Source organism: Nesoenas mayeri (genome assembly GCF_963082525.1).
Source record: "Nesoenas mayeri genome assembly, chromosome: 4".
In the NCBI taxonomy this organism is placed as follows: domain Eukaryota; kingdom Metazoa; phylum Chordata; class Aves; order Columbiformes; family Columbidae; genus Nesoenas; species Nesoenas mayeri.
The window spans coordinates 48,957,906-49,029,994 of NC_137540.1; the positions used below are offsets into that span (position 1 = coordinate 48,957,906).

General features: G+C 41.7%; 1 protein-coding gene across 1 annotated transcript; it reads right to left on the bottom strand.

Moving 5' to 3' along the window:
* Nucleotides 1–3,305: 3,305 nt before the first annotated feature.
* KIT (KIT proto-oncogene, receptor tyrosine kinase) lies at nucleotides 3,306–57,435 on the bottom strand (the record flags this gene model as incomplete). Its single annotated transcript, XM_080343597.1, has 21 exons — nucleotides 3,306–3,431; nucleotides 4,552–4,657; nucleotides 5,320–5,419; nucleotides 5,517–5,628; nucleotides 8,298–8,420; nucleotides 11,502–11,629; nucleotides 11,976–12,064; nucleotides 13,848–13,998; nucleotides 15,643–15,753; nucleotides 15,841–15,945; nucleotides 16,202–16,328; nucleotides 16,421–16,527; nucleotides 17,660–17,853; nucleotides 19,398–19,512; nucleotides 24,762–24,877; nucleotides 25,581–25,770; nucleotides 28,599–28,758; nucleotides 31,452–31,588; nucleotides 34,968–35,246; nucleotides 38,972–39,211; nucleotides 57,369–57,435. The coding sequence occupies 21 exons, from the start codon at nucleotides 57,433–57,435 to the stop codon at nucleotides 3,306–3,308; spliced, it is 2,883 nt and encodes a 960-aa protein (XP_080199723.1).
* Between the last annotated feature and the right edge of the window lie 14,654 nt (nucleotides 57,436–72,089).

The window sequence follows — 72,089 nt, forward strand, 5'->3', positions numbered from 1 at the left end:
GATTTTTTTTCAGAAAGCAGAGATGCCGTATCCTAGGTTGCTTCAGAAGGGGAAACATTTCAGGAAAAAAAAAATGACATGCTAACCAAATAAATACATAAAGTAGTTCCTTTGGCTATGCTAAATGAGAATTCACAAATGATTTGTACATACTCAGCTACTGGTATGCCATTATGAAGTCTACTTTGCTTGAAGGGGGTAGGCAGGAGAAAAAATGGTTCAACATCAGTCATAATCTTGGTATCTTTTGAAGCATTATTAGAAAACTATGACAATGCTAATTGGCTAATTGTGGCAAAGCTTGTACCTCGGGCCTCCTGACAAAATTCATTTTAATATCCTTAATTAGTTTTAACAAACAATGATCAAGACCTGTGTGGAAGAAAAAAAAAACCAACAAACAAACAAAAAAAGGAAGCTGTTGTAAAACGGAAACTCTGAAGGAGGGGAGCTCTTCAAGGAGGTCTGCTGACAGAACAGAAATGTTTAAGGACCAAAACAGTTGACGTCTGTCTCTCATAAGAGTTAGTAGGGGTTTTGGTAGGGCAGTTCTGAAAACTCTGCTTATATGGTCTGTACCTACTATTAAACCACACGCCAACTGCACAAAGCTTTTTGCAGCAGAAGCAATCAGCATCAGCAGGCAGGTCACAGATTTCAGTCCTGGGGTAATTAAAGCAGAGGGTCACCCACTAAGCTGCGGGGTACCTGCTCGGCACGGGAAACAGCCCCAGCAGTGATGGGTACCTCACACTGCCTCCCTCGCAGTGCTGTGAGTGAAGCGGGAATATTCAGCATCACTACAGCCTCTGAGTGGCTCCAACTGCCTCTGAAATCATGCCCTTGATAACACTGAGAGATTTTTGTTCAGTTTTAAATAATACTATTCATGACATATAGGCAGCACCAACAGTCTACAGGATCAATCTTATACTTGCAATTTTTTCCAGAATAAAGCTGCATCCAAGTCTCCAAGTATTTCTCCCATATATTCACAGGTAAAGAACTTGCATAACAAACAAACGTTAAGGTTTTCTGGCACACATTTTCAAAAATGCTTCAGAACGCCAAACTTGACCTCTATGTGGCCAGACACTGAGACTTTGCTTCAACCTAAGAATTTATTAAGACTTACATGAAAATATTCCATCTTAACATAGTACACATCGGTAGCATTTGAATACATATTTACAGATTTATTTGAACTTTTCTGGACTGCAATTCTACAACTGAGCAACATATCCATAAGTGTTTCATAAACTTTCAAACACATATTTATACATATAGTTTTTGCATATATATATATATAAAAAAATATTCTTGAGACTCAAGGACTGAGAATAGTCAAAAGGACATTATTGCTACATTTCCATATTTACAAAAACAATGCATAAACCCATTCAAAACACTAAGCCATTGCAAAATAAGTTTCAAAATTCCCCAAATTATAAAAATATAAATTTCAAGAAGGAAAAAACCCAAACCTCTTTCTGCTAAGTGTCTGTAAAGTACCGAGACATCTATAATCATAACAACTAGTTCGTCTACAGTTGCTCTGAAAGCCAACACAAAAGAGCTTTTATAGCATTAAACTGAAAATGCTCTACAAGTATGCATAAGAGTGCCTCCAAACAACTGGCTAACTTTGGAAAGGTGCAACAGCTTAAGTAAGTTCAGTGCAAATGGCTAATTTTTGACTTAACTCTGAAAGACAGATTCCTGTAACGGTAAACCAAATGCACAGTCATAGAAGGAGCATGGTATTCAACATAACTCAAAATATACTACCAGTGTGTGTATTTACAATTACCTTGCATTTGGGCAGTTAGTTACACACTTAAATTGCCTGTAAACTCAACCAAAATCCTTGTAAAGTATATGTTACAGAGTGCTTAAGTGCATCGTAAATAAATAGGTAGTTAACTAGTACTCTGCCTCTGACAAATGCTTCTTTCAATGCCTTTAGCAACTTCTACGGGACAGAAACAAAGGGAGAAAAGAACTAGCAGTGTTTCCAATGGGAAGAAACTGGGTTGGAAGATACGTGAGCAAGACCCTGGGCTCAACAGATACTGACCCCAAAGCCTCATGTCTGTCAGACATGACTCAAGGAATTCTTTCTTTTATCCCATTCATAGATTCAGCACTTCCTAGTTAGGCTCTTCTTTATGACCTCTGGACTGTTATGGAATGGCAAAATGAGTCGGGGCAGGAGAAAACAGCCCTTTCCAGTTAGCACTATCCAAGCCTGCCTGTGGGAAAGATTCACCTGCATAGGACAAGATAAAGAGAGGGCCCCCAGGAGAGAATTTTTTGCCTCTGCTCTTGCTTAGATAAGATGACTCGTTAAACGGCCTTTTACTGGAAGCAGCCCTCCTCCTCTATTTTGACCAACTTGGCAAGGCCCACCTATCTTTGGTGAACACTTTCAGACATAACTATGAGCAAAACAAACATTGAAGACCTCAGGTTCCCCAGGCAGGGGTCACGGGAGCAGCTCAGCTTCCCTGGTGGGGTGAAACCCAGCGATATGCAGCTCTGTCCCTGATGGGGAACGGGCCAGCGGGCAATAACGCGTATACCCACAGAAACCTCGTGACTGGTCTGCAAGGCTGATAGCGCAGGTGGGAAATAACGATGAAGATTCATGCTCTTCTCCCCTCTGCTGTGTCAAACCCCAGAGCTCCCCAGAGTGTTTGCTGCTGTGCAGACCAACTCTGGAAGGGTCTCAGTCCCCTCACCTCTCTTGCCCAGGTACACCCAGCACCCTTCCTGGTCTCCAATCTACAATGCCTGCCTGGGAAAGCTTCTAAGGCTTGGCAGGAGATAGAAAGGGGTTTACAAAATCTATTGTCTTCATATTAATTTATTTCTTAAATTCAGCAAAACAAGATTAACTAGAAAATGACTGTATGGTTTCCAAGCACAGATCCAGAGAAGAATCACTGCAGATTTGGTTTGATCTGTAGTCATCTCACTCTACACCCTGGCTCAGGATATTTTTGTTGGTTGTTTTGTGTTGTTTTTTTTTTTTCCTTCCGATCTGGCTCTCTACTGCAAATACACACAATACAGCAAAATATATACAGCTTCAGTTAACATTGCAATGATGCCTGTAACCGTGCTCAGCAGATTAAGTTTATGTGTAACAGTGTGTGATAAAGGACAGCATTACAACAACATTTCAGCTACATAGTGGTAGTAGTGAGTAAAAGTAAGAGAAATTATTGAAGTCGTCCCTCTCTCACCCCCTGCACAATACAAACAGCTAGCAACATCTGGGGTCCTCTTCTTCCAAATGCCACTCAAACATCTTCATGTACCAGGAGAGGCTGAGTAGATGAAGCACTGCTACCCACCGAGTTAATCCTCACTGAGTGATCTGGAGCGTTTCCTTGACTGGAAGGTGGAGTTGAAAAGTTCGCATAAACCTGCAGAAGCCAAAGACCAGCACATCAAAGCTGTGCAGACCGCTCCCAGCACACCTAGTCGGAGAGCTCTCCTTTCCCAGCCTTTTCCCACTGGGTCCTACACACCAGCATGGCACAGACCAGCTCAGGTGTTTCTTTGCAAATCTAAAGACATTCAAAGGGTCTTGGGCTTAACTCCTCTTTTTAAAAAAAGAGTCAAGGATCTCAAACTCAGTTATTAAGAACACCTCAGCTTCCAACTGCACACCAAATTTCAACTGAGCTTGAAAAAACACAGCTCAGATTATTAACAAACTCCCCCAGAAGCCTCACTAATATTTCCTTTGCATTCTTGCTTTTGTTTTAGTAATGCCTGCACCTGCCAAAATACACTACAGGATGCAATCAAATGCCAGCAGCTTTTAGTTTGCTTTTTTCTCAAACCACCAGGAAGCCATCTACTCAGTGCCCAAACAAGGCATCCAGAAGGTAAAAGGAAGCTTTATTTTTAAACCAGGTTTTAAACGTTTTTAAACCCCAATAACACACTATGTTATTGCAGGAGAAAATCCAAGTCTCTGATGTGCCTGCACTTTTTCTTTGGACTGTTTTGTCCAGTTACTCTTTGAGAAAAAGCTTTGGTCAAAAGAGCAGTGAATATCATTTGCCATGACATACCTCTGAAGTTATATAAATATTGCTAGAGGAAGCAAGTGAGAAGAGGCAGAAGGGCACCAAAAGCTTAACCCCTTCATCCAGAAAGCTCTTCTAATAAAAGCTAAATATACTTCACTTCTCAGCTTTTTCCTATTAGAATAGAATTTTTCATAGTTTAAGATAAGATGAATTTATACTGTACCACTGCTAGGTCTATTTTGAGTGAGAAACATCAACCATCCAGAGTCTTCTCCAGCTGGTATCTGTTTCAGTCATGGGCTTGGACAGTTACTGTCTAATGGCACAACAAAGCAGAAGCAGGTAGCCCAGGCATCCTTCCTACCACCCAAACTTACAATGCAAAGCTACATAATTAATAATGGAAAATTAATGAAGCTACCAGGCTCTTTGCTCCACATAGCTCTAGTCTAACGTCTTGCTTGAAACTGCTTTGACTCCAAAAATATGATGATCCATAACTTACCCGAGGGGCATTATCAGAAAGCTGCTGCTCTATCAGCTGTACGATTTGTTTAAATGTGGGTCTCTGCAAAGGATCAGCATCCCAGCAACTCTTCATTATGTCATACCTGCAAAGATACTAAAATTAAGTACTGCTGAAGAGAAAATCCTGAGAATTCTCATCTCACTTCCATTATTATTTCACAGAAAAGTGTGACCCAGTCTCACAGTTTACCTTCTTTAAATGACTTTTAAGAATAGAAAGAGTGCTGGTAACACCTGTGCTTGTGACAACAAAGGACTCAATACTAATGGGAGTCTCCGGGGGCAGTTTTCCTTGACAGCTTGCTAAGTGTTGATCCATTTACAAAACAGGGAACCAGGGATGGCTCCTAAAGAAGATCAGTAGCCGGTCCTCCTGCTGTCAGGATGTACAGCACAAATGCAGGTGCTGTAGAGTCTGGTGATAAATCTCACTGACTGCTTGACCTGAATTAAAAATGTTTAATTACGTTCTGTGACCTGTCAATAATTTATTGACACAGAGCAGATGTCATGACAAAGTAATCAGATGGCACATGGCATGAGTGCATTTCATTGCTCGTAACAACACAGGCATGTATTCTGCTAGTTAGATTAACATGAATTACTTGAAAAGTTAAAAGAACTTGAAAAAGTAAAAAAAAAGACAATAGGGCAGTGCAACGAGTCTTAACACAATAATGGAAGCTTCTCTTCCTTTGCATTATTGCTGATGTTTGGTGATTAGCGGTGCTAGGTGCTCGCTTACATTTCAGGTGGTGCACACTCAGGGCTGAACATTCTGTATCCCTCCTTGATCATTTTATAGAACTTGGAGTCCACAGGCATCCCTGGATATGGGCTGCTTCCTGTTGAGAGAGCACAGGAGCAATGTGATTTCTGCATGTGTGGTAAAACCAAGATGAAACGGAAGTCACCTGAAGTACAGGTCTTGAAGGAGCTTACCTAAAGAAAAGAGCTCCCAAAGCAATATCCCGTAAGACCAGACATCACTCTCAAAGGTGTAGACACAATTGAAAATACTTTCAGGTGCCATCCACTTCACAGGAAGACGAGCCTTTCCAGGGAAAAGGGAATAAATTAAGACAATGGACATATGGCACACAAAATTTACAAGATAAAATTTACAAGATAAAATCAACCTTTTCTACTTCTTACATGCTTCAAATACTTGCTATATCAAGAAATAGAAGTATCCAACCAAAAAATGGAAATCTCAGCATTTTAGAGTCTTCAAGTGCTGTGTGGTTATTGATCTATCTTTTAGTGGGTCTGCCAAACTTGTGCAGTTCCTTGCACTCTTATTTTCTGTATACTGTGTGATTCCTTCTGTCTTACTTATAAGGGACTGCAAGAATCCAGAGCAAATAATATATAAAATCATGGCATGGTCTGTTATGCAAACATGCAAGTCTTATTCCATGGATTGCCTACCATAGGAACACAGATGTGATTCCTATAGTCAAGATGCTTTAAGGCTTTAATCACCAGTTAAGACATCTGCTTTAGCTCCTCAGTGTACCAGGGGAAAAAAAAAAAAAAAAAAGAAGAAAATTTACACAAAAGAAATATATATTGACATTTTTCATAAGTTTGTGTGGCATGCTAACTAACAGAAAGCCTTTGGATTTGCTTCCGCCTTCCTCTCCCTGCTTTGCCCTTTCCTTGTCTGACTATAGGAGCTAGTCAGAATCCTGTCCTTCGCATTTGTCCTGCTGTGGGAGAAACCAGACCCCTTCCTTTTAAGTGGTCTTGCAATGATGGGTCCAAAGATATATTTCAACTAAGAAAAGCCTTGATGTCTTGTAAGGAAAGAAGAAGAAACAGAAAAGGAGGTAAATGGAAAGGGGGAGGAAAGGCAGCACTTGCCATGGGCTGGCTCACCAGAGAGACAACCCAAGTTGTTTATTTCCTGAACATCGCAGACAGCAAACTCTCTTCTTGGCTGAGCCCCCAGCTGCTGTCAGCAGTGCTGCCTCCCAGCAGCATCCACAGCCAGCGATGCCCCAGCACTCCTCATCTCCTTTAAGATCAGGCCAGATGCAACCAGACGCCTCCTGCAGCCACTGCTTCCTCTCTCCCCAGGCAGCTGCAGCCTATCCTACTCTGACCCTTCCAGGCTACATAAAATCCTGTTCTCGGGCAACTCAGGAAACTTAAAGGGTAGCCTAGACATGTAAAACGTAATTACTTATTGCCCACTTCCCTTCACAGAATCACAGAATGCAATTCCCTTCTAAGCTGCTGGCCTCCACTTCCCACTCCCAGGAGCCTTGACTGATCAAGCAGCTCCTGAGCTGACTTGACCCTGAAAGCAGCTTTCTTACACTAAACGCCATTCAATATTTTGCCAGGACAGCCATTCCTCAATAATTTCTGCTCCTGTTGTTCCCTAACCTCAACTTCTAGGCACTCAGTGGCTGGTACCAACATTGTTTTAGAAGACAACAAATAAACCCATCTCTCCTGTAGCCTAAAATAGGGATGCTGTAGGTATCTGGGACATCAGGGACCACTGTGTGACAGCAAAGCAGCAGAGATATCTCAGACACCTGAGGTGCCATGGACCGACAGGTTAACTGAGCACGGCAAACCACTGGGGTGAGAGATGCTCAGGTGTTGGATTGCCTGGATGGGCAACCTTCAGTTTGTGTGTTGTCATGTCCCTCACTAATGACCAGCCGCTGGAGCACCCAGTGGGGCTGGGGAGGAGAGCTGCCTTGGCCAACCTGGATCTTCTCTCCTTTGAAAAATGGTACCAGTGAAAACCTGCATACTCAGAAGGCAGTGGATGGCTGCACGTATCTGATGCAGACTTACAACATTAATCCAGGCACTGAAAATCAGTTTGAGAAGCAAAAGCACTTCATAACACATCTCTCAAACTTAATCACAGACAGACCCAATTTTCTTTTGTAGTAGAGCTCCTTTCACTGCACTAGCACTTTCAAGGGCACTTCAAGTACTGCCAAGGTAATCTGCATCACTTCAAAGTGTTATTGTACCTCTGGAGATGCCTAGTACACACCAGTGTACTCTTCTACATGGGAGGTTTTAAACTTTCTCATCGAAATATACTGTCTTGTTCCAGCCTTGTTTTAATTACAGATGCAAGCCAAAGTTGTATGTTACACACATGAAGTTAAAATCTGTATATGGCATCAGATAAAACCAAGGCTTTTTTGTCTCCCACTATGCTGTAATCAATAAATTCACACATCAGAATTCAGTTTGTTTTGTCTGAGTGATGCTTTATAGCGAAGAACGGGATGCAAAGCCCTGATTATTTAGATATTTTAAAAATAAACTATTTCAGTAATGGACAAATATAGCAATGCCCAGAGAAAAAGTTTCAAAATAATTATATTTAGGATTGGGCTACCAGAATATTCCAATGGCAAAACTTGCAATTACTCACAGAGCTGTAGCTTTTAGTATATTCAGATATAACAGAAAGACTGGACATTACACTGGTACAGCAAAACAATCTCCTCCAGTACAACATACACTTAGACACCAGCACTTTTTTTCCAGTATAACATGTACCAAGGGTTTTGTCAGCACACGCATCTATGTCTCTCCTAACATTCCTGACCAGTATGGCTATGTATTATATCAGAACTGGGAAATCTAGATTTCCACTTAAGAAAGACTTTACTTTGCAAGTCAAGACAATAGGAACTCCTGTAACTCTAAAGAGGTGGATAAAGTAACATATATACTTACGTTTCCTTTGACCACATAATTTGAGTCATTCCTTATATCTCTTGCCAGGCCAAAGTCACAGATTTTTGTTATTCGACCATGAGTTAGAAGAATATTTCTTGCAGCCAGATCCCTATGAATGCACTAAATAACAAACAAACAAAGCTATGTTATAATATCCTTAAGAGGCTGTTGCTTGGTTACATGTTTATTTAGCTATATAACTTAGTGCATTATGCATTTTATGGCAAGCTGAAAGTCATAATGAAGCCATGTGTTAATGAGCTTACTCAGATGATTAAACATTCCAGTGTAGTATCTCTACTCTTATGACATTGATCCACATGGTTAAGGTTGTCTTTGCATTTATTTTATAAAAAACCACTTGCAGTCACGTTGAATTTTCTAGTGTTTCATGTTTGAAGCTGAAGTTCAATGTACTTTTTCTCTGACTTTTTATCAAAAAAATCACTGGCTTGTTTCCTAGCACAGGAAAAATAAGGGAGAAATGTGGTTTGTTTCTAAAATAATTCCAGTCTTCTATTAAATAACAATTATGGTTAAGGAAAAAGTACTGAAAAGCTGAAAATAGGGAAAATTATGGTTAAACTTCAAAGCACACAAGTCCGGAAACCAAATCCCATTTCAGAAATACTCCTCTGGAAGACCTGAATTATTAAGTACCTAGGAGAGCTTTATAAGCAGACCTAAGGATTTGACAATACTGTGAATTTTCACATGCCAGTATCTTTCAATGAACAGTCACATGTTCAGTGACCCAGCCAGCTTATATCCCAGTTTTCAAAATGGAGAAGTGTGCACATCTGTAACTGCAGCTACAGATGGGTGTCTGAGTTTTCCAGCAGTCGCTTTTCTTTGCATGCAACTGTTGAGCCCATGTGCCTTTGTTATAGAACAGAGGCAGTTTTCTAACAAAATAATATTTTTTTCCATCTGGAAAGGAGAGTGTTAAGCTCCTGCTTTACTGATAGTATGCAGTATGCAGGCCACAGCTGCCTAAAAGAACATGGCTGCAGGTTGCATAAGCAACTTAATCTCTGTCCCTTCTGCATGCTTACACCAGGAACTATTTTTAATGACAATTACTGTCTCAGGGGACTCTCATTCACATCCCAGTCCAACATATTCTTCATTTTGCCTATGTAAAGCTGAGAGTGTAACTGCACTGAAGCAGTAAGGGAATGGCCAAGCATCCAGCATGTCTTTGCCTTGCTCCTTCAGAAGCAATACAGTTTGCAGTGAATTAAAGACTTTGTCCATTGGAGGAAGCCCTGTCTTGTGATTAAGGCACCACATGCTTAATAAGGGAATTATCCCCGCAGGGGAGGCTCCTATCCCAGCTCCTGCATAGAGGCACTTTTATGCCTCTGAGCCTTGACACAGAAGTTGCAGAAGAGCAGCTGGGTCTTCTGCACTGCTGGTATGTGTGGAGAAGCATCTTATCTATCGGCCCACACTACTGTGCATTTACTAGCTAGAGTTAAGAGTGTGTATGTACACTATGACCAAAGAGGACCAGGCACAGTTATGTGTTAGTGTAGTGCAACATAATTCTGTGATAAAGCCGTTGACTTTGCACTCGCTAAAGCAATACTGAACATTACTTCCCAACATCATGGTGAGAGGGCGTTATATTCACTATTGCCTTTGCTACTCAATGCCGTGGTGTCTGTTTGTATCAATGGAAAGACTATAAAGAAAACAGTCACCAGGAATGATGCTTAGAGAATCCTAGTGCTGTTCTACAGGAAAATAAGAAGAAATAAAGAATATGTGTGCAAAGCACTGAATGTCCTGAGTAGCGAAGGATGCAAGAGTCCAGTGAAAATCATTAAAATCTGTAATATAATGTGTTTGCCTTTCAGGCTTATTTTGAAGTTGACAGATGAAAAATAAACTAAAGGGTTTGGAAGGAGGAACAGCAGGGTAAAAAAAAGAAGTGCAAGAGCAAATATTACCGCGGACTTCCTTTGGAGCAGAATTAGAGAGACATTTCCCACTACTAACACAGGATCTCAGGATTACCTTATTTTCCATAAATTGTATAAATTTAGTTTTGGGTTTTATCCAAGGTGCACCTGTACTATCCGGTGTCTATGTTAGTTACAACGTTTACATGTTAAATCACATTTTTCCAATAAAAATGTAAGAACATCCATTGAAAGATTATAATTATGCTGTGCTTAAGACTCCTATTCCATATACATCCCTTTCAGTTTTGCAATACCTCTCCTATGAAACCCAGAGAACTGTCTGTTATGCTCAGGGTAGCCAACAAATATAATTTGTGGGTCTCTAGGCTGATTTTATCTTTTCAGAAAAAACAGGATATATCCTGTACATTAAGCCATAATGATAATAATGCACACAACGTGACAGCTCCTCTGTCTAAGGCAATATTCTGTATGAGAGAAGTAGCAAGTGCAGCGTTGTTTAAAACTCATGCAAATACATAGCTTTTCAACTGTCTTCATAGTGTTCTTCAGTTCGTAAACTCTCCAGCAGTGCCACAGAGAATAAATCTTATACTCTCCAGATTTAGTTGTGTTTGTAGGGATCCACATGTTCAGTTTCTACTCCTTTCATGAATTCCACTTAATCGCTATATGCCAGAGAAGCCCGAAGAAATAACTCCTCAGGGTTCCTACGGGTTTCAGTGCCTTTAAAGCCATTAGGAGCTCTCATGAAACTACTTGGATGCTCCAAGAAACAAAAGAAGGGCTGAAGATCAAACCTGTAAGAGGCACTACCCAAGAGAGGCAGCTGTACCTGCCATCTCCCAACACATGACATCATTCATCAGTGGAGCCTTGGGGCGCCACAAACATACTTTGCTGCAGTTCCTCTCCTCTTTCTCTTCTCTTGACATTTCTGTGACTAGTTTCTGTTCATGAGCAAGGCCACAGATTCTACCATGCTGAACTGTGGGTAGGCAACAGCACTGCTTCACCTTGACTACTGTACACCCTATATTCTGTTTTATGGGATATACAACACCACTTTTGGCCAATGAGCACAGTATGGAACTCCAACACTAGCCAATGCTTCAGATACAAGAAGGAGCATAAGAGTTTGCAGTGCTAGTTGAAAAGAACACAAAAATATTCATCATTTAAACATGTGGATCACATTAAAACACTGGAAGTGATGCTAAAGGAAATCAGAAATCTGATTCTTTCCAGCTCTGAAAAATTCTTAACTTACATTTTTGGAGGCAAGGAAGCTCATGCCCTTTGCCACCTGGTAAGAAAAGCTTAGTAGATCTTCAACATCTAGAGCAAGTTCATCATCTTCCAACATAGAGAGGGTAACATCCTGATCGGTGTAGGATCCTATGCAATATAAACAACAGTTTTAAAGTGGAGAAAGTGTATTCATTTAGAAACAGAGTTGTCTTAATGTTAACCAGGAATAATGATCTGAATAAGTACCAGACTGGAGTCACATAAACAGCTCATTGCCAAAAAGCAAAAATTAATCCTGATACTCCACTTAAGTGCGGAGAAATACAAGACACCTTAATTTAGCATACTGTTCTTTGTCAAGCCTTCTCGTATCAACTACTGAGTTTTAATTGTTCCCATCCATGAGAAAAAAGTATGATAAAACTGAAAAAATTCAGGAAGCCCCTCTCTCTGCACTCCCACCAGCAAACATTGCCATTGTCATTGCACTCACCAGACTTTGCTGGTCGTTTTTTATCAGCTTTTGGTGGGACTGCACATGACACTCCTGGTTTCATGTCCATGTACTCATTGGCAACGTCACTGTAGAGACAGCAGATGAAATGAAATATAGTTTAGTGAAAAAGGTCTCAAAAGCCGTTCAAAGAAAAAGCCCAAGTTATGCCAGCCTTCTGAATGTAAAGCTTTACAAATTATCAGTAGGTTGGAAACTTATAGGTGTGTAAAAAAGATGAGGAAAGGCCTGTACAGAAAGAGAAGTTTGTCAGTACAGCTAGTGATACATCACAAAGTTTGGAGTTTGCTCAGGTGAGCAAACAAAACCTCTATATGTATATTGTTTATACAGACTTCACTCTCTATAAATTAACATCCAGATGTTTCACAGGATCTGCTAGTGCTTCCTCCTTCTGCTTAGGCCAACTTCTACCAGAATATTTCAGCAACTCAAGTGGCAAATGAAATGCAGAAGACAAATGGTAAAAAAATGTTAAATTCAGAGATTCCCAAGTTCTAAAGGGGATTTGTATGTATTTCAAAGAATCAGCCGAGGCTTGGGACAGCCATCTGCTACGTTTTTAAAGTTTTTTTATTGCTATATATAATTCAAATGTACAGATTTTCATACTATATGGTTTATAAATATACAGTCAGGCACCTTTAGGAATGGTGGATGCACTTTCATGTTTTTCACTTCATTGCCATTAGAACTCATATACACAGCCCTTCCTTAGCCTGAAATATCTGTTTAGTTTATGAACAATAAATGCAGCCACAGAGCTAACACGGAAAGTAGCAATGAGATCACCAATAGCTTCAGTCACCACCACAAAGACATCTGACACATTTAGCAGCTGCAACCTTACAGTAAATACTAATATGAGAATTTGGTAAATACTCCACTGCTAAAGCCTCCATTTACAAAATGTGCTCCAGCAGCAAGATTCCTGCACTGAAAAGAGGGCACAGCTCCAATGGCAAATCACAGATTAGTGCTCATCACCTCGGTGGTCCCAATCTCCCTGGGCATCACCAGATATCCATATATTGCCAAACAGCTTCACCAGTACTACGTCTTGCTGGGACAAAGGACTTTACCACCTCCTAAGGGTCTCCTTTGCTCTTTGGTGTTTGCCAACACAAAGTAATGGGCCCCCTGGGGCAATAAACAGACTAAAAATAAAAACGGGCAGTTATTGTTATAGCCCCTAGGTTTTGGTTAAGTTATGTTTCCCTCACTTTGCAAAAGGAAGAAGTGAGCAGGACATCTGCTTGGAAATGTACTTGGAAAGAGCTCTGGGCTTGTATCTAAAACAGAGTGGTTAAAAATATACAGATGAAGTAACTGAAAAAGAAGTACAAGAGCAATTTCAGAGTCGTGACATGGGTCGTGTCATCACAAAATCTAGCAAACTATCGGTGGCAGGTTGCCTCTGATACAGTAAGGTGCTGGTGTGCAGCAAGAAGTCATTTCTGAAGGCAGGAACTTAGGAGAGCTCAGAGTATTAACACTCCAACACTGGGGGAATTGTCATTCAAGCAGCTAAATGAGCACTGCCAATGTTTAACAGGAACGATAAACACAAATACGTACATAGACTAGAGCCAAGGAGTTGCATGAAATAACTACAGGAAATTTGACAAAGAAGTAAAACAGTGAGTGTATACAATCAATTGCTCTCTGTTAGAATAAACCACTCACTGTACAAATCGTCTCTTTAATTAAATTGTTTCCTTTCACAGCAAAGAACCTTCAAAGCCTGCTGCATGAAAGGATTCTTCACATTTCTTATCCCTAATAAAATTTGATATCTCCTCCTTCCCAATCTTCTAAAACCACAAATACATTTCAGCAGGTCATACTTACGCCGCATGCTCTGCCTGATGTACAAGGTTCTCATAAACTGCTGTTTCTGCGTGTTCTTCGTGTTTTGGACAAATAAATGAATCTCGTTTCCGTCTCAGAAAATTTAAAAGATCACCATAGCAGCAATATTCTGTAATGACCAGAGTGGGACCTGTAGATGTACATAAGGTTTAGAAAGCCAGTGAGTATTGTTTTCACAGGAGAAAACCTTACCATAAAGACAACATTCAGCCAAGCACACAGGCTGGGCTATTAAAAATAACACTGCCTAGCACTGTCTAGACTTGAAAAGTTATAGAAAAGTAACCCAGCATCTTTTCTTTCACAGATCAGCAACTATTGTCCAGCTAAAGCTGTGTCGCTCCCAATTAATTTCCAGCCCCCCCACCTCAATAGCATTGTACAAAAATTAAACAAATAAGTCTTTTTCTCTTTCTTCATGCGATAATGTTTCTGGCCAGACACATCTGTTTGATTTTGCTCACTTCCTGAAGGAAGTTATTTGTTCCAAATGTTAGAGTAATTCATGCTTCAAACATTAATCCTTTTGATTCACTTCTGTTTACAGTAGAGCTTCACACTCCTTCAGTAATGTTTTGGAAATGATGTAGTGTTATATTCTGCAGTATAATAGGAAAAATCATTCAAACAGAACAGCCTGCTGCGATAGAAAACCACATTGCACAAGGTCTTAGAATATTAAAATGAAATCGGAAAGGAGAATCAAGTCATCTCCAGCATGGATGTTTACAGATCAAATATATGTTTTCTGAGTGAATGACTCCAGCTACAGCCCTTGAATATGTAATTGCACTGCACATTATTTCATCTGTAAGGTTATTCTGTACCACTGTTCCCTAACCTCACTCACTAGTTTATTTCATTTTTTTTTCAGTTAAAAATTGTAGTTTTCGTAATAGCAAAAGCAGTGTTTGTGGAGGACTTTTCTTACAGACACCACATTTTTTCACCTGCGACAGATATGCACTCAGGCCAGCAAGTCTACTTTGTTGACAGCTTAAACAAAAATGTTTCATCCTATTTTTAAATCATTAAATGTGAAAGTGAGAAATGTATTGCCTCCATCTAAAACTATGAATTTTTACAAGCTCCTTTTTCTTGAGAAATGAAGCAAAAATTCAAAAAGCAAATATTTGTTAAAATGCACATAAATTACAAATAGAGGACTGTATCGCTCTGTATTGACAATTCAGCTGTTTTGTAGCTTTTACTACATAGGAAAACAAACTTATTAAGTTAATATTAAATGTGAAACATTTGGGTTGCGCAGTAGTTTATTTGGCAAATTATTTTTCTCAACTTTCTGCTGCTTAGCATTTGTAACTTCAGTGGTGCCCCAACAGATACATTTACAGCTTAAACAGAAGGCTGGAAGACTATACAAAACAGGCTTGCTGACTTCACCTTGGATACCAACAAGAAACCAGTTCACGTATTTTTTCTCATTTGTGAACAAGTGTGGATGAGGAAAAACCTTATTCCGTACATTTCGTCGTGTCTCAACAAGAAAGTGCACAATGGCTCATATGAAAGAGAATAACACCAACTTTCCTTTTTAGCTGCAGCTACAGCGATCTCATAACTACTATTATGATGAGCCTAAAATCTAGATTCAGTAATTCACCGGTGATAGTCATGATGATCTGCAACCTGCCTAAGCAAGAAACATCTGTAGGATTTCTACACTTAGCAGCACTGGATTCTTCTTCACAAGGTTCCTCCTTCTGGCACTAAAAAGGAACACAAATAATCAATAATCTCTTGATAACCCCACCTCCAATAGTGCAGGCTCCAAGTAGATTCACGATATTAATGTGGTTTCCAAGGTAACTCAGCACTTTAAGTTCTGACATCAAGGCTTCTCTTTCTGTTAAATGGGCACTTGCTGCAAGGCAAAGCACAATGTTCAGTACGTAACACATCGACCAGAAGGAAGTGAGAAAAAATTGTATGGTATATTACAGCAACTTACGTTTCAACATCTTTACTGCTACTGTCATAGCAGCATCAGATTTAAATAGGCCATAAGCAGTGGCTTCAACAACTTTTCCAAAAGCTCCAGCACCAAGGGTTTTACCTAATAAAGCAAAACAAAGTATTCTGTAATGACTTGGAGTACTTCTTCCTGAAGGGTTCAACAATTTATTTTATGATATCAAGGAAGCTATTGTAGATACACCAGCTTGCTTTTTGTCCCAAGGTACGTATGAGCAATTACCCCTATTTGCATTATCGCACGTCTTTTTGACAAAATCTTGCTGCATTTGAGCAAAGTCTCATATGAGACCTGAAGGTTTCACCTTGCAGATTAAGTTAAATAAATCTAAACTAACCGAAACTCAACCGGTTTCTAGGAAATTCCCACTTGTGATCATAAGGAAGTTGCGTTGGGTCTATGTAAACATAGTTGTTTCCATTTATTTCTTCAACAACTTTCCACTGAACTTCGTATTTGGGTTTCTGGAAGGGAAAGAGAACGGCTGTCACTACCAAAACCTACACAGGCAGCTCACACACTTTCATAACTCAGGCAGAGAGGCTTCTGATTTTACCTGCAAATATATGTACACCAAGATCATGACTATGATGCACATAAGTCCTGCAGCGACTCCAAATGCGATTAGTAAAGGGGTGAAAAGGGTATGGGTACGGATTTGTTCTGGAAAGAAAAAGAAAACATTCTACTTAAATATTGAACAAGAAAGACTGTATTAAAAAGATTCAGGTGAAAATATTTGCTTTGTTCTTCCTTGTCAATCATGGTTTGGGGTTTTGATTTTCCCAGATGTGCTTCAGGTACATCAGAATGGGTGATTCTGAATGAGCTGTGGGGGACAGAGTTAGTACGGAAACCATCCAGTTTGTTGCATCGGGAGTCTCAGCTTCATCAATTCAGGAGGTGTGACACCAAGAAGAATTAATGCATGGGGTTTGCATTTATTTTGAGATAATTTGAATGGAATTAATTAATTTGAGATAATTCTCAGTCAAGTTACGTTAAAGAAAGCAGCTTTTTTTCTGAAATCCTAATTTCTTCTCTTTTCCACCCTCCAACTCCAGTATGATCTCTATAGCACAGCCTTTACAAGTAGAGATTGTGCCAAGTAGTGAAGAAATATTCCAGTAAAACCCATCTGCCCTAAATCTTGCTTATTTGTTTATATGTTATAGCTCGGTGTAACATAGAAAAAAAGAAGCAGCAGAACATTTGATTTTGCAAAGAAGAGCACAGATTTATAAACACATTGCGAGTCATCTATGTTCTAGAGCTTTTTTTCCACCTCACAAATACTGCTACAAAACTCATAAGCCCTTTTGAAGTATATTGTTGTTATTTCTTTTATAACAGCAGGGCCCTCAGGCTCCAGTCAAGTTCAGGACTACATTTGCATGAGATACTGTAAAAACATTTAAAAATGCAATTTTTCCTTGAAAAAAAGATGGCCTAAATAGTAAAAAACAGAAAAATACAGGAAAAGAAACAGGGAGAGGGAGGAGGAAAGCCAGTGTAATGCTGTAGATGGTTTGCCCCTGTGCTGCAGAGACCGAAGAAAATCAGCTAACTACTGTCCTTCAGATCTGGAGCTGTAAAAAAGATTATACTGGAACACCCATTGAAAAATTAGAGCGATGCTTTGGCAGGCAGAACACGCAGTGTAATACGTTATCATACGCTCAGTCACATAGACTTTCTTATGGCAAAGGTAACACGCTTAAAATATGAATCCCCTTGCAAAGGGAAGAGCTGAACGGCACCCACGTTTTATGGTCTCGTTCGCTCCAGCTGTTACCTTTAATAGCAAAGTTGAAGAAAGCAGAGCTCCTGTCCCCGTTGCTGGAGGCCTCGCAGCACACAGTGCCGGTGCTCCTGAACATGCTGGCGTTAATGGTGCTTTCCACCAGGATTCGTTCAAATGACGGCACTGATGAGTTTGCATAACTGACTTTGACATCCATGGGGGATATTGTCGGTGAATCAAAACACCTGGGAGAAACAATACTGACAGTTATGTGCCATGAAAAGCTACCTGCAATAGATGACAGGTCCTGCTGTAGAGGCAGACAGCCACTGCCAGACCACCAGATAACTAAATCACACTGCTTTGCAAAGGAATTCAGGTGAAGATCTTATCCTTGATACTTAGCCCACTCACGATGTCTCATTGTCTTGTATGTAGTGAGTGAAGTGGATAAAAACATCAAGCCTGACCCAACTGGACACCATGAGGTTTTGGTATTCACTTTTGGCTAGAGATATCTACCGGTCTGTAAGTCCACTGTGGGCTTTGTACTGTTCAACGTGCATCTTCAGCTTTAGCTTCAAGCAGTTGTGGTCTATAACCTACTCTTGAAAACTTTGCCCAATCACCATTTTACTACAACATAAAAAAATTCTGTGATGTACGTACAACACCATGAAGCTTATATGTAGCCAGAAAATAGCCAGTTCTGTTCTCTTGAGATGTTGAACACACGGTTAAAATTCAGAAAAGTACTATTTAAAAAAAATTAGGGAAATAACAATTATTTTAGGCATAAAACAAATTATACAGGTGAGACTCATGACTTGCTAGTATGAGATGTACAACCATGGTGGAAATCAACCAAAACCTTAAAACACACTTCACAGATGCCCACTTCACAGAATCACAGAATGTTAGGGATTGGAAATGACCTTGAAAGATCATCTAGTCCAATTTCCCCACCAGAGCAGGAACACCTAGATGAGGTTACACAGGAAGGCGTCCAGGCGGGTTTTGAATGTCTCCAGAGAAGGAGACTCCACAACCTCCCTGGGCAACCTGTTCCAGTGCTCTGTTACCCTCACTGTGAAGAAGTTTCTTCTCAGATATAAGTGGAACCTCCTGTGTTCCAGTTTGTATCCACTGCCTCTTGTCCTATCATTGGTTGTCACCGAGAAAGGCGTGGTGTCACATCCTCGTGACACTCACTCTTTACATATTTATAAACATTAATGAGGTCACCCCTCATTTCACAGTGAAATTCTACAATCTTTTTAGAAACATGGTAACCAGACGCAAGGTTTTATCCATAATAACTCTGGACTTGTTTACTTGTCACATGCTTCAAGTGAACAGAAATCTAATTACTTTATGTCTTGAAAAATTTTAGCATTACACAATAAAACAAAAGATAACAGCCATATTCACATGTGATTCTGTGATTGTCATTCTATGAAATTGCGTACAGAATGTGTGTCCTTTGGGGCCAAACCGATAGAAACTGTAGCTAGCCTGCAGCAGAGAGAAAGTTTGACTGTTACTTTTCTGCAGCAGAAAATTATGAGTATTCCCTTATCAAGGATGGAATGCAAAGAGGAATAATGAAATGTGCCCCTGCCTTCCCCCTAAACCACTGCAAATAATGCAATGTTGAAAATTATGTAAACAGTGATGCAATGTTTGAACATAACTGTTACCGAGTCATTTTATGTTCTTTATTTTTCATTATAAATTGGTTGTGTCACATCTAGAATAACCTTTGGAGACTTTGGTTTACTAAACTCACCTCTGCTCAGTTCCTGGGCAAAAATACCAGTATATGGTAGGGGCTGGGAATCCAGCTGCGACACACTGGAGAATACCATTGCTAAGTATATCCAGAGTGAGAATCTCTGGTTTTGCTGCAACAAACAAAAATGAGAGTCATACATCAGAGGAACACAGAATTTGCATTGCCATTTGCTCTTCACTTTGGGCAGCTTGTGTGTATCATTGTCAGTGGAATTACTGAGGTGAACAGATCTCGGCATGTTCAAGTGTGTCCAGTTCTGACTTGGTGTTCTGCAAGCACTGACCACCTGTGAAAACGTCAGTTCTTATACTGAATGCTTGGGGCTGGATTTCAGAAGAATCCCTTACCTCCACTGAGTATTTGGTTTGATGATCCTAAACCAGCAAAGCCCAGAGTTTAAACAACCCAGAGAAGTGTGTGCTTGGAACAACAGCGCAGTTCCCATTCCTGCACAGCATGACTTTACCCGCCTGTACACAGGACAGTTTCTTCACAGTTATAAGCGTACTAAATCTGTCAAACCACATCTCCCTTACATCTGCCCTGTGTATTACCACTCTAGTCAAAAAAGGAACTACAGTGCAAGGCAACCGGTGCAGACAGAGTCCCCACAGAGGACATACATCCCTCTAAGATACCGCTACTGAAACGCCCTACTGCCTAACTCTCTGAAACACTGCACACAGAGGAAGCTAACATTTTGCTGAACTTATTAGCTTTCTAAACAATAATTTGTGATTGCCTTGGTAGTTTATAAAGCAGTCTGGCCAGACGATGCCTCCCACTGCATCCTGCACCGGAGCTGGCCCTGTGCAGAGTTCAGGAGCTGCTGATTCAAGTATGGTAGGAAACCAAAGCAATCTGATGGACTTTACAGTCGTTAGTCAAATGTCATTGGCTTCAGCCGAAGGCACCGCCAACACAGTTCTGGCAAACACTAGAAAGTTTTTTTTCTCAGAGAAATTTGAATTAGAGGCCTTACTTCCCACAACTACCTTAGCTTCCTTGCAAAATTACCCCCAAAAATGTCAACAGAAAAATAACAACTATATTGCAATGAAGCTGCTCACCTGACAGATACAATTTAAGACTCCATTACTGGTTAATACAACCTTACAGAAACGTAAGATGAACTTCTAATACTCCAGAAAGTTGTGAAAATGCATAGACTACAGTGGGAAAATTCCTATTCATTTCACATAAAATCCATGTCAAAGACTGCATGGTGTTAGATTGAATGAATATTCTACTTGCTGATTAAATTAGAGGCAATAAAGCACACGTATATTCTCAATCACATAGCATCTCCTCATGACTCATGTTACAGGAACCAAATGTTCTTTCATTCCTAAAGCCACATGTTGTGTTTTATGCAAACCACCAAGGACTAAACATTGTTGCAAATGTTGAGACGGATTTTCAGCATTACTCATTTGGTGAGGAACTTTTTGAGAGTGCAGAGCACCTCATTCATCCATTTCAGTGCTCATGGAATACACGTAATCCACATTTCCAAAACTCTTGTCAAAATGGTTGGATTGTGAAATTTCAAATAGCTAATCTACTACCCATGTGCAAGCAATTTGTTTAGGCATATGCTATGTTCTAGGCAACATTACAACACAATGTATAATGCAAGAAATTAGGTGAAAAGTCAAGTATAAGAGGAAAATTAACATTAACGCCTCTCAAAAAATATTGTGCCAGATTTGGGCTGCATCGAACACTTTGAGTAAAGGAAATGAAAATGCCCACATCAGATAGGCTTTTTCCGTTACTAAAACCTAGTGCAACACAAGCATGTCCATGTGGATGACTCCTGCAGCAGCAGAGGGAGATGAGAGGCCAGGCAGGGTTAAGGCCTCCAGCAGCCCGGGCAGGGTGGTGCAGCCCTGGTGCCACAGGATGCAGCAGCCTCAGAATGGCTGTGACATCCCTGGTGAGGCACTTTGATGTGGCTACGGGTGTGATCAGCCTCTCTCCACCAGCACAGGGCACTCCCAAGCCTCCCTGGCTCAGAGAAATTAAAAGATGTGTTTCACTTGTGGCAGCAAAGAGCACCCCACAGCTCTGGACCCAAGGGGAAAGAGGTGGCTGCCACCACTGTCACCCCAGCTGAGTGTCCCAGCACCTCCACCCCTTTCTGGGAGCTGGAGCTTCTTCCTCATTGATCAGTGTAGGTGCTCCAGGGGATGCTGAAGCAAAGATGGACTGGCTTTGGCAAACAGATGCCAAGCAACCACCAAGTATCCCCTTTAAAAGAGATTTTAATGTGCTAGATTTTATGACTTTCACTGCCTAATCGCCCCTGGTGTCAGACAGGCTCTTCATGACTAGATTTTGCTTACTGTTTTGGCTTGAACCCTTTAAATATTTAATGTTTCATTACATTGCTTGGCATATATGCATATTGCCTTCCACAGTCAGTCATTAGGTGTCTTAAACTTCTAATTTCACTAAATTTATTAACTTCTTTTCAGCTTTCATTAAAGTTGATTTTGAACATAGCGAAGATGGTTTATTTTATTTAATAGGAGGTTACTCCTATTTTATCTCAATGCTCTGTATAATAAGGTTGTGCACTTAATTGCTTTCTATTACAGATTTCCTTTTCTTCATCATTAACAAAGTAAATGTCTAAAAAGCAACACTTAATAGGTATTGTCTGTCATCACAGTCAAAGAGAGAGGGCTTTCCTCCTAGAGCCACATTTTCTGGATCAGAATGTATCTTTTTATAATAGCACAGTGAATTCCTGTTTGTTCACTGTCTATTCCAATGACAGGAAAACCACCGAGCTTCACCTATAACACAGTGATCAGTTTTCTCTTTGTAGCATGAGACCCAATTGCATAGGTAATATTTTGTTGACTATAATTAAGGCCAGATATTATTCTGCACTAAACTCAGACACCACTTGGAAGATTCCTCTACTAATTGCTAGATGTACCGTACCTTGCCACTCTGGAGATTTCTACAATTTCTTAATTGTAACTCAGTTGAGTACGCTGCTTGTCAAGCTGTAATTTTCTTTTTGGCTCTTAATTTCATAGCTCCTTCCTTCCTTACTTTATGTCACATTTGCTATGACTGACTACATTATTTTTTTAAGCAATTCAGTATTGTTTCAGATTAGCATTTGCAATTACTAAATGTGTTTAAATCCAAGGCAAGTATTTCTGCACAGGGTTTTTCACTTTCAGCAAATGCTTCAGCATCGATTTTTGTTTACGTGAAGACATTCTCCTGATTATGAATCCTGTTTTACCTGTTTGATTACTTTCTGCTGATTACTCGCTCGAGCCACACGTGTAAACATCACGAGCTGCATCTCAGCAATTTGTGTGAAATCCCTGCTGACAATAATGCCAGGTCAGCACGCATCAATAGGTCAGGATTTGACCCACCCACACAAGACTCTCCTTTGGCAGTTACTCTGCTATGTCAAATAATATGGTATGTTGTCATTCAGTTTGTGTTTCATACCTAAATGACGAGCATTTTACATGCCACTGAAAATAGGTTATTTTTCTTAAAAATGAACCCCTAGAAGGATCAATTGATTACAACTCTTTTCAAAAAGAAAAAAAAAATATATTTGCAGGAGCTTAGTTGAAGTTTCACAACAAACTCTTTTTGAATCAAGTGTGTCAAATCCATCTGCTTCAGCAATGTCTGCAGTCCACTCATGGCTGCTGTGCATGGTAACCTGGGCTCTACTGAGACAGCTTAAAAGTCCTCACTGCATCCCTAGACTGATCTTACTAATTATAAGGCCCATAGATGAAGCAATAGGGAAGAAGACTTGAATGCTACTGGTTGCACAGACAAGCCATTCCGAAGAACTAAGCCACCCATGCCCCCTCCCACCTTGGCCATACTGCTTCACCATGCTCTTCTTATTCTGGTTTCCTAACCACGACCCACAGGGGTTTTCAGCTTTTATCAAGTAGCAGATTCTCAAAAGCAACAATACAAAGCTCTGCACTGAGAACTGACACCTGATGATGACAAAACTGAAGAGCCTGGCAGAGCTGGGAGGCCCATGAACAGCCCCTTGCTCCAAGCACACATATGATGCTCCAAGTCAGAAAACACCATCCAGCATCATCTGAATGGAGGGCATCATGGGTAACCTGCAATTTCTCTCATTCCTTCCCAGAAATTAAACTTATGACTCAAAAATTTGCTGCACTTATCTGTAAAATAGCAGAATGAGCATAATCCACAGTCATACAGAAAAGGCATACAAATTAAAGTGACAACATCCACAGATGAAGGAAGAAATGCTGGGTTCTGAAAGAAGCCCAAGTGATATTTCTAGATGCAAAATATGGCACTGCTAATAGTGATGCTACAAATATTGACTTACAGTGATAAATAAGAAGAATTCAGAAATTAATATCTAGGATTTTGTGCATCTGTGGAAGCGTCAACAGCCCTCTGCATTAGCCTATGCCCAGAGAAGGACACATTGCTGCTGAAGCACAGCAGCAATACAGAACTGTATTTGCAGCACATGCACTCATTTTCTATATAGTTCCTCCTGCTGGGCTTGAAGGCATCACATTGTCTACCTCATCTTAGTTTCTCCAGTCTGCCTGCAGTCCCCTGCTTAAGCCTGGCCTTTAGTGTCTGCCAATATTTGTCTGCTGACAGCACTGAATTCTCTAAAAGGATGGCTCTGCTAAGAAGGACAGAGTTTCCTGAAGGTTTCATTATATTCATTTCGAAGTTTAGCTTTTGTCTTGAAGAATACTGTTTGCAACTGACAGCAACACTTTTTTAACAAGCGTATCCCAAAGATGACAGCACATGCATTTGTAAAGCTATGCACGTTTCTTTAAAACAATGGAGAGCTATATATTATTATACAGAAGTATTTAGACGCCAAAAGGCACAAGTGAATAAATCTCTTTATGAGCTTTCAAACTCTGCATTCAACTCAAACGAATTAAGTACATTTAATAGCTTAACTTGGTTGCCAAAAATGCAAATTATAATTCCTGTATACCCTGCTCCACCTTAAATTATAAAAGGTTTATGACACATGCTTATTTTTGAGATCATGTTTCCAGGTGCACACGTATTTTTTTACCTGTATAAACTATCTAGCTGTTCTTCAGTAACCTCCAGAATACACTCGGTAGAACGTAAGGTCACGCTGGGTAGTATGTGGATTTGTGTAAGTACTATGCACTTTTATATCTTGATATTTCAATAGTTTTCCAGCATGTACTTCACTTCAGAAACCCTCTCATATGCTGAACCACACTGTGACATCTTGTGCATACATTATGTTGTATAAAATACAATGACTGTGATAATGAAATATTTCAGACTGTTCACTTTACTTACTTTTCACATAGACATTAAATGTTACAGAGGAGCTGGCATCAGAATTGGACACGAAAAATGTGTAAATGCCTCCTTCTGTTCCTTTTAATCGGGTAAGGTGAAGTTCACTTGTATAACTGTAATGAAAAAAAATTAAGCATTACTGATGCTTATAACTTGCAGTGAACAGGGAATAGTTAGCATGGCAGCTTCTTCTGCAAATGCTGTCCATGCAGACACTCCTATCTTGCATTATGACTGCCATTGCGCTGCAGCATCCAAAAGTTCTGCTGTTCCCAAATGTCTACCCGCGTGACAGCTCAGCACCAGGCTCGGACCTCGCACAGGCAGCACCACCTGCTCCTGCTCTCACTGAAGAGGGAACCCAGATACACAACCCACACCCCACATGCTGGACACTATGCTGGATTTTTGGAGGACAAGGGCTCAGGAGAGAAGAGCGCACAGCAGAAATAAAAGCATAAGCTTTAGTCCAGAGCATTGGGCTCTGTGCTGTGGTGCTAGAGGGAGTCTCTGAACACAAACAACTTTATTTCTTATTTAATGCTTTATTCTTTAATTCTTATTTTTGCCTAATGGGCAGGAACGAGATCTTGTAGGTGAGTCATGAGTTTGTGGTCCTCAGCTGCTGTGGTTAGCGCAATGCTATTCCAAATCTAGGTTAGCAGACTTTGCACCAGTTACTGTGGTAAACCACGCAGACGACAAGATCTTTTATAATCACAATTTTCTCAACACCTCCACTTTCATCTTTCCAGAGCAGACTCTAGTTTGCTGTTCCAAAGTGAAATCAATAGCACTTACAGTCATTCATTTTACCTGTTATTGCCCACAGTCTTGAACTTGACGTAATGGTCTGATGAATTCTGTAATGTTTCATTCATGTACATCCAGACTTCTTCTTTTGGTTTTGGATATGCCTCATATTCAACTGTTAAGTTTCCATTTTGTCCTGCATTTATATCTATTGTGGTATTCATTGTTGCAAACAAACGGACAAATCCTTTAGCTGATGGCCACAAGAGGAGAAGAAAAACAATTTCAGGGCCATTTAGAAGACTGTCAGTACTCTAACCACACTTAGACTACTTTCAAGATCAGTGACCAAACATACAACTGTGAAACAGGAAACCTTTTCTACAAAGCAGAACTTGAAACCTCATCTGCCCAAACCAAGATGACTAGCTATATATAGCAATGAAGCGCAGGACTTAAAGCAGTCTTGAGTGCCTTAGCAGAAATAATTCCATTTTCTGGTGATAAATACCTTCTATTTGCTTTCAGAAAAGTGCAAGCCCATGTTTGATTCTACTCAAGAATTTACATTTTTCCAAAAATCAGAGTCACTAACTGTATGATACAAAGGAAACGCTAAGAAAAGAGCAAGATGAATTGATCATTTGTGACAATGTACCAGAGTATTTAAGGTTTCTTTGTCAAGTGTAATTAAGAATGACATTACAAACGAAGCTATTGAAAACTGTAATTAGAGAAAAACGTGCTAAGACCACAGGCCTGGATAGCAATTGTCTTAAACTAAGGCATTTCTGTTCATCTACTGCTGCTTAATCTTTTATTTGGCAGATACCATTTATCATTGTGCAATTCAGTTCCAACGTATCATGTGGAGCAGCATCCTCACTGCAGTGGTTTTAATTTCATTAATAAACTCATCAGCTTCAGGATTATTCACTTTGTAAAGACAAATTTTTCAGTCCTATTACACAAATTCATATGGGAATTATCAGTTTGACAGGCAGATTGCAATTACAATTTACTGGAGGAGCTTGAATTTAGACCAAAAGTCAATCTCAGATGCCTGCTTCTTCCCATTTTCTAGTAATCAAACTGCCATGGCCAGCTGGGCACCTGAGCTTAGGAAAACAAGCCTGTGGGGCTTGATGAAAGCATATGGAGCTGCCAGAGCACTTAACAGATGCTTCAGAGAAGAAAGATTAACTAAATACACAGCTGGCAGGTATGCTCTAAAATGCTCTCCATCATTAGAAAAGCGAAAAAGGTTTTAAATCTGGAAACTGAAGATTTTTAGTTCCTTCACAGGGCTTTTTTTCTATTTTCTTTATAAACACAGGATCCCCTGTGCAACTGAGATTCAAAACCGGACTCGAGAGCTTGCAAATAAAATTTTATTATTGTGCTATCAAGCCCCAGAACAGTTCTAGAAACTGTTTATGATCAGATAAATCAATTGTTAAAAAAGTAATTAGGAAATTTACCAAAAATACCCATTGTTTCTTGTAAACCTTTTGGCTAATATTAAAGTCACTGCAATTTAAAAACTGATACAATCCCAGGATTTCTCCAGTATATGCCATACACCACTTCCCAGAACCCTGGGAACTGGCACAGTTCAGATGAATATAGTCAGTTTGACAAGGAATAGTGAAAGGCATCCAAAAGACGAGATTTTTTTATTTTAAATCATGTTTGAGAGGGTGGGGAAATAAAGGTATCTTGAAAATGAAAGACTTCATCTTTTCTCTGGTATTTTTTATTAAATACAAACTTTGTATTTTACTAAATACAAACTTGTTATTTTATTTTCTACTTTTTATAATGCCGTGCTTTATTTTAGTCCCCAGACATTCCAAAGTCAATCACTTTTAAAGCCACATTTGCATACATAGCAGTCCTAAGAATTTCTGTAGTTAAGAACTTCCCTCCTTTAACAATAAAAGCTTTTATATTGTTCCCCTTGGGTAAAAGATTTTCTTTCATACTTCACACAGTTTCATTCTTTTACATATGAATTTAGTCTCTCCTGTAAAAAGACAAGGAAAACATCCCCCATCACTTATGAGCCCTGCCCCTTAGAATGGCAGAACAAGGTTAAAGGCACTCAAACCTCTGCTGCTCTCATAAAGATCTAACCCACATAGGTCAAATACTTCTGTTTTCTTTAAGTTACTGGGGAAAGCCAAACAAGCAAGGTTGCAGCAGTTATCCGTGCAACAGAAAAACAGATTTGGAAAGGAAAAAGGATCCGAGGCTACACTTCCGTCAGTTACTACACCTTGAATGGTAAAGAACTGTTGTAGCCAATCACACAGACTTCTTCAGAATGAACTTGCTAATTATACTGACATGTCCTTAAATTGATCAAATAAACAGATTTCAGAAGCTTTAAAATTCAAAAGGCACTCTGTGTCACCCAAGTTAATACATAGCAGACTCTAAATGACTCGGTTATTAAACAAGAGGAGGGATGGAGTTTGCTCACTGTTAATAGACACGAACCAAAATCCATGGAAGTGATGGATAGTGGATCTGCCACAGGGGTGAACTTGGAACAACTTCATGCTGCCTATGCACACTGCAATGTTCCTCACTGCATTGTTTTAAATAGAGGTACATATATAGTTTTTACTATGTAAAAAATCTTGTTATGGCAATGTCAGTGAAATTTCCCATGCTTGGAAGGCAGGTATGAAAGATATGCTTGTGGTGCCAAATTACTTAAGCGTAGGAATAGTACCAGACAAAGGTAAATTACTTGCTTCATTAAGACTGGATTAAATTTAAAATTAAACCAGGAAGGATACGACAAACCAGAGAGATGGAAACACTGTTGGGTGGTTGTTCGAATATCACATTTCAATAGCATGCAAAGGGTTATAGAAATTAAAGTAGTCATACACATCACAACACTTCCTGAGCCACCTCATATGGTACCAGTCAGCAATAACCTTTTAATAAAGCAACTTCACCCACTGAGGTTTGGGGCAAAGGAGAGAGATGGAAGGGAGGGCTTCCCAGTCTTCTCATTTTCCACCTTCTGCTCTTAGAAATGTTGAGATTTCTACAAGAACTATTTACCTAGTGCTTTCAAGGTTACTGTGGCATTGGTTTTTCCGAAAGGGTTTTCTGCTTGGCATGTGAATTCTCCAGAATCATTAACTCCCACTGAACGGATGTTCAATGTTAATTTCCTTTCGTATCCATAATCACCCAAATTTCTGCTTTTGCTTGTAACAATCTGTCGGTAAAAAACAATTAACATCTAAAACACTGTGTATGCGGCATCTTTCCTAGATAAATTAAAAATAGAAGTAATTATAACTTTGCTATATTAATATTCATAACTTTAAACCGGAATAATAAGCCAGCACGACAAACCTGTCACTAGAATCTCTCCATGAAAAACAAGTGTGTGATCAGCTGTCTTTGGGAGATAATGTCCTCTCCTAAGTCCTATCCCCTCCCCTCATTCTTTAGGTTGTTTTCTTCCACAAGAATATTGCAGGGGGGGCAGGGGAAGGGAGAAGAAGAGGGAGAGAGAGGAAGTGCCAAATGGGAGAGACCAGCCCAAGCCACAAAGCTGAAACTCTAATTTCTTCAAATATTTCAGTCCTATGGAGAAAAATGTGTTGGGCCCAAGGCCAGACCCAGCTTACTCTGGTTAAATTTCTAATGCTAACAAAGGTGAGGAACCAACAGAAGGTTTTATTTGCACTAATAACACTTGTAGCTGTAAGGCTTGATGCAAAATGAACACTGGGTCTTGTCTTTCCTAATGCTCAGAAGCTGCAGCAATTGTATAAAGTCATTGCAACTCTGAAGTTCACCACCCAAGTGGTGCCTAAAAGTCAGTGAACTCTCTAAGGGTTGCAATGCTTTCCAGCACATGACAAGAGAGAATTTAAGGTGCTGGAGTTTCATTTTAAATGGGGTCTCTTCTGTGTCCAGATTCCATGGCATCTCCTCATTGCAGACACACTGCAGAGAGACCCGCTCACGGGATGCTCTGCATGGCATCCTTGCTCTGGAACCCACTCTGCTTCTCAGTCCATAGCAATCTAGATTTATTAATCTTACAGGCAACTGGAAACTCCATTTTCCTTTCAAAGCATTGGGTATTTCATGACTCTATGCCTATGTATGTGTGCTGGAACTAAAGAAAGAAAAAATGCTTTGAGGTGTTGACATTAGTTTCTGTGAGAATGCTTGGTGTGGAAAGACTGATAAATTTACACTGATTAATCCAAACGCAGACCTGGACTTGTAATTGTCTAGTAGAATTATTTCAATTCTTGGAGGTGACAAGAGTTTCTAGATAAATTTAATTTTCTCAAGTCACTTTGGTTCCTCCTGAACTATAATAATCACAAATAGCAGTTTGGTTTGTATGGATGTACTTGCTTATAACAAGACTCCTTGTTTTCAAAAGTGGTGATAACTTCAGTCATACAAGGAAAGTGGCTTGTTTTGGTTTGCTTTTTTCGCTTTGACCTGTTCAGGACAAAATGTAATTCTTCATCTATATAAACATGAATTTCATGTATTTTGTTTCAGCACAAACTTTAATTTGACAGTCAATATTTAAAAGATAGCATCCCATGCTATTTACCAGAAAGGACAGAAAGGTCAAAATTATTTGGGCTAAAATATTTTCCTTGTGGCTTTTACTCATAAAATGAAAAGTGATAAAGCACAAAACCTTAAAGGAAGACCCTGATTTCTTCACACTGTAACAAAGAAAAGGGGAGGAACAACAGAATAAATTAAATTCTCAGATGAAGGACTTGTAGTTGGCCTTGGCACATGACCAAAAGCCCCATCTGCATGTCCCATGCCACCTTCATGTCATTTAGACCTCCTCAACCCTTGGAGCTGCGAAGTGGGATTTCTGGAGGAGTGAGCACTTAGTGAGAGCAGCTCTGCCAGGGCTGGTGGATTAGCTAAGCATGGCATACCCAGCTCCAGGGAACGGTCCTCCTGTTCACAATATGCTCGGGGAGATGTGGTTTATCCAAACATCACAGCATCACAGAAGCCTTTTTTTTCTATACACATACAAATGACGTATTCTGGTCACTACCATTAGCAGTAAAAGACCAGCCAATTAGCATGGGAATGTAGACTGCAGGAGTTACTAACAGGTCGTCACAAGGGCTTTTAATTCATTTACATTTCGGGGTATACCCAGAAGACCAAGAAACATCTTTAAAAAAACCCAGAGCCTGCTGCTCATTTCAAAGGCAGAGCTGGCTGCACGGTAGCTGACCAGAGGATGGGATCTCTCTGTCCGCATCTGCAGAACAGCTGTGCTGCTGGTAACCAACTCTCATGGAACACTCAGCATGCCAATAACTTAATTTGGTGATGCCAGGCAGTAACTTCATCGATCACTAGAGACAGAAGCCAGTTCACTGGTTCATTTTTCAGAAGTTTCCCAGTTAGTAAGGCACATCATGTAATTTAAATGAATTAATCATTCCTGCGAATGCTTACTACTATTCCTGTCACATACAATCCCACGCTAATTAGCAGGTATTTTACTGTTAATGATAACGACTAGAATATGTAATTTGCAGTCCATGTGTTGATATTTGCAGTTCCCATTGATTGCAATGTGATGTGTAGGCACTCGGTGCTTCCGTATTTAGGCAGCCCAACAGAGGTCACCTAAACTTCACATTGAAGAGCCTAACTTTAATTTCTGTTTGGGAAGAGAAGCCTATGCAGATGCTTTTCCTCACAGCCCTCTGCATGAGCACTGGACAGTTGTTGCTGCCCTCTCACCAGTCTGTGGGATATGGCACCTTGGAAACGCAACAAATCCAGACCGATAATATTATAGCATCAGGTGCCCCAAGACAAGCATGCAAATGCCTACAGAGAGTTAGTGCACTGTGCTGAGGCATTCGTGATACCATTAAAGGAACTCACCCCACTTTTGTGAGAAATCCAGCTGGCTTGTACGCTGCTATCCACATCTGTGATTACACATGTAACTTCAAATTCTTCCCCTTCTTTGAGAAGCTCATAGCTTTTGGATAAGGTGATGACAGGAAGAGTTTTGTGAACTAGAAAACAATTTAGAAGTGGGTTACTTTTCATTAGTTTCAGAGCTTCCAAGGGGGAATAAAAAATCAACAGTCATTAACTTTCCAATAAGATTTCAGACCTTTGAGAGGTATTCAAATTTCTTTAACATACTACATAGTTGTTCCTTTACAACAAGCACGTTTCTGCTTCAATCTCCCTTCAAATTACACTCAAAGGTAGATAATACTTGTTAGAGCTTAGCAGCTTGCGCAAAGAAACCTCAACGCTGTTGAACCATCAATGAGATGATTCATTCCATCACAGTGATTAAAAAGTTGCACTCCGGAACCGAAAACACAGTGAGGATCAGCAAGTGAAGAACTGCAGCCTAGTATTAACTGCAACTTCTAATTACAAAGTACTACAGCTGACAGGTCCCTGAAAAGCCCCTGACAGACAGCCCAGAAGGACAGGTACAGCTCAAGGACTTCAGTCTCTGAAAGCACCAGAACCTCTGCTCACAGTGATGGTTCACAGAGCTGGCTGGAGCCAAGACAAGTTCATGACCCAAGAAGTAGGTGGTTACAAGCAGCCATGGGCTAGCTGTACCCTTGTTCTGCTTCACGGTGTCTTTTCTCAATAGTCAAGTGTATTTGAGGATTATGTGTCTCTTATCTCTGCAAAGATCTTCAGCTCTTCCTCTGTTCCCTCCACAGTTTCTTTTTACATTTTCTTCATAATTTCTTCAAATTTTCCTCATTTACAAGACTCCAGTGAACTTCCCACTAGGACTTTTATGCAGGAAGACTCACTTACAAATTATAAATGCAACATACATCAGATAAGGCCTTCCAGACTCTCTTCTTGCCTCTGACACAGGCTTTGTAGTTTTCTTAGGTAAATTATGTGAAACTTAAGAAAACGCCACGCTTTTCAGCCATTCATACTTTAACAATAATGTTTTCCTCATGTTCTACAGAAGAGAACAAAGAAACATGTTTGCTCTCTTCAGAGATAAAGGCTCACATAAAAATTCCCCCCCGGCATTCAGCAGCACCCAAGAGACAGGAGGAAACTGGTGCAGAAGGCGTGCTGTGTTCTCACCCGCCAGCAACATCTACAGACAATCAAAAAAAGAGCTGTAAGGCCATAAAGCCCCTCATTGTTTTGAGAAGGGTGGACATGAATACTCCCTGTGCTATCGTAGCAGGGCTGGTGGATGTCTGAAGACGCCCGCACAGCTCCCTATTTCACGGATGCCTGTCTTTCTGCACCAGAAGTTCAAGCCTGAGGGTCTGAGCACCACAGCTGTCATTACAAAAACAATGCCCACCAAAGGGTCTCCAACACACGTTAAGTCTTCAGCCAAGAAGAAGGTAGGAGTTTTACTTGGTGAATGTGACAAGGACTGAACAGTACAGCACAGTAATTACAACACTGAGGATGACAATGCTGCTTTGCTGCTGATGACCTTCAGCAGAGGCTTCTACTTACTGCAGGCTTCCCCCCAGCTGAAGAATATGGGCAGAGTGCCCAGGTCCCACTGGCCACCTACAGCTGCCCACCATCTGTGGGCCACTGGCGATGGATGCCAGGGCAGCACCCTCCCATCTGAAGCCACCAGTGTAGTGAGCAAGTACAGACTTCCATCCCATAAAACAACGAAAGAACCCAATACTACAGCTTGCATTCTCCTATGTCAGAGAAATGTCAGTTATGGCAAACAACTGCTTTCTTTGGCCACCACTGAAAAAACAGTTGAAAAACAAACTTGTTACAGAACAGAGACAGCAAGAACCAACTTGATTTTGGTCATCAAAGGAGAATGCCAGAGATGCCTGTACTTTTGTTCCCTTCTCATTAAGTATTCAATAAAATTCACTATATCAGAGTTCCCAAGTCACTAAGAAAAAGACTTCTTCAATTTGCCACAGCAAACTGCACACTTGAGATGGTCCCCGCTGCCTGCCCCTCTGCTCTGAGCCCAGGCAGGGCACACAGCCCCCGCCATGGAGCAAACACCAATGTGTCCCCTCACAACTCCATGGGACAACCCTCCTCCACCAGCACAAGGGACAGTGCTGGCGGTGGCCTGGCCTCAGCTCCTGACACCTGGCACAATATGGGCAGTGGGGGGAAGCCGGGCCTGAGCTGTGCACCCCTTCGCCAGCACCAGCCCCGGCAGCACGACCAGCACAGCATCACAGACAGCTGGATGCCTCTGAAAGCACAAACCAAGTCAACACAGCCCCTACCCAATCCTCTGCTTTCAACAACAAAATAACTCAACGGGACACCTCAGCCATGGGAACAGAAATGCACTTGCAGCCAACAGAAGCTCCTGGTGCACAACCCATGCCTGTGCAGGGACCAGGGACGTCCCCTCCTCACACCTCACTGCAGCCTCTGCATTGCGCCCAGGCCTCGGTGGAGATGCTCTCCGCTGTAGCCAGGGGCTACTTCATGCAAAGCCCCAGAGCTACACAGAGAATAAGCTGATTTACCGAGACAGCCTGGCTTGCTGAACCGCTCCCTCCACTTGTCTCCTGGGTATTTATACAGTGGATTAACGACACACAGGGTAACCATAGGCTCCAAAATGCCCAGACAAAACCAGCCTGTAATGTACTGCACAGCTGGGCATTGGGCTTCTCCTCCTTCCCAAACCTATTTAAACACCCAGCCCTCTGGCAAAACAACACATGAAGGTCAAAGGTAGGGCATCATCAATGGGTTTGCAGAGCCAAGTGATACATCTGGCAGCTCAGCCACCATGCAATCCTTGTCATGATCTGGGCACATGGTTGCTGTTGTGACCATCCTCACTCATGAAGATGGAGACAAATCAGGGCCCTCTGCTCCCCCACATTCCTCCTTTCCACTGAATCCCTCTCTAATGCCACCACTCAGTTCCTCTGCTGTTACTTGTGGGTATCAGACTTGTGAGTCAGCCAGTCATATCTCCACCTTGCCTGCACAAACCTGTCCAAACCTCAGGGCACTGGTTTGTCCTCAAAGTTTAACAGCACAAACCACATTTCTTAGAATCTGGAAATCACCAGGAACAGTAAATAAAAGTGTTCATGGCCAAATCTGCTCAGTACAGTTACAAGCCAAATGTTACGAGATCAACTTGTGCCCTCACACAACTTGTCCAGAATAAGGTTTCCAAGCCCACCACCTGCCTCTGGACCACGTGCAGCAGTCACAAGCATCACAGAGCAATTCCCTGGTATGCAAGCACATCTGGCTTTGAGTGGGAGAAGACTTCAAAAAGCTTCCAGAGCCACCCAGCCCCCAGCTGCCCCATGACAAGGTCAAGACACAAGGTGAGGCTTCAGAGCACTTCCCATCAGCTCCTGGGAGATAACAGGGGAATATCAGGTGCTCTACAAGAAGGTGAAAATTCTGTGTTACCTGGCCTCACATTCAGGAAAATGTTCTCCGATATTTTCTCAACTCCATTGTGCTTGGCCAAGCACTGGTAGCAGCCCTTAAATGATCTCTGTACGTTCTTTATAATGATGCCTTTCTGGGGATTGGGAATAAACATCATATTTTTGGGGAGAGGTTTGCCATCACATTTTTTCAGTGTGAAATTTGAAACATCTGGATCTGTTAGCGGACACACTAGCAGGATGTCGCTGTCTTCTTTTCCATAGATCAGAGAATCAACAAGGAAGAGCACGTTTGGATCTGTGAAGAAACACAAAGACCTGTCAGAGAAGTTGACGTTGCACAGGGAACTTCTGATGATCTAAGTGCCCAGCTGCAGAGTGAGGATCAAAACATTCAGCCAGTAAAACCAAGTATTACCCAATTCATGTTTAACAAGAGACATTAAATTTTGTCTTAGATGAGCAGCACAACAGGAGATGTGCAGTAGCATTCACTACCAGACGCGCTAAAGGATCATGTGCACTAAAAATAATCTTACTGCTTCTTTATTTTGAGATGTTTTGGGGTTTTTTTGCCTTGTTTAGCTCCAAAACCTCCAACCTCCACCTCCAACAACAGTAAACAGATTTTTGCAGACCATTAAAAGTAATTTGCTTTTAGCTAGTGGCAAGGCTCTAAGGTTTCATGCCCACTGGAGGATTTTGAAGAAATTTATGACCAAATGGAAGTTGAAAAGCACCTAAATTATGGTTTTCACTTCTGTAAAATACATAATCTAAATGAACACACATTGCTACCAGAGGAAGAACCAAACAACTTCTCTCTCTCTCCCTTCCCTGAAAACAGGGGTTATTTTTAGCCTCCTTAGAAAAAAATGGGCATACAAGCAGCATATCTGATTGAAAAAATCAAAGAATTGCAGAATGGCTGGGGTTGGAAGAGACCTCTGTAGATCATGTAGTCCAACCCACCTGCTAAAGCAGGTTCACCTAGAGCAGATCGCACAGGAATGTGTCATCATGTAATCATCATGTAACCTTTGACAAGGTAACTTTTCTAAAGTGTTTCATCTCAGCCAGCCGCTGCACACAAACATACAGCACAGATGGATCAAATTTGCCAATATACTGCTTTGAAATCAGGTTCATCTTTTTGGAAGACCCTGTACTTTAAACACTTTTACAACCAAAGTTGAAGTCTACAATAGCAGATGACCTTGAAATGCTATGGACCTCACAACTAATAGCAAACACAAAAATAAAAGGATGGTGTAGTGACAAACACTCTGTAAAAGCTTATTGCAGCTCCCATTTGCCCTCCCTGTAGAGTAGCATGAATTAGAAATGTAGAAACAGAGGGAAAAGCTTGCTTTCTGTTTTGCACACTAGCTTCATGCAACTTGAATGACTAGAGATCAACAAACCATGACTTAACACAGAAGACTGAGATAATTCGGTACAGGTGATGGACAATGTGCCTTTGGTTTAAGACAAAAAGTACCAGGCTGAAAATGAAGCATGGGACATTTACGTAAGCAATTAGGAAATGCTAAGTTGAAGATCGTTGATCACTGAACAGAGAATTTACTGGCTGGTTTCTAGCTTAGAGTGAGGGTGTAGTTTTAATTTCATTTGATACTGCTGCCCAAGAAGCCCCCCCAAACTAAAAGCTTTGAAGCATCAGCCTAGAACTAGAGGATGGAGACTACTAACAAATGAAAAAGTAAAGCATGTGTGAACAGAACCGAAGTGTGATATTTTGCACATAGAGATAGAGAAATGCTATGCATAGCTGTCACGCCTGAGCTGGAAGAGCACGGGCTAGAAAAGACCATCTAAATGTCCCTGCTGACTGAAACTTAATTGATTGGTTTCCTCTCAGTCCACTTTTTCTCCAATATGGACAGAGCCAAGATATCCTTACTTTACAGAAGGTATGGCTCCCCAGGAAAAAAAAAAAAAAGTTTTGAAAACAGAAGAAAGGAACAAAGACCTGTTTCACTAGTGGCTGAAACTGCAGGGAGAGCTTTGGCTGGGCTAAGTAGAATTGCTGAGGTGCTGCCCTCCCATCTTCCATGCCCCTCTGGAAGGGAGACATCATGGTGAGAAGATATGAAAGGATTTGCTGTAGGGAAACCAGGCACAAACAAGGCTGCTCATGGTCATGTTCATGGCTTTCCATCCAAGCAACATCTTGGGTAGCACTTGCTTTCCAGGCATACCTCAGGTTTCTAAGACAAGATGTGGTGGTGCTTATCATTGCTGGCTTCTGAAAAGACTTGAGATGAAAAACCAAGAGATTTTTCTCCCTTATGTAGGTGTCTAAACTAGCTTGATATTCACTAAACTTTCTTGGATAGGGACATGAACTGCTTCTATAGACACAACACAGGCACTTGCTGCCAAAGCAGAAAGGTGAAAGAGGTAAGCAAGCACCTACAGTCCGTCAACACTGTGTCATCCTTGGTCACAGAGAAGAGAAAATTTGCTTTTAGTAAATCCAGCTGGATATAAGAGATCAATAGCTGCCACCATTTTATGTGCCATTTGTGACTGTGCAGGACTGAAGTTCTCGGCCTTGATCTCTCTTCATTCCCAGCTCTACAAGGAGAAGGTGTATGGGGTGCAGCGTACGGGCTGCAGCTGAGCTGACGGTAGCATCTTCAAGTTGATGGAAGATGCCATTAAGCAACAGCCTATTGCAAAATTATGGCAAACTACAAATATACTTATTTTACTGTCAGGAACTTGACAAAGTGAAGCTTGCACATTTTTCACACAATTAAGGCAAAGAAATTAACAACACGTTGCATGAGGACCACAAAACTTCTCTGCTGCTTTGGTAATCATGCTCAGTGGGAGTGTTGCCTGCTATCCTGAGGTGAAAGAGTCTTTCACGTAATGGAAGGCACAAACATCTCTATGATCACAGCCATCTGAGATAATTATCATGACCTTCAGGAAAACAGTCATGGCAGATAAAGTCAACAATGTTAGTCACATATAGGTAAAATAAATGCCAGATTTTCTTTAGCCATAGTCTCAGAGAAACAAAGTTCAAGAAAACTCATCCATGGTAGCTACCTGGCTGTTTGGACAGCTCAGGAGAAGTTAAAGGAGCACACCTTAAATTGTGTGGCCACTATGTCAGGTATCTTCCTTCTGGAAAACACTCTTCACTGTGCTGTGCTGGCATCTCCCTGTCTTGGAGAATAACGAATGCTGTCTCCAAGAAAGTGAATGCTGTAGAACTTTTTTCCATCAAGAAGGAAGAAAGACCTCTAGAGCTATGTGAAGGAGAAGCAAAATAACTGTCTTTCTTGGAAAGGAAAAGGGAATGCCAGGCATGGTAGACTGTCAGCTTGAGGGCAGCTGATGAAGTCACAGATCAGGAGCCAACAGAAGAAGAAAAGAAAACACTGGGCAAAGAAGAAGGGTAATAAATTATTGGGAAAATGCGTCAGAGCAGAGGCACTTTTTCCCCACTTCAGACATTTCTGATCAGTCACAAGGTAGATCAGGAGCCTGAGGCAGGGGAATCATTGCTGCCTGCCAGCTTAAGCCTGAGAACATGGCCTCGTAAAGCCAAATCCTTCAGCTAACTGCCTCAGTAAATCAAGAGCTTGGGGCCAAACCCTGTATGACTCCATGCTGATGGCTGGCATCGAATTAAAAAGACATTTCTACATACTACTTGTTTCTTCACAGTACAACTCACTCATACAACTGATTCAAGTGACTTGACTGATTTCTGGAAAGAGAGCTCAGGTACATTTCACCACAGAATAACAGCAATGTAAAGAGAAACCTGTTCAGAGCTTTGCTCAGGTGGCAAAGACCATTGCAAACAAAGTTGGGAGTGAGTTTTGTTTCTATTGAACAGGAAAGAAGATTTCTTCTATCAGACTGTGTTCTGCGTCTTTACCTCAAATTCATTCCCTCCTCCAGCAACTACTGTCCTATTACTTTGGGAGTGGGAAGGGAAGGAGGGAAGCAAAAAATTATTACTTCACTGATATTTACCTTTAACAAAAACATAAAAAGAGGTGACAATACTCCCTTTGCTTTTGCATACGTATCTGCCTATGTCTCTGACTGTTGCATTTTTGGTGTACCACTCTTTCTCATTGGAACTCCTTGCTTTTGCTGATGGGTCTGAGTTCTGGAAATTCCAAGTCACGGGTCCATCCTCATTGCACTTCAGCCTTAATTCCTCCCCTTTATTCACAACCAGTGAAGATTCTTCAAGGGGCAGTGAACCACCTGGAAAAAAAGAAAAAGCACAAAATACAATATCTGTCAGTACAATGCACTCTTCTGCAGCAAAATTGTTATTTATAGTTGTAGATGTGCAGTCAATATTATGGGAGTTATTTCTTAAAAATACTAAGCTTCAATGTCACTGTGCAATTCTACAGACACCTTTTGGCTTGTAAGACCTTTGGCACACAGAGCAAATAACCACTGCAGATGGAAACTGGCCTTTAAAAAACCTTCTGAAACTAGTTTCAGATGCACCAGTTTCTGAAATGGTTTGGCTTTTGAATGGGAACAGACCCAAGCTATTTAAAAATTAAATTCAAGAACATATGAGCCTGATTCTACATGGCAGCACTTTTAATCATTCTTTGTCATTTACTCAGTATGTTGCCAAGAACTAAAGTTTCCTTGCTCAACAGTTATCTTTTTTTAACTGCTCTCTCACGTATTCAGAAGCTCCACTCACACTCTTAGATTATAAGTGTCCAGTTTAATGAAAGGATCAGTACATGTTTTCCATACTTATTTCTATAGTTGAAGTCCTAATTCATCATCTCTTACATCCAAAAAAATCTTATAGAAAATATTCTTCAAGCTTCTATCCCAATGCTACCAAATTATTTTTACTGAGGTACCAATCCCCTAGTCACCAAAGCTGCTCTAAATGACCTCTCAGCTTCTCTTTCAGTGAACATGACATAACACAACTTTTTAAAAGTTCTCAGAAAAAAAAAAAGCAGGGTAAAATTAGCAGCCTCAATTAACAATTCCCAACTACTACCCACTTTACACCGCGTACTTGGAGAAAGAAGCACATTCAGGCTTCTCTGGCCCCTGTTAAGACAAGTCAAGCAGGCGGTTGCTGAGTTAGCACACCCCTGATGTGAAAGTCTTAGTGAACCTACAAAATGGAGTTAATAAAGAAAATGTACATAAATTCTCACTACTATGGACTTACTTGAACATATTGAGGTGGTCTTGCAGTAGTAAACTCTTCCTCTTTCAGAGTAGTTCTTTAGTCCTACAAGTAACACCTAGTTTACAATAACTGTGCTGTTAGCTAATGTCCCTTTCATGTGAAGCACAGTTGTACAAGACTGTACAACATCCATATGTAGTAACGGAGTCATGCCACTGAAAATACTACTTGCATTCAAAAACACACTCTGTGGCTCCTTTCAGAGCTGAATTTCCCTACCCAGACACATAACAACAGACCCTCAAGCAAAACAATCAGATAATTACTTGGGGTGAGATTATATACTCCAGACTTAATTCACATGTCTCACAGCTCTAGTTGTTCTTAAGGTATATACTGGATTAAGACCAGGTTGGGTAACTGCTCCTCTTCCTGACAAATCCATCACAGAGCAGGAAGCAAAGGATGGTCAGACCACCTGCTGAATCTAATTACTTTGTGGCCTGAGTTTTGGAGAGAGCACTTTACAGTGCCACCAGAAAATTTTCACATGAGGTCCACTAACCCTGCATATATGCTTCCATGACTGAACGTATAAACAACCATCCTAGAAATAATAAATGCCAGAAATGGGGAAAAAAAAAAAATTCAAATCTGCTACCTCCGAGTGCAGGTGTGAGCCTGAGCTGTGACACAGCAGCTCAACCAAGGAGAATGAAAGTCCAAGGTCTGAGGAGCACAGGTCCCAGCCAGCAGCGGCTCAGCAGACAGGAGAGCTGGGAAGACCCTTTGCCTGGGACAGAAAGGGGCCTGAGAGCAGCGTAAGGAGAGGCAAGGAGACCTCTGATTTGCAAATGAGATCTCAGATTGGAGAAAGCAAATTCAGCACCCGAGAAGGCAGAAAGCAAAGACCTCTGAGAATGTCTCATGAAAGACCATACAGGTCATTCACGGGGATGTCTTTGGAAGCTGCCTCTGCTGCTTCCCACAAGCCATAGGGTGCTTTGAGAGACAACGTGGGCTGCACAAAATACCAGATATGCAATGCTGTATAACCCTCTATGGTGACAGGTCCTCTGACGAGCCAGGAAAGGCTGGGAAAGGAGAAGACCAGTACAACCTTCATTGGCATCACTCCCTGCCTGCAGCCAGGTCTCCTCACAACTCCATGGGACAACCCTCCTCCACCAGCACAAGGGACAGTGCTGGCGGTGGCCTGGCCTCGGCTCCTGACACCTGGCACAATATGGGCAGTGGGGGGAAGCCGGGCCTGAGCTGTGCACCCCTTCGCCAGCACCAGCCCCGGCAGCACGACCAGCACAGCATCACGGACAGCTGGATGCCTCTGAAAGCACAAACCAAGTCAACACAGCCCCTCCCCAACCCTTTGCTTTCAACAACAAAATAACGGGACACCTCAGCCATGGGAACAGAAATGCACTTGCAGCCAACAGAAGCTCCTGGTGCACAACCCACGCCTGTGCAGGGACCAGGGACGTCCCCTCCTCACACCTCACTGCAGCCTCTGCATTGCGCCCAGGCCTCGGTGGAGATGCTCTCAGCTGCAGCCAGGGGCTACTTCATGCAAAGCCCCAGAGCTACACAGAGAATAAGCTGATTTACCGAGACAGCCTGGCTTGCTGAACCGCTCCCTCCACTTGTCTCCTGGGTATTTATACAGTGGATTAACGACACACAGGGTAACCATAGGCTCCAAAATGCCCAGACAAAACCAGCCTGTATTGTATGGCACAGCCAGGCATTGGGCTTCTCCTTCCCTCCCCCAAATTTGCTTAACCACCCAGCCCTCGGGCAAAAGGATGCATGACGGTCAAAGGTAGGGCATCATCAACAGGTTTGCAGGGGAAAGGAACAGATCAGAGGTAGTGGTGCATAGATTAAAGTCATAACTGATCTACTAAATGAGTGTGGATCTGTCAAACCATACGCATGGCTGTGATGTCTGCAAACTCCAACGGGTGCTGCGGCACAAACCCTTCCTCTTCTGAAGACTGACTCTTCAGTCCTACAAAGAACCATCACCCCATTGCCCTCTAATGCATAGCACAGTATTGCACAGTTGGACTGGATGTATAATAGCCATGCCTGAGCTGAGGGGGAACATTTCTCAAAAACCAACACCATTTACATGCAAAAACACACTCTGCATCTCTTTGGCTGAATTTCCCTACCCACACAGATAACAACAGACGTTCAAGCAAAACAATCGGATAATTAGTTGGCATGAGGTCACATACTCCAGACTTAATTCACTCATCTTGCAGCTTTAGTTGTTCTTAAGGTATATACTGGATTAAGACTAGGTCAGGTAAATGCTCATTTTTGTCACAAATCCACCACAGAGTAGGAAGCAAAGGACTGTTAGACCACCTGCATGGTCTAATTACTTGGTTTGTGGTCTGGGTTTTGGGGGGAGCCCTTGTTCTCTCCTCATCTGCCCCAGATGAAGATTTATTTATCAGTGCTAAATGCAACAGACAGTCCATCAGCGCCTGTTTTTCCAGTGCCATCAGAAATTTTCCACATGAGGTCCACTAATCCTCTACACAAACTCACATGACTGAACACATAAACAAGCATCCTAGAAATAATAATTGCCAGACAGATTAAGAAAAACATATTTTCATATTTTCATGCAACATTTATGACTTTTACCTACTCTTTCTGTTAGCATTCATCATACCCATTCAGGTTAGGAGTTCAAAATTTTGTAACACTTAGTATCAGGATTATCTAGCAAGTTGGTAGAAAGTTTTTAAAGGTGGTAAAAAACATAGTAGAGCATGTCTCCATCCAGAGACACGAGAAGTATGTTACATACTGGAGCTGGGGAAAGAAAGGCATAGGAGGACAAGCACACTGTGGCACTCCACAGCAAAAGTCATGATATTCTAGTTGAAATCATCACTCATATTTCAAGACAATCTTGTTATGGTTCCTTTACACAGCCTACAAGTTCTCAGCAAGACAGCTGACAAATTGAGTTAATGCCTTGTGTAAAGGATTCCCACAATCTGAAGGTTTTTTTCTGTTGCCTTCTGGAAACAATGTGTCTTCAAGAAATGTATAGCAGTGTAAGAACACAAGGTTGTAAACACAAGAACTATCAGATGTGCCTAGAATTAAGCACCTAAATATCACCCGTCTTTAAAAGATAAGAATTTAAATGGTGCTTAGAAAGATAGGAATGACTTTGTATCTCCTTTTTGGAGGAATAATTCAGTAACAGAAATCTGAGAGTTTAACCAACAACTAATCCCCACAGCACACATCCATCTGCTATCTCTTGATCTTTCCTCAAACTGCTGGCATCTCAGGTGGAAGCCTGCTCCATTTGTACCACACCTAAGGCAGGACGGGGCTCTTCCCAGCCTGCTGCTGCTCCTGTACACTCCAGTAACACAGATCATGAGCATATAACCATGACACTAACACTAATAATTTGGGAATCAGTTGTGTTGGCAGGATATATGCCAGGGATGGTAAGAGACCTTCAGATGCTGAACTTCAAGGTATATGGAGCCTGCTGTCTCCTCCCAGAGCTCCATGTCCACACCAGGCAGGACCATGACTTTACCAGTCACCAGTGGGATTGTAAACAGTGACAAGATGGAGGAATCCATGGCTATATTTCCACTTAAGATCTCCAGGTGTAGGTGTGCATTCCTACTCTGTTATCTGACTCACATCTGGGCATGCCTCCACCCTCTCTCTACCTGCTTACACCTTGGAAAAGGTGGTGGACCACTACCTAATTATTCAACTGAGTGTCACCACCTCCGTGAAGCCCACCTGACCACAGGGACCCCACAGGACAAGGGGAAGAGAGAAAATCCATCCTCTGCCCCCATGGCTCCTGCAGGCTAGTGGGGGCAGATGATCACACTGTTGGTCAAGGGCTGTGGATCCCACTGTGAAACATGCAACACTATCCATACACTATATAGACAGAATAGCATGCTGGAGTCCTGGATGACCCTCTAGAGTTGTTCTCTTGGGCAACTAGCAGGTAATTATTCATGCTAAAAAAATATGTTGATAATGGCAAATATTTAATTATTAACAATAAAGTTCTTTTAAAAATATATATATAATAAATTGTAAAGCTCGGAGTTGGACAGCCCAAGAGCCATTTTGGATTTTCTAAATTTGTGTCTCACAGCTGAAAAGAGTCACTTCCACTATCCTAGCTTCTCCTTAATATATAACAAATCTAAGTTAAAAACCACAATGCTGGGATCACTTGTAAACCAGGCTGTGTAACTGAAAAGAGAAGCAGAATATATGAAAATATTACAAGCAGCTTCCTAAGCCCCACAAATGAAGGGAGAAGGAGGAAAGTGGGGGAGTATAGCAGTTGTGACCTCTGCATGCAGAAGGCACATCTGGAAAACTGGGCTGGAAGAATTAGAAAATTAAACAGCTCTAGATAATACTGATAGGAAATGCAGGTCAAATATCAGGGATATGATTAAGGACAGCAGAATGTTCCTGTAACAATTAAGGGATGTGCAAACAAAAAGAGCTTTAGCTAAGGAGTGTACCATCCTGGAAAAAAAATGTTTTATGCGGCAGTTTTCAGCCCCAGCCACAGCACTGCTGTAGCACAGAAAAGCATGTCAGGTGCAAGTACACATCACGTTCACAAGCAACTGGAGACTGTCCTCAGCTGTCAAGCAAACAAAGGACACGAGATTGCCATGGAATAAGATGAAGAATCAAGCAGTGTTGATTTTATTCCCAGCTCTGCCAGATTTCCCACAAAACATTAGACCAACAGGTTAGTCCCTCTGTGACCATTTCCTCTCTCAACCCCTATCTAAACATTAAAAGGAACAAGAAGTTTGTAGCAGCCCTATACCACAACAGATTGTTTTTAGAGGAAACAAAACAAAATAAAACCCCCTGTGTCTCATCCCACCCGCTTTCACATTAAACTTATCTCAAACATCTCCCAAGACAGAGGCACAACACAGCTTCACAGTACAGCCACAACCTGCTCACACCCAGGGCCAGTCCTTCTGCCAAGCCTCAGGGACCTGCCAGCAGGTTCACTGCTACCTGGCAAGAGCAGTTTCCCCTCCCTGCCTCTCCCAGGGCTGGGACACACAGTTAGGACACGGTAGGCTCTTCTTCACAGCCATCAGCAGTGCCCATGTGAGCTGTACAAACGCTGCACCACAAAAACAATGACCTGACCATGACCTGATCCTGACCATGATTTCTAAACCAGTTAACATTTTCTATGACAAATGCACCGAGGAGCTAAACTTACAGGGACAAAGTGTCCGGGACTTTCATGTAAGATTGCAGTGACTGGATACAATTCAAGAGACTACTTTCTTTTCAATGCCTATTCATTCTGGGCAGCCGATTCATTTCAAGGGCTATCACACAGACTTTACTCACTGCTGTTTTCAGTTTCTCATCTATAACAACATAAGGGAGCAGAAACAAGAGATATGCTTTATCTGTTAAAGTAGTGGCACTGTTGTAGACACAATGGTCTGAGGATATCAGCAAGACAGGGCTTGCAGGGAGGTAATATCCTCTTTCAGCAAACCCAGCACTGCTGGAAAAATGAACATATTTTCAGACACACAAGTCTTCTTCAGGTCTGAAAGAAAAGCAGAAGCAAAACCATCTCTTTTACACAAGTCCAGAAGTCCTAGCCAGAAGACTGCTTAGTCTTCTTTACAGTTTTAGTTGGTCTTATTGAAGGGTATCTCTTTCCCAACTCTGTCTCTTATTTGTTAAAGTCACTATGACACTTGACATACGCTATGAGAGGAATTTAAGACCTTTTCAATTATATTTTATTTGTCCTGCCATTTCATGACCCAAGGAAACCAAGTGTCAAACTTGCATGTTAATCACACTGAAACAACTTATTTACTCTGATGTATAAAACCTCCCAGATTTTACAACAGAAAGATGCTATCATATGCTTACTTATTTTGTTCCACTTCACTAAGCAGACACTCTCATGCTAGATGAAAAGTTTAGCAATGGCAAATGTCAATTTTAAATTATCTGATCTGAAAGCTACATCAGATCCCGTTTCAGCTATGCTGTGGGGGAAAAGAAGGCTAGCAGTGTAACCTCTCACTTCGCAAAATAAACCATCCACGCCAACACCCATGCTAGTGTCTTTCTCAAAGACATAGACCAAAAATGACCAGAGACTTGATTGTCCCCTGCAAGCATCACAGACTCTTGGCATATATATAGGAACACCACAAACCCTCGCTGATAAGAAACTCTGACCAGCTCCTCTGCCCCAGCTTCATCTTGGAGGCTGAAAAATAACTGTCACCAGGCATGTATTGAAAGGTCTAGACTGATTAGGCTTCCCCACCAAACCAAGTGGTTTGTTTCTAGCCCATCTAACAGAGTCAGTGCCATCTGCTGACCAACAGACTCTTCAATGCCGTGTGTTTCTCGAGCAGAATTGCAAAGCTCCTGCACTTGCTCTGAAGTTTTTGGATCCTCAGAGGCTGTACGTTACTAAGCAGAAAACTGGCGTAGAGGAGGGGAGGGGATGAGTGGGGGCTTTAAGATTTATCTAGCTGCATGAGGGAAATCACTGTCTTTACACCCAGCCTTCCCTCACATAGACCCTTCGCCCTGAACAAGATGGGGGCAGAATGCAGGAACTCGCCAGCCTGACACTCAAAGGCACAGCCAAACCAACTCCATCTGCAGGCAGCATAAAGGAGAAAGGGGTATCTCCCAACACAAAGAGCAAGTATGGAGCCAGCCAGCTGATTCCCACCCCTGGCAGACCCAAGAGAGGAAGTGGAACAAAGGTTGTCTTTATCATCTGTGGCGGCATGAGCATGGGGAACCACAGAGGCAGCTGGAACTTGGCTGTGAGACACCCCCCTGCTTTGCAGTGATGCCCCACAGGAAGTTTTCAGCTCCATGGTTTGAGATTGCTCCTACATGGACCTGCCTCACCAAACACCTGATGACCTGGGAGGACACTCCACAGGACAAGGCACTTGGTGCTTACCCCTTGCAGAGAAAACTGCTCAGGTGACTGAGGAGACACCCCAGCTACACCTGAAAAGAAGCTACGCACGCCCCTGAACAAGAAGCGGTTAATCAGAAACAGCCAGCATCAAAGGCAGGTGGCAAGAAGACAAATCCAGCCAGCTTTCTAGCCCCCACACATCCCACTCTCCGAGACATTCACAGGATCTTGAGGCAGGACAAGCACGAGCACCTGGGCTGCTCCCTTGCCTGTGGGCGGAAGCCAGCAGATCCTCCTGCAGAGGGTCTTGTCACAGCAATTAGACATGCAGCTAATTGTACTTTGCTTCCTTATTTCAGAAGCAGGCTTAGCAGAGCAGGTTCTGCACATGACCTCCACAACAAACATGTGAGAGCTGCTCTAAACATACAAGTGTAACATTCCCTCAAGGCAGGGGGTTGGGAGAAGTAACTGCACCTTCCAGAGACAGAGATGCATCTTCCTCTTCCCCGGCTGCCTTGTTTTCCCTTGCTGGGCCGAGGAAACGCCAGCCATGCAAACAGGCCACTCACTCTTCCTGCCTCCCAAGCAGCCTGCCCTTTCTGACTGGCATGCCCTCCTCTGCTAACACAGCTAATAGAGGCATTTATCAAAGCCAGACATGCAGCTGAATATAATTCTAGTTTAGCACACGTACTAAATGGCCACAGCAGGATCGAACACCATGCTGCTTGCCATGGCTGGGTATGATACCTTTCTGGATCGTCTTTGCAGGGAAGTCATGGCTTTGGGGTTTTTTTTCTGTTGTTTTGGGAGTTTGGGGTTTTTTTTTTGAAGGAGCATCATATGCATTCTAGCAGTCCAGTCACTCATCTTGAAGCACTATGTACAACAACCTATTCTGGGTTATTAATCCATTTTATTACAGCACTTTGATGCACTATGATCTTATTCCTAAACTTCCAACCACAGAAGCAATCTACAGGTAATGGGCTAATGAACAAAACCAAACCCCAAGCATGGCTGACACAACAGGTTTGGGATTTTTTTTAAGCTAGAATGATCTAAACTTAAAATTACTACCTGCTCATTCTTATTCAAAGGAAAATACAAGGAGAAGATAAATATATATGTATGTACACACACATAAGTAGGATTTGCAAAAAAGAGCAACTGTTTGCCACACACTTGTCAGCGTTGAGATTTATACATTTAGACTGATACTCCTACTGAAGTGTGTACTCCTTCTTCCCTCTAATTTCCAAAATTACTTATTAACCAGTTGCTCCCACAGTTTGTCTTATCAGCTGTTAGACATATAAACAAACAAATTATAAAGTACGGAGAATGATTAGAAGGAATGAGAAAGCACAGTAATGCATACTGTATTCAAATTCAGCTGTCATTCATCCAGTGTACTCCTTTAATGGCTTTTTCTTCTCACTTCTCTTTGCTGACATTTACATTAAAAGGTGCAGTATCTTTCAACTGCCGTTCTGAACAAGTGTTCCTTGTAATGAGCAACCTGGGCTCGAAAGCGTGTTTTCTGAAATGCAGTGAAAAGATAGTTTTAATGAAGAGAAATGAGAAAACTGGAGAACAGTGAATCGTTTGGCAATCTGAATTAATGCCTATTTGGAAAAAGCTCAACTGAGGAAGGAGATGTAAGACTTTTGGCAATGTGAATTCTAATTATTCCAAATCTTGGCAGTAATTTTATCAAATAGTAGCAATTTCATTAAAAGGTGCACTGGTAATCATCTACATAAGGCCTCCAGAGGGTAAAATATACCAATAATTGCATAATTATGTTATCATTGCTCTTATGATGGACCACATTAAATACCACAAAGAGAAGCACTGCATTTTACTTTCTCTGTTTAGTCCAGTACTTTTTCCTAGAAGATTACAGCAATAAACAAGACTTTTAGAATAATAAACCTGTTCACCAAAGTTTGCAGAAAAGACACAGCCATTTTTTATGTCCATATTACTTTGCATTCTCTGACAGATTCATGAGAAAAATGCTGGGTTTAAGCAATAAGATAGCTGAAGTATTTATATAGCTCTATTACTGAAATACAAGTCGTTGCACCATGTCATGCTACTACATGGCATACAGATCTATTTAAGAAGCAGGTTTTGGAGTATTTCCATATTTGTCCATATAAATTTACTTTACCTATTCAGTGATTTTTAATAAGCCTGCAATAAGTTCAATTTCCTTTGTCTAACTACTGCACTAACTTTGCTGCTACTTAGGATGCTAAAAAATTATTGTAAAAGCATTGTCTTACAGACAATCCTAAATCTCATAAATGCATTTTAAATGTGTTAGTATTAGAAAAGTAACTTCGCATATGCCTTCTGAAACTGTGACTAGGACAACTTGTGTAGGATTCATTAGCAGGTTCTTCAGAACCTCCTGGGGTGCACAAATCTTGCCTCAGGTAATCATGCTAACACCCAGCAAGATCTGTCACTGATATTGTCTTGGAAGTACCTTGAATACAGAGTCCTAGACATTTTTCTGACAGTCCAGTTTCAGACTTCTCCTGGCAAGGAGATACATTACTTGGTCATTGAACTTAACCTCCAATGTCAGCATAAATCCCACTTAAATGTTTTGTTTGCAAATGGTACTGTATTTCCTAGTTTACAAATAAACACTATCATAAATTGCATATACACAGCATATACATAGGTAGCTGCTTATTGAGGAAATGGTCCTTTCCTACCCCAGAATATATACACAAGAGGACAGGGGAGCCCGAGTACCTGCCTAAGCAGGGAATCCCATTTCAGCATCACTTCTGATGGTAGCTGGGTTATGGGAGGAGACCAGAAATACAGGGTTTACTTCTGCTTCTTCCATTCGAGCTGTTTTATTGTGCTGCATACTTCAAATCCTAGGTATGATGATATTAGCATTACTGCAAAGTCAGCAATGTTATGTATAATACCTGGAAGTCAGATGTGCTATACAATAGGAAACTTCAACAGCTTGTGTTACAGTGAACACTACTGAGAGGAAGCTTTTATTTTCTTGAAGAAAACATAATTTCTTTTCAAAGTTAAAAAGTTATGCTCATCCAGGCACAGAAAGCACTTCTATGCCATATAAAAGAGCAAACAAGGAGTTAGGCAGCAAAAATAAAGAAAATAATCAGGCAGTCACTGCGCAGCACAAAATGAATACCTCAGTACCAAGTCCTAGTGCAGAACAGCACCTAAGGCATATGAACATAACCTCTTCTGGTAAAAATACCCTATTAGACTGCATATTTAATTTAACATTACATTAAGATAAAATGTAGCATTTTCATAATGCACATTTTCCTTTTAAAAAAGTAAAAATATTCAACAGTAATTTTGAAAATACAGTAACACAAATTTAAATTTACAACTCCTCTAATCATTAAAAAAAAATAAAGGCAAAAAAAATATTCAAGCCATACATTTGCTGTCAACATTTTAAAGATAATCAAACTATTGAATTCATGGAAGTCAGTCGCAGAGCACCTCTAGGCAGGTTGTGCTGCAGCAATAAACCAGCCTTTGGCATCTGGAGCTTCCTAGCAGGTGCAGGCAAAATATTTTCTTTATTTTAGTACTACTCAATTAAGCAACTAGTCCATTCAAAGAGGAGCTACTGATCAGGAGTTGAAAAAGCATGAATGTTTCTTTCCATTGCCATTCTAAGAATAAAAAGAGGATGAGATTGCTTAGTTCTAAAATATTTACAGCACAGTGATTAGAAACCACCAGTTTTTAATACAGATAGGCCTTTCAGACACTAATTCTTGATTTCAAAACATTTCTCAATGAGTTTTTTCTTCTGAATTGGCTGGCTTCTATGTGGTACTATTTATCTAACGGAAGAACATTTCAGAACTCTCATTTCCTTCATTGTAATCGATGCAAATAATCAGTAAAATATCAATTATCTAATACAAGAAATGTCAACACTTTATATTTTCATACTAAAACATACACATGAAGAATCAGAGTAAGTGTATATATAACAAGCTACATAATTGCTTAAATACAGGCACAGTGATTAATCAAAGTAAGTATAACACTAAGTGCAAAGGCTATATTTAATTAAAACTCAATGGTAATAAAGGAGGTTAAACCTTTCTTTACAAAACGATTAAGTACAAATGCAAAACAGTTAAAATGAGGCTTACTGTTGGCTGATTTAAATCATGATTAAAATAAGATTTACAATGCTTTGGATCAAATTGAAGCACACAGTACACCAGGAGGTAACTATTTTGTTAAACCTGGAAGCGCTACATTTCTAATCTGGAGTCAATTTTACACATGGTATCTGGAGGAAATGTAAACAAGTTACAGAGGGCTGAGAAGAAAAAGAAGAGCAGGAGTTACGAAAAGTGCACCAAAAGAAAATGCTAAAAAAGGTTCATCATAGAAAAGAGAAGTCAAAGATGTTATATTAACTGTCAACATGTAAAATGTTATTACAAAGAGGATAGGATCAGCAGTTCACTATATCCACCAGAGCCAGGAAAATAAAACAAGGATGGAATTAAGCACCCAGCAAGGGAGATGCAGTTAGGTATCAGGAGAAGCTTTTGACCTTAAACAATTAGTTGTGTACTGGAAAAAATGGGTGGTAGACTCTGCACCACAAGTCTGCCTTAGAGCAGGTTAGACAAAAGTCTGCCGGGGAAGATCTGCTCGGTCTGACCCTGGCAGAGAGCAGGGAACAGACCAGATGAACTCTGCAGGTCTCCTCCAGCTGTACTCTTAACAGTTCTCTGGGAGCTTCCGAAGACTCACTGTGTCTTTTAGAAACGCGGATGTGGGAGGCAGGTGAATGCATATAAAGTCAAATTTCATTCAGCAAAGAATGAAGTTTCCAGTCCTGAGGGCTGCAGACAAAACCTTCAACACGTGATGTCGGTACAGCCATTAACTCCTGAACAAAAAACAGACTAAGAGAGCCAAGTGCAAGTTTTTAATCTCATGATACCTTTCACCAGGAACCTAGTTAGTTCTGAATGGCCTGTGTATGTGAGTACCCAAAACACTCCTGTTACACAGCTCATTGCGACCTTTCTCCTCCCCCGAAACATGCAGGCTCTGAATGACAGGTTATAATCAAAAAGCTTTATTTCTTTTTCCAGTGTGGCTTTTGCACAAAACCATTCTGTAGAAGAAGTCCACTCCATGTCATGAGGAGCACGTTCACCCAGCATGAGTGCAGGAGCACTGCTTAGCTGAAGACAATTATTGATGGGAAAAAGAAAGGAGATGAAGGACTAACCCGGCATTTGCCAGGCTTCCAAAGACCTTGTAAGAGATGCACCTCTCCGACTTCCAAATTTCCCTGCCAAGGCTTTCATATCTTCTTAATGTAAATCAGCCCATGCATTCTCTTTATCACTTAGATTTAAAGCTGTCAGTGCCTAGTTGACCAGTGAATTCTTCTCCGTATCAGATATTTAATGATTATGTTACATGATTATAGACTCGGCTGTCAGATGACATTTAAAATCGCAGACATTTAACACTGTCAGACCCCCCGATGGCAAAACCCCCTGTAGATGATAATTTCACTAAATTATGCCTCTTTTTAGTTACAGTTTCAAGGAGTGATCTGCACGGAGCAGCCCAGGAGTTGCATAGCATGGTAGCAACATTACAAACTTTTATGTTATTTACATGCCTGTAAGAGATAATATAAAGATTTACAATATAAAGATTCCGTGGTGCATAAAAAAAAAAAATCTGTTGTGACACAAAAAACATCATTAAAAATCCATTTAAAGGTATATCCGAAAACCTATGTTTTCAGAATAAATCAATATAATCCCCAAGAGTAAATCTACTGAGAGATTAACATTTACTGTGCCTTCTAATTGGTATACCCTAGAAAACAGGAGTCGCCTTCTCCCTTCACACACAGATGTTTACACTCCCCTTAGGCTTTTATCACTAACAGCAGCAATCTTGGCCGGTGGACAAACAATACACTTCAGTTGCCATTAGGTTTGGCAACCAGCCAAGGAGACTACTCACACGCGTAAAATTACGTTTCTTTATGACTGTTTGCAGGATTCATTGTAAAGAGGGTCCTTTTGGAAAAAGCCCTTCTAGTTTCCTAAATGTCACTGAAAAAGCCATGCACAATACTTCTGCAGTAAAATAATACAGAAAAGTAATAATTATTTTAAAATCTCTTTTATGTCAAGTCCTAGTAATTTTTATGTACATTCTCTTCAGATGTTTTATAATAAATGTCCTAAAGATGTAACACACTAAAATCTGGATCACCGCTTTCATTAGATACTTCTGGCATCAGCTCTCCTCTCTCGCCTAAGGTTACCATGAACACCTTAAGCTCTATTAAGGCTAAAGAGGCTCAAGCAGGGGAGCTGAGTTTCTGAAGGACAGAAACAACTGCAACTTGTTTCTTGTGCAGGGGGAATATTCAGAAATTACAAAAAGGCAAAGTTTTATCCTCAAAGTGAGAGGGTACTTACAGTAAATGCCATGCATTAGGATATTAGACCTCATTTCCTCTAGCCATTCTCTGAACAGCTGAAAGAGACTTAAGGAAATGACTCAAAATCCTGGAAGATGTTTGTACTAGATGAAAAAGAAAACAACATCTGTAAAATCATGTGTCACACATATAGAGCAAGACAATGTGCAATGCTTGATCTCTGCAATGGCATTCATCTTCACGGGCAGAGAGAAAAAGCTGAAAAGTGGCTCAACCTTGAGCAATTACTGCCTCTCTTTTACAAGATTTATATGAGATTAGATAGGTTGTCGTGTATTGTAGATAAATATATATGTTGTTGAAACTCTTTGATGCTATGCGATTGTTGCTTCATCCAGAATTCATTATTCCTTACCTTCAGATGACACCGGAGTGTTTACTGAAAGTTCAGGCTAGAAAGTAGCTTTCTTTCAAACTACAAATGCGTAATACTTGGTATTTAGCTTGACAGCTCCAGATATGCCTTAAAAATCTTTCAAATAGCTTGCACCAACAACAAATCATAGCTCAGACAGAAATCTAAAGAATATAGATGTATCATTTGAGTCTCACACAACAAACCAGAGAGAAAAGGACAAGTTTCACCACAAGAAACTCCTACTGACTGGGACATGACTCATGTTCCTCCTAAGACCCATCTTACCATCTTAGCTCGTGTTTACATGTGCTAAAGACATATCCTTTCTGATTCCACCTGTGTCCTGCTGCAACATGTCCCTTCTGGAGGTGACTCAGGATCTTTTGATCAATCCAGGCACCTGCAAAGCAGCGTTACCGTTTGGACAATCAGCAAAAGGTTTCTGGGAGTGCTGAAGCGAGGCTCTCCCTTGCAAAATGAGCACATGGAAATGCCTCTAGTTTCTGTGAATGGTACTTAAACGGGATGCAAATGGGAATCTCACTTCTTGCCAAATTTATCACATTCTTTATTATTAAGCCTGAAGAAAAATCACTTACATGCTTGCTGGGAAAGAGTTCTCAGTTGTAACGGAAGGAAAAAGAGTCAAGTGTTGAGCAATCTTGGACATTGCCATTCTGCTTCTGGCAGTGGCCTTGGGCCATGTTCCAGCACAAGAGAACCTGCACTGCCACAGAGGAGGGAGAGAGCAGAGATGTAAACGGGACAGTAAGGAGGGCAGGACACTCAGACGGTTTGCAGGGGTCAGGGCAACAACTGAGTGACAGCAATCAGAATCCTCATCAAGTTCAAGCTTCCTCCTCCAAGCCTCCTCTCTCCCAGCTGACAGGTAGCAGGAAGCACTATGAAAACAGACATTCTTCCCTCTGGGCACAGGGAGAGTCTCCTATTATTCTGCAACTGATTGAAAAAAAGAAGTCTCTATTGATGGATGCTGAAAGGAACCATGTCCAGTCTTCCATGACTGCAGGATGGAAATGCCACTGGGACTTTGGCAGAGTACCAGGGCATAGGGGACAGGGCGAGCCGTGAGGGAGGATAGGAGGAGCACAGAGAAAAGATCCAGAATATTGCATGAAAGGAGGACTAGGCAAACCCCAAATGGAAGGGAAAGTGGAAATATATGTTAGAATGCAAGAAAAACAAAAAGTAGGAAGGGGCTGTGGACAGAGAAGATTAATGGCTTACCGTCCAAGAAGCTACATTAAGTTCTGTTTTCTACATCCTCCTTTCCTATTTGCAACCAAAGGAAGAAGCTTTTGACTAACAGCCAAAGTAAGATACTTAATATAAATTTGTATACCGATAAACAACAGGATAAGTCTGAATAGGGACTGTGGGAGATCATCCAGTCCAAGCATCTGCACTGAGGCAAACCAAAAAGTAACCCAGGGTCATGCTAGTTCCACAGCAATCCAGCACAGCAGATCAGCTCTGTCCTGCATGTCACTTCTGATGTCCCCTGTGCCCCTGCCAGGACACAAGCCATCAGTCTGATACCTCCTCCAGCACAAAACTAGCCCTGAATATTCCTGCATCTGTGTGATACACACATGATGCACATACATACCCAAAGACAGTTGTCTTCTGCAACAGCAAGTCATTCATGCCTACTACACAGTGTATTTTTGTCTATACAAGTTTGTCTGATGTGCCCCTGAGGTGAAATGTCTCCCACAAGTAAGTGTCTGAACTCAGAACCAGAGGAAGGATCACGAGAAAGACTCCTTCCTTGCCTCTCCAGTACTCTGGAGCCTGCATCTCATGACTTCCAGGAGACACTGCCAGTCTGACCTGTTTCCCAAGCTTTCCATAAGGACAGTCTAACCATATGATGAAGGATGACCTTCAAGTGCAGGCAGGAAATACATGAAGTAAATAAAGTTGGTATTAGACATTTAAACTTTTTTTTTTTTTTTTTTTTTTTGGGTAGGGGGGAGGGGGGGAGATAACCCATTGGTAGGAGACTTTCCTATCCCTGTGGCCACAGCACTAGCATTTTGCAAATGTATGAGTATTTCCAAATAGGAAGGTCCAAATTGTCAGATATCACACTCTGGTTCATATTATCAACAAACAAATAAACAAAAGGGAGCAAACCCAAACAAAACTATTAACAAAAATGTAAATCAACTACTGCTCTCTCTCACATCCCAAAATAAAGTGCTTACAATCAAGCACTGTAAATTGCCACTACAGCTAGATGGTATTTATTTGCTCTCAGGAGCATGGGCAGAGACTTGGGGAGCACTCCCTGGCTGCTCTCACACAGGGTGCTCTGCAGGTCTCCTCTCTGTTGGTGGCAGCAGACGTTGAGCACCTCACACAGAGCATCACTTCCTCACCACATCCTCACCTTGTTCTTAGATCAGTGACAAAACAACCTTTCGTGCTGTCCACTTTCAGACTGCGGTGTGCGGGGTCAAACTCCTCCCTGGGTGCAACTCCTTGAACAGTAGCAGCAACCTCCTTACGGCACCTTCCCCCATAGACCCTGCATGGCAATTCTGAAAGCCACATGCAAAGTTGCCCAGCGCTGCATACAGATGCTGTATTTAAAATCACTAGCCCTGTGCGCTAAGGCTGTGAGGTGTGGCAAGGAAAGCCCCTTTTATCAAGGAGCTGGAAGGGAACCTTTCAATTTATCACCCGGCACACCAAAGTTTTAGCACTGAGAGACCTCCCGAAGGCCTGAGCGGCACCGCTTGTCCTCCTCTTCAACGCGGCGAAGCGGCAGTGCCAGAGCAGACCGGCTCTGATGCCTTGTCCCGCCGTGAGCCGCCTGCCCAGCGCCTCCGGACCGCGGGGCACCGACCCGCCGGAGAGACGCAGCGCGGCACCGAGCCCACCAGCCCCGCCGGGGGACGCTTCACCTCTGCTGGGGAGCGCTGGACACCTGACGGCGGCGGCTCGTTCCGTGCCTATTGTTCAACGAGCACTTAACCGCGGGGACATTTTGTACTGATTACCAGATAGTTTATTGTCAAAACAACCCGGTCTGGGGAGATGGTGGGGGGGAGCTCCCTGTCGGCCCCTCTCCCAGCCCCGGATAACCGCGCACTGCAAACAAAGGACTTTTTTTTTGCCGCCGGCGGGGCGTCCCGTAACGGCGGCGAGGGGCGATGCCAGGGCAAACCGCGGGCTACCGCCGCGACCCCCGACACGGCGCTGCCCTCCGCCGCCCCCGCGGAAGCGGCCGCCGGTGCTGAAGTTTTCCCCTTAGCCGCCCGCGTTAGCCCCAGCCCCGCCGCCCCGCGGGGCTCCGTGCCCGCCCGCGCCCGCGGCTCCCACCTGCGGGGAAGACGCTCAGCAGCAGCACGGCGTGCGCCAGTTCCCAGGCGAGGTACGCGCCCTCCATGCCGCCGCCGCCCCCCGAGCCCGGCGCGGCGCGGCTGCCGCTCGCACCGCCCGGCGCGCTGAGATGCCCGAGCCACCGCGGGAGGGCTGCGGAGTACAAGCGGCCCCTCCGCTCCACCGTCGGCTCCGCCTCCGCCGCCCGCCCCGCGCCGCGCTGCGCGGCCCCCCGCAGCTCCCTCCGTGCCCCCGCCCCGCCCCGCTGCCACGGGGATGGGCGCAGGTGAGAAACTCCCCTCCGCCCCCTCGGGGAGGGGGAGCGTCCTAGGTTGCCTCGGTGGTGCTTACCACAAAGACCCCCAAAATAAAATAATTTTTAAAAGGAAAAGCCCGGTGGCTGAATACGCACACAGCGCTGCCGCGGGGGAGAGATCGGTCTCCGCACGGGGCAGCGCCTCAGCCGTGCTGGGCATCGGCAAGTGCGGTGAGGAGGGGTCGTGGCTGTGAGGCCAGACAAGCCCTGGAGGCAGCGTGGTCCGGGGTGTAGGGGGCAGCCAGGCCGGGCACGGGGCCTGGAAACAGAGGGAACATTCCTCAAATGGCAGGTACAAAGACATTTGCCTCCACTAAAATTCTCACTTAGAGCTCCTGGAGATGTCACAGCAGATACTATACGCACCAAAGGGAATGCTTCTGCCTCAGCTTGCAGCGCTGAGATCTCAAACTGTGCCCGCTTTGGGCTGCCACCTATTAAGGGTCAGTCAGAGCACCAGAAGTGAGACTTAAAAGTATACACTGTGACACAAAAAGGAGGACTGAAAGAACTAGCTGGTTTGGTATGGAAAAGAGAAAGCCCACAGCGAGCTTAAACATGGTAAAGGTTCTTACAAAGAGGATTGTGCGCAATTGTTTTTCATGTCCCTCAAGGGCAAGATAAAAAGTAATCCATTTAGGTCTCAGCAAAAAAAGAAATAGCTTAAATGTTAGCACTTGCAAAGAGTGAGGAGAATTTAGTCTACAAATGTGTTTTGGAGAAAATGTGGTGGAATCCCACAGAGGGAGGTTTTTAAGCACCGATGAGGCGATTGACAAGGATGATCTGTGAGCACTTGCTTCTGTAGCTACAGAGCCAGCATGGAGCTGCTCTTCAGGCGAAAATAATACAAACTACAGAAATGTATGTCTTTAACGCTGCTTTGTCAGTCAGAGTCACATGCTCCTGAGGTGAAAGAAAAGTATATAGGTGACCCGGGCAAAGGAGTCATCCACACATTCACCAGCTGTGCTCTGCCCAGGTATCCACAGGCAGGGGGAAGGACACACACATTGTCAGAAAACCCATCCCAGCACTTTGGGATGTACAGAAAGATGTAGGAGACACATGGCAAAACCTTCACCCTTGGAAAAGCATCAATGTAGACTTATTGAAATATGTCAGTACAGATCAGAAAAGTTATTGAAGGTAAATTATTCCTTTTTTTTTTTTCTTCATCTTCTTTTCTTCTGCAGTACTGTCAAATTTTTTCCAAGGTTAATAGCGCTGTCCCATATGGTCCAGCATTAGATAAAAGTCTTGTCTTATATGTTTAAAATGGCTCTCTCAATTTCTTTACTCTCTTTCATCTCTGACAGCCAGTCTCTTTTGATGAGTGAATCCTTCCTCTCCCGCAAAATGGAATACATTTTTGTTAGCACACCAACAATTTCAAAATAAAGCATCGTTTTAAAGTCATATTTCTAGCTAGGTGCTAACCTCATCAAATTAATTCTAGGGAGAAAAAAAAAATAGCTGAAATACTTAAACTTCTAGTGGACTCCAGATTTTCCAAGTGTCTTTGGGTTTGTTTTTGTAGGAGAAAAAAAGGGAGTTGGAATTTTTTAATATAAAATCTTGGAGCATTTACAGTTTAATTTCTTAAAGATGCAAAGGCAGCACACAATATGCTACAAGAGGTTTACACTGAAACATTATCAAGTAACATGTGATGTTGTTATTGTGACAGGTTTCTCCCTGTTCTTCTTGATTAGTGCTCTTTCAGTTAGTGGCCTGCCTTTTATGTTCTGCACATCCCTGATCACATGAAGCCAAACTCTGCATGGCCCTGCATCATGTGCCTCATTTTCACAAGCATTAACTGAATGTTAGACATCTCAAAATCAGAATGGCAACAACATTCTCCGTGTACTTTGACTGGCTATAAATAGCTACAATAAGTGGGAAACAAAGGTGAATTGGTTTTAACCTTGCCACTTCATTTAGTTTTAATAATCATACTGATAAACACAGTTGCCCTTTCCACCTCTGTCCAATGTATTGCACTGAATGCTATAAGTTCGCTCATCCATATTCTGTTTGCATTATAGAAGAAAAGAAAGTTTCTGAAGCAATGGAGGGTTCTCTTATGTCTTTTTTCTACCTTTGCCCAAAATAGGTGAACTTAAGCCAAAAAGGATCTTCTCTGCATCTGAAGCCAGCCTCACATGTTCCTCTTGTCAGTCGTCACTGTGGTACTGCGGCAGTGTGTTAGGACAGGTAATGCCATCTCTCCTCATTGTCTGCTGGAACCAACTTGCAGTAGGTTGACATTCGGTGGTAGGGGGGAAGAGAGATCCACAGACTTTGGAGACAATAGATACCAATTTGGAGATAAGAATGGCAAGCTTGGAGAAAAATATGAAACTCTGTATTTGGAAAGCTCACTTCAGTTTAAAATCTTTAAAGTGATTTAACATTTATGGACCAGTTCCTTTGAATAGCCAATTCAAAGATTGTTTTTACATGTCCATGGGACTGCTTACTGGAGTAAACATTGAATCGATCAATAATATTGGTAAGATTAAGCTAATGTCATTGAACAACTGGTGTCCTAATGAAAGACAACATCATTTCTGTATCTGGATGGAAATGCATTTAGGAATTAACTAGTTTGATGGCTTCAAACAGTTTATTTGTCAGGCCTGTGAAAGCCTTTTTGTCCTAAATCTTTACAGCAAAAATAATCTGTGGCATCTTTTTTATCTATGGCATGACATATCTAATGAGAAGAGAGGTAAGTACCCTTCTGATACAGCCGGTTGATGTCAACAAGAATCCTTCCTGATAAACCCTGTGATAACAACTTCTTCTATAAGGTTATACTTTCCTTTTTCTGAACTGCAGATTTATAGATCTTGGTCTGGGACATTGCTGTTGCATATAAAACTGGCAGCCCCAGCAAACCAAACAGCTCCAGCATTAACTCCTCTGTGATTCCTGAAGGCTTTGGGAAATTATGAGAGTTTGAAACATGTATCGATTTACCAATGTTGTTCTAAAAGCTGTCTAATTGTTGACGTAAAAGTTTGTTAAGCTTTTAAAAGTGAAACGTGGTTGAATTTCTGCCTTGTGAATTCATCTAAAACAGCATTTCTGAAGAGTGGCCGTCAGGAATGTCATATGACCACTGTGCAAAAATATATACTCAGCACTCTGCTGTATCTTAATTTTAATTGACAAAACCATAGCTGTGAATTTTCTGAGTCTCTTGTTTATTAATTAAAAAAAAAAAAAGTGTGAAATCTGCTGGTCTAAACTGTTGTTACAGCAAGGTATAATCCAGCTGTACCTGTTTTTTTGAAGGCTGGAGATGCTGGGACATCTCATTGCATTTAGTTTTATCAATTTCCAGTCTTCTACATCCTTACACTGACATGTAGCAGGGGGGTGAGTGGAGAAAATTGGTACTATTTGATAGGCATATGCCTTAAGGCTTCATCTGTAGATGACAGGATTATAAAGTCTTCCATGCGGTTTAACTGCAGAAACTTCCAGTATTTTAGCAGGGATGACACTTAAATTAATGCGGATAAAATGGACACCTTTATCGCATTCCCCCTGGAATATGAGCCTTCAAATTGAATCCATTCAGTCTTACTAAAGTGGGAGGTATCTCTTATTCCCTTTTAATCCAGTTTTGTAAAATACTCACTAAATCCCATTGTACCTGTGATCTTAAATCAGCATTGCCATCCTAGTTAATTAAAGAGTTTTCCAGCATCGAATGGCAAGAGCTGAGATATAATCGTCATTGAAGCTCGAAATATATGCTGGTTTTAAAGACGACTTGTATTATCACGTGCGTAGCACACTATTGTAAAAACCGTCTTATCAGTATGAGCTTAAGTGGAAAATAAAGGCTCTAATCTTCTTGATAGCATTTTTGTTAGTTTATAGCCTGCAATCTTACTAAGAAAAGAGATTTGTCTTTATGAACTGCCAAGAACGGTTCTTGCCATTATCGCTTACTGCTTTATTTGCACAAGCCAGTGTTGAGAGCTGACTCCATGCAGCAACTTAGGTCTTTTCAAGTCTTGTTTTGTCCTATTTCATTTTGTTGCTGTTCTTTTTTTAAAAAACAAACAAACAAACAAACAAACAAGTTTAACGTATCAAAATACTTGTGGAGAAACAGCTGATGTGGCTGGCCCAAAAGTGTTCCCCTTTCCCAGCTTGTTTCTCTTCCCATCCTTCTCTGGCCTTCCCCCACACAGCAGCTTTGGGCTGCAGATCTGGACAGCCTCATCCTTGCCCTCCCTGCCTGCTCCCAACAGGATATAATGCCTTGGTTGCTGAAAACATATCCAGGCTCTGCATCTCGTGACAAGAACTGACTTTGCTTTGCTGTTCATAAAGACTCCTTCTGTGCTTTCTTGCAATGCTTTGCCATATCTTAAATCTAGATAAATAGCTAGAGAAGGGGTTTGTCAGGCATTTTTCTTCTGAGGTGATTAAAGCCACATGAGATCCAGTTGACTCCTTCGGTATTTTTGTCAAACCACGCTATTTTGCAGATGAATTTGGGGGTCAAATAAGAAGAAAACAAAAAGAAAGGCAAAAGAACCCCCTTAATGGAGATTATATATGTCAAGAGGGTGATGTGGAGAACAGGGTGCTTGTCTTATCTGTGTTCCCTTAGAAGACAAACGGAAAAGCTTGTTTGTTTTATCACATCTTGCTTGTCGCATTACCTCTCAAATATCTTTCTTTAACCTATTTTAAATTATCAATATTTAGCTGTGTCAGAAATTGCTTGGATCCTTCTTAGTTTTGCAAGGCATCTTCGAAGTTCTTTAGGTCCCATTTGTGCAGTTTGCAGAAATGGGTCAGTTCCTCTTTATTCAGCTTTAAAACTTGTTGCTAACCTGGGGTTGTACTTCATGGGCGAGCGGCCTCTCTTGACTCCTCCTGCCAGTGCTCCCCTCACATGTCTGGCCTGAAGCACTCAGCCTTTGTCAGGGGAGCATCATATGAGCCTCCCGCTCTCTCCCCATCCCATCCTCAGAGCCCACTCTGCCCGTCTCCTTGTGCCGAGCAAGGCGGAATTGTCACATCACCTTTTCTGCAACAAGGATATCAGTGGCCAGCCTTAAAAACAACTGTTATGTATTAGAGTCGAACCATTTCAGAGAAGACAGTTCTTAAACTTGTAAACAGGCTGCACATGTGACCCATTTACTGTTTTTCATAGAAAGATCAAGTCTGGTCTCCCCAGCTGCTGCTCCGCAAAGCTTGTCTCATTTTCTGCTCAGTGTTTTTCAGTTCCCAGGATGGCCATGGACAGCTGAACTTCTTCGAGACCAAGGCACTTTTTAGTTAGCATCTCTGTCTGTGAGCAGGTAATCCCAGCTTTGGTAAAGCAAGGTTTGTAGTTTGCTGCAGATAGATGGAGTATCCACAGGGCTAACAGCTGCTCCATTGCCTCTCACTTCTGCCCCTGCAACTTTTTGAGTAACCCCTACCAAATAAAAATGCTGTAGATGTTGTTGCCCTTCTGTATGGGGTAGGTAACCCTTACCAAGGCAATGCTGCAGTGTCTTAGGGGACCACACCGCACAGCAGGTAGGTACATATTTACATTTTCATTACAATCTATCTTCACAGTTCTTGGTAACCAAAAGTCTCTAAGAGATTATTTTCCTATCAGTCTTATTCCATTTTCATGCAGCTATCTTGTACTGCCAGAGGCCTGTGGGGCTTTCTTTTTTTTTTTTTTCAATTCTGTATATTTGCAAATGCAGTGTGTATTATAATCCCTAAGCCCAATGCTGGTAGGCAGCAGGAAAGACATATACACAACTGGGAGAGTAAAGGGCAGTCAAAGTGCTCTCCCCCCTCTACTTAGGAAGGTCATACCCATCACATTTATCATCCAATCTACTTATTTTTTCACCTGTGGAAGTTTTTTTTCAGTCTTTTTGATAAGAGTTTTCAAACTGAGATGGTGCAGTCACCTTTGGAAATTTCTGTATGTAGCCTGTTATGTAGTATAAGTGAGCTTTTACAGACCACCTCCCAAAGGATGCTGACTGCCTGGCATCCTGGGAAGGCCTGGAATTGCACCTTGATGAATTTGCATTTTGATTACTTAGTTTTTCCAGTCTGGATAAACAGAAAGAAAAAAATCATTTCATGAGAATGCCCAGGAATAAAAATGGTATATTCCCTTGTGAGACAGGTGCTGTAAAGCCCACTGATATTAATGAAATAATCTAGCTTTAGAAGGCTTGTGAATTCAGACCTTAAGAGGCAATGTTCTATTAAATGTGATGACCACTTCTCCTTTTTTCTCCTTCTGTTCAGAATTTAAGCAGATTTGGTAGGGCCATATCAGTTCAGCTAGCTCAAATTTAGTGAGATGAGTTTCAGGATATGTTTCCTGGGACTCTTTTCCCATTTTATCTCAGTTCTTTTGGGGAGTTTATATTGAAATGATGCATTACCCAGGTGTGCAATGTTTATCTAGATGTTTCTGCACATTTTCCTGGACATATCTGTCTGATGTGCAAGATAAACAATGGCGTTAGTGTAAAAAATATATTCTAAAGACCATATCTAGTTTTGCCCTTAAATACTCAGCTGAATCCTCATTTCATGCTGTTTCTCATCCCGAATTGAAGAGCACTGAGGGCAAACCCCTAATCCCAGCTGCCGCCCCCGCATAAGGCCAGGCTTTGGCTTGTGTGCAGTTTCCCATGCCCAGAGTACTCTGCTATTAGGGGGTGACCTCCATCAGCTGCACCAAGGTGCATTCTCAGAACTCACCAGCTCTTTCCACCTGTGGTGGAAAAGCCCTACCTTCACTTCTGCCTGTCTTAAACCTTGCTGACATTTATATCTCAAAGCCTCCCTTCCTTGCAGCATGTTCCTCAATAAACTGCATATAGAGCCATCCTCACCGATAGGCAGCTGCCTTTGGGCAGGGAGCTGTTGTCACCTGGCAGAGTTTGGGACAGGAAAATGTCCAACTAAAACTTAGATACGGGATTCTTTGAGGTTCACGCAAGGAAGTATGGAGTGTCCCTTTGCCATCTGCTCCATGTTGAAAATAATGCAAATGTAAATGTCAGTTTTTCAGCTTACAAGCCCATCACCCCTCCAGGCATATAGCCTTTCTCACTGGGGGGAGGTGCATCCACTGGGACTTGACTTTCACAGCTGATAGTGTTGTGCCTCCATCCTGAACTACTCCCATGTCATTCAGGCCTGTGTTTGTCACATTGGTCTGGAAGACACCGGCTGTAAAATAGGCTTAGGAAGGTCCTGCCCCTTCTCTCCCTAATTCTGTCCCCTGCTGTGACACTTTAACTTGCTAGCTCTTTGTTTTGCTGCTACGTCTATTTTGAGGAACCACAGAAAAGGTTATTTTTCACCTCTAATCTAGTCCATGATCTGTTTTACTGTGTGGCTTTGCAAATAGGCCTACTGCTGAACTGAGGGAGGAAAAGCAATGAGAAGGAGCAGTGAGAAGAAACTTAGGCTGGATTGCTGCCAAAGCCAGCACCTCGCAAAAGCAAACCCTTTTGTTCTGAAGGAGCTGGCCTTTAAATGCCAAAGTAAATGCCATGATGCCTCTATCTGAAGCCAGGTGTGAAGGTACTTGCAGGTGATTTCCTCACTGTAGAAGGACGCCTAAATAGCCAGGGAGATTTAAACAATGTGAGGCAGCAACTGGCTCCCCCTAGGAGGGGATATCTTGGTTATCTCGGAGCTATTTCCCCTGCTTCATGTCAGCTGGCCGATTGTTCTGTACCCAGTCTGGGCTGCTGCTGCCGCCACCTTTATTTATCCTTATATTAAATGTTATACAAGGTGTTGGTTGTAGGTGCAATCTGTTAAATGCATGATCTCTGCTGTGTTACCAGCCCTCTCTGTGCAGCCCACATATGGCCCATTGTGAACACAGATGTCAGCCCGGGAGCAGCTTATCTCGCTACACCTCAGAGAGCCAGCAGCTCTTCCCTCCCAGCTTCTGCTCCAGTTCATGTGTCAGAAGTGGATCATTTGTTTGGGTCTTTAGGGATGAAATTAGTATAGCAATTAGGATGTGGCTGTAGAAAATGTCCACTCGTTAGTCTATGACAATGTGCGCTGGATTTATGACAGTGACAGGAAGTCAAAATAACACGGTAGGTTAGCTCCTTTCAAAGGCAAATTTAACAGGTGCTGTTTGCTGAATCCGAGTCAGAGTCTCAACCTGGGGTTAAATCCTGGGACATTATTATCTGTAGAACCTTGATGCCATGTTAATAATTCTCACTGCACAACCACCATACAGCTGATAAGTAGAAATATGCAGCAAATGTTGTAAATAGTATTTAGAATTTTTCTTTCATCTCCTTTCACAGATGATTTTTCAGTTTCTCTAACATGATCATATGATGAAACGTCATTTTGACCCTTGAAAGCCTGGGAGAATATTTGCATCTCCAGTTCCTTTCCAAACACTTCAGAAATCCCTCTGCAAACAAACACTGGAGTTATCCAGAACTAGCAACACATCACAGCCCTTGGGTTAATGTTTAGCTGATACAATCAGCCACTGACAAAACAGAATACTGCAGCCCACGCTCAAAGCGGTAACAGGGTCCTGGATCATCGTGTCAAATACCCATTCATTCATACTCATTTCATATTGTTGTGTGGTCAGATACGTTGGATGAAATGTTATGGACTGACAGCTCATTTAACTTTACTTCTCTTAATTCTTTAACGAAGACAAGGTCCCTTTGAAATGAGCTGGCAGAGGCTGAGATTCACCTGGGTCTAAGCTGGATGATTAGGTGCTGTCTATATCCAGTGCAGAAATTCAGGCACCTCTGGAATGACAGTCATCCAACCTGAAGCAGGTGGGAGTAGTCACCATCTGGAGATGTCTTTATCCTCCTCAGAGAGAGTCTAGATAACTGCTTTAAACAAATATCTCACTTTTAGGTGGCTGGAATTATGTGAAAGTTGCATATGCTGTTTAGCCTCAGAGGTTAACAGTCGTTTCCATTAGATGCTTAAAAAACAATAAGGTGGATGAATGCAATCAATGAGGAGTTTCCTCTGTAAATAAATCCAAAGCAATACAAACAAAATATTTAGACATAGAGAGTTGGTCACAAGCACAGCTCTGTTTAGATCTTACATCACTACCAGCTGCATCTCATATCGCTTCACTGTTTTCAGCTGTGAATGGCACAGCTTTAAATATGCGTGCAGGTTGTCCTGCCCAGCAGGAAAAGAAGAATAATAATAATAAAGGAGAGGACCCTGCAGCTGCCATATGACGTTGAGATTTGGGAACCCCTTTGCACTGCTCCACTGGAGAATTGAACTTTACTAAAATTTCTCTGTGCCACAGTGTTTTCAGCTGTAAAGTGCACTGACCTGCTTTGCAAAATGCTTTGTGCTCTGTGGCTAATGAGGGCAATGTAAGAACTAGGTATTTGCCTCCTAAAGCAGTTACTGAGCATCTCCAGTGCATGCTGCATTTGTTTCCAGTATGCTCGTGGGCCTCATTAGCTGGCTGATATGTATTCCTCCTTGAAGCTGCTCTCCTTTCTTTGCATCAAAACCAGCATACCAGAGGCTGGAGGCTGTAGATGCCCTCTCATTCAGTTTCCTGCTAATACCTTGCCTGAACTGCCATACTTTCATTAATGGTGATGTGGAGCAAAGAGTATTTCCTCATGAAGTCAACAAGCTCAGTGACTGTATTTGTAGGTGAATTCTTCTGCTGGTGCACGCTGCCATGCTTAATCCCTTTAAGAGTACCTGTGACCCAGTGAGACAGGGTGTAGCTGGGTGTCAATATGCTGGACCAGCTGCAGTAGTAGGTACCAGAACCGTCTGCATCCCTGCATCACTGTGATGCCCCAACACCATGTATCTTCAAAGTGGTTGTGCTACCCTGTCTGTGGCTTGCTCGTGCTCAGCTCTGTTCCTTCCATCGTGCTAGGAAAAGGTGTGTGTGTGTGTGTGGTCACATCATGGGTCCAGGCAGGGAAGAAGCCTCGCTGAAGTATTGCTGTAATATAAAAAAAAGGAGGTGGAGAACAAGGTTGCTTAAATTAACACCACGGTCAATGAGATGCATAGTGGACTGCAGCCCCTGCATTTGTTTTCTGGGTCTTTGTTGTCTCCTAGAGCTGACAGCTTCTGTCTGCTGCCTCTGATAAAGTTTTCGGTTCTTCAGGCAGACTGTAGTTCCACATAGATTTTTTTCTGCCAAAGATGTTTGAGATAAATTGAAGGTCCTTTTTCACAGACATACTAAAGGAGACTCAGAGAATGCTCTTTTCAGCTCATCTGCACTAAATCTCCTAATCCTGACAGGTGTAGGGTGTCCTCAAGCATGATGTCCACTTTGCAGCAGGAGAAGGGGAGAGATTGGAGATGAATCCCCAAGCAGTCAAAAATGGTGTGGTATTACCTTCCCCACCACTGCAGCAAGGGCTTGGCCTCAGGATGCTCTGCACAACAGACAGGGAGCATTCCATGTTTTGAAAAGGGATTTCCTCCTAGCACGGTCTCTAACATACACCCAAAGCTCTCACATCTATATCAGCTCACTGGTGGGCTGGGACCATAGAATCATAGAATGTGCCGCCAGAGCCTTAGAGCTACTTGTGCCTTGTCGCCATGATCACCTTTGCAGGAGGTATTACCAGAAAGCTGTTACCCTGGGTTGGATGACCTATTTATGCTGATTTCACTACATTAAATAGCATCACGATAAGTAAATCTGTCTTGGAAGGACCATGGAAACAAACAATTTGTGCACAAATTGTTAGTAGATATCTTTTTATGTTCTCAGATATGATAATTCTGAAAAGGCTCAACTTATGTTTTCCACAGATGACTTTAATTCATATTCATTCATAGACTTCTTGCGCTTTTTGCGCAGCTGGATAAAAAGAAAATGTTTGCTAACTCCTTTTTAGCCAAGTGTGCAATGGTATCTTGATTTTACCAGCAATATCTTTAGCAGCATATCTTTAGAAAGCATCTTTTTGTTAAGCAAATTATTACAGATTTTGCCCAATCCATAAAAGAGCAGTTTCACTGTTCTTTTTATTCTCTTTTACTTTAATGATAAACTGAACATTTATAAGACAAGATATTGTTTAGATGTTCAAAATAGAATTGTATTTTTGGACCGTGACATCAGTTTTTATGCCATTTCACTCTATTTTGAGCTACAATTAAAAGTTCTTTTTTAAACAAACTGTATCTAATTTCTGTGCTAAATCAAACCAGGCAGTGGGGAATGTTTTTACTCCTAACTATAATGTCAATAGAGTCAAGTCATGCAAGTCAAGCAAAATTGTAAGAAATCTCTGCAAAAAAATTGAATTGACTGCAAAGTCCTTGTCTACAGTAGAAGTGGGTTTTTTTGGTAGAGAAGTGCTTGCACCAAAATAAAGTGATTTCCCACTAGAGCTTGTTCCAGTTTTCTGAACAGAAGCAGCAATACCAAGAACAGTTTTGCCAGTCCAGCAGCTGTGTATTATTGACTCCTCCTTGACATCATTATTCCAGCAAAAATTCTGGACCCAGCTAACACTGCAATTAGGAGCTTAAACCAACAGAATTAGTGCAGAAGTGACATTTTACACATGGAAAAAAAAGTATGCAAAAAATGTACAAGCAGTATTTTTTCCTTGTAGAATATTAATTTTGTAAGTAGACCAGTGTTTCAGTTATTTTTAAAAAACTACATGCTGCACCTGAATTCCTTTGCAGTACACCTTTAAAGGGCCACATATCACACATACATATATATATGTTTCGTATATATCTGTTATATATAATTTTGCTACTTCTTCAAACATCTTTGTTCTCCGAGAATTTAGCCCATGGCAAAATACAAAGTTTTGAAATGCGACTTGCTTTTTGGGTTTGCTAGACAAAGAAACAGTGTATGACTAGTGTCTTTTGCTGTAACCAGTGCTGCAGTTTTCACACTCCGCTAGCACAGAGAGGATAAACTACATTTAGCCAAAATCCTCCAAAAATTGTTTGCGCGGATCTCTCAGCAGTTGGTGACCCAGCTCAAAATTTTAGCCTCTGTGGAAGTATTGTCTTTAGCATGATGCTAAAACCTCAGGGCCCCTCAAAAAATTAAATGTTGAATTCTTCCACTGGATGGTATCAAGGAATTGGAGCATTACTAGTGACCCAGGGGAAGGCTGTAGTAGCTAAGACTTCAATGTCTCTGGCACTAGTCAGTGTTGATGAAAGACTGGATATGAGTTAAGTGAGAGGCACATGATTGTGCTTGGTTAGCTATAGAAAGAGTCAGATATTCAAAGCCTAAAATTATAGTCTTAGATCTCTATGTTCAGTACTGTCCATGGCTCATGGGGAAGCTCACAGGGTCATTCATGTCCCTCTTGCATGACTTTGGGTCTCCACAGCTTCTGCTGCAGGAAGGTGCATCTTCCCGGGTCTGTCTCTGAGAGTCTTGCTTGGTGGTGGGGCAAGACCTGAGCTCAGTCTTTCACATTGCTGATGGCCAGGACCTACCTGTTCCTCTCCTCCACCTGCTGCCTCACTATATTGTGATTTTTCTTGTTTTCAGCCTCTCCTTCTCATTCCCATCCTCCCATCCACCCCTCCAGCCCCTTCTCCTGTCACACCGCCCCACTGACAATAACTTTCAAAAGCTGAAAGTGGTGAGAAATTTTCCCAGGTTGTTTCAACTCCTGATAAATATGAACATCTCTGTAGGCATTCAGGGTGGGATGCTGCTGTGAGCTGAATGTGAGACACTGTTCCCCATCCTGACCTGGAGTGTGCATCCAAGTAGGAGAAAATAAATCCCTCTATTTCAGTATGCCTAGCAAATCAGCATCTCCGCTAACCATAGGAAATCTCTCCCAGACACACATGAATTGCCTTCTTTGTTTGACCTGTTTCCTATCTATTAAGCAAAGGGGACTTCCCCTGGTTTCTTTCATCTTTTTTTTTTTTTTTCTTTTGGCTTCTGTACTCTATTATAAATAAGAATTTCCTAATTATTTCTGATCTGACCCTGTAAAAGTTTCATGTGATGATGACACATTAAGGAAATGAAAGAAGGAAGATATATTTGTGAATTGATCTGGTCACCCTCAGGCTTTGAAGTGGGAAAAATTTAGGTCTAGGCAATCTATTCCTCATGAAAATGTTTTGGTCATATATCTGGAGCCCCCATCACTGAAGGGGCAGTCTGTCATAGGCTCTCCCTATATGGAATACTTTGTACCCCTGTTCTGTGAGGAAGGAGTTGTAAACACAGGAGATGACTATTAAATTTAGGAACTGAAAACACCACTAGTAGTGTTCATTAACAGCAAGAGAATTACGTTTGTTTTTTTTTAAATGTAAAAGGGAAACAGAGAGATTTGGTTTTATTGATATCCGGGAGAAAAAAAAAAAAAAGCTATTAAGTCTTCAGATAAATATATTTCCTTCCAACATAAGATGTGTAATTCCATGGAAACAAACACACAGACATAAACTGCAAAATGCCTGGGGGCATTTTTAACTTATCAGCATAGGAAAAAGGGAAAGTAAGTATAAATGTCACAGAAGCTATAACCAAAATTAAGAGAGCGTGCATTGTGTTTAAATCTTACGGATAATGTGCTAAAGATTAGGTTGCATACTAATAACACACTGCACACATTTTAAAGCGGTAACACAGAAATCAGATGAAAAGAACAAAAAATAATTTAGTAACATAATATAAATTATGATCATATTAATATAATCTCTATCTGGTGCAATTCCTGTTCCCATTTTGAGGAGGCTGTTAGTTAACAAACTGTGATATTAGTCTGATTTTTCTAAATTGCAAACAAAACCTAAGGCCGCAGTTGTGTGTGAGAAGGATCTAACCTCTGCAAAATCCCACTGGGCGTGTTAGACAGACAAAGTTGACCCAAACTGATGTCAGATTATAGAAATAATGATTCTAGCAGATATTCTTCTTGCTGATGCACTTTGGTAGCATTGTTTCGTTGTGAATATCATAGGACAGAGTTGCAGGAGTTTCCCCATGGGAATCCTGCTGCAACCTCAAATACAAGCATAAACAGCTGAGTTTCTGCCAGGTTTGGTGACCCTGCAAAGAGCTGCCACAAGCTCACTGGAGCTTGGAAAGCAGCGCTGCCCCGTCGATGACTCGCTGATTGTTTGTCCCAGCCTTTCCTACCCCTGGTGCAAGGTTGGAAACAAGGAAGCTAATAATTACATCTATTCCTCCCGATGTGATGGTGGAGCCTGTGGGCAGGCATACTGCTTCAATCTCATTTGCTAAAATTTATTTGAATTTTATGGGATATTTTTAATGAATAGGACCAGTGGCTGCTGCCAGGAACCTAGATGCACACATGGAATGGTGGCAGTAATTACTTTATACATGTCAG